Source organism: Erigeron canadensis, chromosome 3 (assembly GCF_010389155.1).
Source record: "Erigeron canadensis isolate Cc75 chromosome 3, C_canadensis_v1, whole genome shotgun sequence".
In the NCBI taxonomy this organism is placed as follows: domain Eukaryota; kingdom Viridiplantae; phylum Streptophyta; class Magnoliopsida; order Asterales; family Asteraceae; genus Erigeron; species Erigeron canadensis.
In genome coordinates this window covers 16,290,213-16,362,301 of record NC_057763.1, presented here as the reverse complement: position 1 = coordinate 16,362,301, position 72,089 = coordinate 16,290,213, and the positions used below count along the sequence as shown (strand labels likewise).

Below are 72,089 nucleotides of genomic sequence, written 5' to 3'. Positions count from 1 at the left end.
AAAATATTATTTCATTTAATTGGTTTTGATTTTCAAAATTCTTTTTATTTTATTTTCTTTTGAAATCCTTTCGTATTCCCTTCGAAAATATAAATTCTCTTTCCAAAAATCATTCTCTCATTTACTTCATTTTTCATTTACTCCCCAATCATTCATTCTCTCTCATTCTCTATTCCTTCGAACACTCAAACCCTAAATCACATTTTTTTCATCTTCATCTTTCCAAAATCAAATCATCATGGCAAAACAACCATCCCAAGCAAAATCTCTCATTACTTTCGAATATAATCCTCCAAAGCCTGCAGTCAAGGCTAGTTCAAATTGGCCAGAGAAGTTTCAAGCCAAGGCCATTCGTTTTAATACGAACAATTTTAAAGCCGCCCTTAATGCCAGAAACAAAACTCTCATGGGTAGAATCAATAAATTTCTTGAGGAATGTCCTCTTTCTTTTGTCTTGACTGTAGATCCAAATATTCTCTTCCATAGATATCTTTTAGAATTCTGGTACACAGCCGAAGTAAGCAAGGATGATAAATCCATTGCTTTCACTCTCAAGGATGGAACGAAGAAATGTGTCATCACTTTGGATGGATTCAGAGAGGCCCTCCATCTAAACTATTTGCAAGAATCTGCTGTCTTTACAAAGAGGTTGAAAGGTGTAAACTTTAGGGAAGTATTGGTGGAGATGGGGCATGACAATATGGTTGATAGTGAAGGAAATTTGAAAACCTCAGGGGATATTTTCATCTCGGGGTTTAGAAATTGTTGGAGATTTTTCTGGACTCACATAGTTGAGTGCCTAGGTGGTAACTATGGTGGCTTGGACCAGATCTCATGATCCAAGTGGAGATGGGTTATTATTTATGGAATGGGATCACTGTGGACTATACTGAGATGCTTTTCTCTCAGCTGGTGGCTAAATTGAAAGGAAAGAGAAGTCCACATATCTCATTTGCCAGATTTCTGAGCGTCTGCTTTATGCATAATCTGGGAGACGCATATTCTGAAAGGGGACCTGAACAGTCAGCTACAGAGTTCTGCAAGGATCTATCAAGGCTTTCTACATCTGATCCAGAACCTGAACTTTTTGCTGCAATGCTTCAGGTATTTACTAAAACTGACACAGCACGACCGGTTGGCTCAGAAAGGTCACTGGGCGGGTCGCAAAAGAATGCGAGACACACCCTTCTGGTACCTCCCAAAAGGAACCAGAAGAATCAAGTCAAAGGGAAAACCCACAAGCAACCATCTCCAAAATTTCTGTAGGAGGAGATGATGAAGAAAACTTAAGTGTGTCATCCCAACACACAATAGAAGTTGAGTCTGCACTTGCACTCCCTGAAACTTCACAAATCTTACACTCTTTTATTGCACAAACTGTTGATGTTTCTCAAGTGATACCCAGAGAGACTGAGGTTTCAACTTCTGGAGCTGATGAAGGGATTCTTGGAGATAGCACAAGAATTACTGAGGCAACCCCGGTATCAACTATTGCAGGCGAAGATGCTACGGCGGAGCCTATCTCCATAACTGGTGACGATGCATCTACTCTTAAAGTAGTTGTTGAACCAGCATCTGGAACTGGCACCAGTGGTCAGGTCCAGGGCATATCTGATCAGGGTGAGGTCTTGACTTCATTCTAGGATGAAGATGAGCCACTTCAGGGGAATCTTGATTCCCTTGATGACTTTGAATTTGATGAGGACTTATTGGAGGAGAAGCAGTCGTGTGGTTCTGAGCCAACCTTCAACCTTGCAAACGCCCAACCTCCCCCAGAAAATCCAAATATTTTTGATGAACAACCATATCTCCCACCACCAATTTCACATGCACACCCTTTGTTTCCTGAAGGCTCAACTCTTGCTTTTATCACTTCACCAACCTTTCAACCACAACTTCAACACTTACACCCCCAAATTCATAATAGTCCACCATATAGGACGTATGATGTGCCAGAAGAGCAAGGTAAAGCTTGGACTCAGAAACTGAATCTGAGGGTCCAACTGATGTACAATTGGAGAAAACTCTTGCTGGCCTTCGTACTTTGCCTTTTGTTGCTTCTGCTTCCTTACAACCACCACCTCCTTTGAGTGTGGAAGCACAATTAGAGAAAAATCATACCGAAGTCCAAAACCTACTTCTCAAGGTGGAGGACTTATCTAAATCTCTAACTGCCAACACCAGGTCCTTGAATGATTTGAAGGGTGCTAAGATATTCCTTGGAACTTAGGTCACCAAGGTAGCTGGTAATGAAGGACTAGTGGGTGGGAAGCTAAATGAACTTGTGATGGCTTGCAATAAGATCAGTTCAGCCATCAGAGAAGCATTCAGACTGACCAAACAAGATATGCAGAGTTCAGTTGTTGCGAATCTGACATCTAGTGTTAAAATTATGAAACAAGAGGTTCTGGCAGTCGGGAAAGAGGTGTCTGAAGTGGTGAAGAAGCCAAGTGTTGATGATATGCTTGAAAAGGTGCATTTGGAGTTGTCTCAAAATTTGGTTGCTCAGCTGACAACTGCCATTGCATCTAAATTTGAGGATAGGGTCAAAGAGATGGTCGAGGACTTCACCACAAAAGCCAATGAAAGAGTGGACAAGGCTATTGAAGAAATTAAGAATTATGTGTCCACTCTAAATAAAACTGTCCAAGACTAGTCTCAGAAACTGGATGATATTCTGACCATCCTCAAAAAGGAACCTGCAGCTGTTGCTCCTCCTCCCCCATCCTTTAATGAAGCTTGTAGAAAGATGCTGAAAGAGGTTTCCGAGCATAAGAAGTTGAACCTTAAATCATCATTCAGGTTAAGGGCTCAGTTTTCAACAATGACGAAGGGAATTTCTGACTGTATGTCACAACAAAGTTGGGAACCTCTGCAGGGCATGCAAAAGGCAATTGAATTATACTCAAAGATGCCTGCAGAGATCCCCAAAGGGGAAGTGAAGTGCCGATTGGTTTGCTTGCCAGCTCACAAGAATTAATTGAAGCAACCAAGAAGCATTTGGAAGCTGAGGGGGAACTTCAAAAGAAACAAGTTGAACCACAACCTTCTGAGCCTGCAAAGAAAGATAAAGGAAAAGCTCAGTTGGTTGAAGAACCCAAGAAGAAGTCAAAAGGTTCTGGTTTAGTTGCTGGTGAAAATGTGGATGAGCAAGGTTTTCTGCTTACTGATCCTAAAGCTGATGAAAACAAGTTGAAGACCTTGCAGAAACAAGTGTCAAATCAGTTCATTGCCTTCAGGGAAAACAAGCTGAAAGAAAGAGAACAACATCAGAAGATGGGGACTCTTGATCATATTGATGCTGCGGCTCTTGGTCTTTCATTAGAAAGATATCAGAAAATCAAAGAAGATGTAAGAGTGCAGAAGGCGTTGGCTGAGATGACTGAATATGAGTAAGGGGTGAATTACTCACCTCTGGAACAGAAGCTGGACCATCTCACCTTTCAGATGTCTGTGGAAGACTTGGTGAAAAATAGAGCAAAGGAGATGGAAAATAAAAAGAAAAACATTATGGCCGATATTCTGAAGGTTGAGAAGTTGTTAACAAAACCCCCCATTGAAGCCCAAGGTGACTGGACCAAGGACCTCAAGAAAGAATGTTCGTGATGCGGATCTTTCTACCTTTGTATCAATGCTAAAAGACCAATTATGAGGGCGAAGCCAAAATCTCATTTGATAGGTGCTTTCCTGAAGAAAATTCAGCAGAAGCTGCAAGCAAAAAATGAGATGGAGGGAAGACTATATGGGAAGAAGGATTCTCCTCTGAAGAGGAAAGCTGCTGATGCACCTGAGGGCTCCAGGGCTGCAAAAAAGTTGTTTTCACTCTGTAATTTTCTAGTACTTGTAATTATTTTCAAACTCTTATGTACTTGTAACAAATTCTGAGATTCTGTACTGTATATATATGTTGCAAGTCCCTCATTACAAGTAGATGATAGGTTTAAGTTTGAACAATTCAAGTTAAAATTCTAAGATATCAATTATCTATAAGATGTCCTTAGAAAATTTTTCATATAACTTAAACAAAACTTGCATTTTAGACTTACAAACATGTATAGATAGAAGTCTAAAAATGCATGTAATATTTCAGAACAAATAGGGGGAATTTGTTAGGTCGAAAATCGACCAAGTATAATTTGTTCAGAAATATTGAAGCTCAGAGAAAATACTTGTACAGAAATTCTGAGACATCCCTCAGAATTAGTTCTCTGAAGCTTCACCTCAGATCAAGATCAACATATCTAAAGACGTTCATTCTGAAGTCGAAGACTGAAGAAAGGAAACTTCTAAGGAGTAGAACTCTGAGAAGATTCCACTTGATTGAAGATCTGAAGGCTCTCAGTGAAAAAGTATTTACAACACTTTTTCACTGATTACGAGGAAGTCTTTTTGCAAGCTTTAAACTACCTTTACCCGGTTAATAACTTTATACCTGGGATTGGGATAGTTTTAGCAAAAGGTTGGGAATAAAGTATGTCAAGTCACATCAAAGAAACTTACATACTTTACCTTAAACAAACATGTTATGGATTTTATGGATGAATCCATAAATGCACCCAACCATATTTGTACGGCATTTGCCATGTCATCAAGACATGTTTGCCTATAAATATAAGACTTCTCACACTTGCAAAAATGCTTGGAACTTTGGCATTGCAACGTGTGATATATACTCTAAGTATTCTTACGAGCATTTCCTTGTTGTTTAGATCATTTGTATTTCTAGGTTGTTTAAATATTTTCACAAGTGTGATTATCCTTGTTCCGCAAAAACCTTTGTATTTTGTTTATAGCAACAAATAAAATACTTGGAAAAATACATCTTGACTCTTTGCCATAATACTTGATTATACATAATATTTATATAGTTTCAAGCACTTGTTCTTATTTGTTCACATCCATATCTGGATCGTAATCTAAACTAGTCTTTATCTAGATTAGTATTACTTGCCAGTTGGGTTACTTGATATAATTGTTATTATTATTTACACTTATTATATCCTATATTCGAATAACATCTTGTGTAGGTGGACTCACAGCCCCTTTCCATAGTTAGACAATTACAATAAGAGAACAAAATATAATAGAAATACAAATCAACTACTACAAATATTATTTCTAACAATCTCCTCCTTAGTAGTGATTTGTCAAAAATATCCAACCATAGAAAGTCTTCAAGCTCTAGTATTTGGTCTATCTCTGTTTGGGTGCCATAACCAATTTTCTCCTTTAGCTCTATCATCTGGAACAACCATGTTTGCTTCAAAGTTTCTCGGGGGAAGATTATGTGGTCCTAGAACATTGCTAGGCTCATATTTAATCCAGCAACCACCTCTTCAGCGAACAACAGACTTTGATTTCTTAACATTTTTAGCTTCTCTCAACATCCTGATTGTTATGGTTGAAACTCGGGTAGCAAGCGTGTCCCACGGATGGCGCCAAATGATTATACACCAAACCGAGATTAGGTTAAGAAAAGGGGATGATGGATGTTTTTGATTGTTTGTTGGCGATTCCCCGAAGGTAGAGTTTTGATCTCTTTACGCCAATCAATTATGGTTTGATTGTTAGCCGATTGAGATCGTGCTATTATGTTTTTTGAGCTGATTGATCGTGTTGAGTATATTATGAATGATGGTGATGTATATGAATGAATCCCTTTTAGATCTTTCCACTCTCCTTTTATAGGAGAACCTATCTTGAAGAGAAAGTCCAGGAGGATTGCTTCTTTCTTTAACGGACTAAGAGATAAGATCAAATCCCGGAATTGTAGGGGAACAATTCTTATCTTGTAATGGAAACCTTCGTAACGAATGACCCTTCGTATCACAGCTCCTTATGATAGGCCTTCCGTACCGATAGAGGGGTATGTCATCCAGCCCCCAGTCCAAGGTGATGATTTTTGTCAAATAAGCATTGCGTTGGACTATTATGAAATTATCACATTTTCTCAGGGGGTATTTCGAAAAAATGTGAAAACCTAAAGTCCACACAAATCCCTAGGCACCCAATCAACGGTTAGGGTTCCTTGATTGTATCCTCATAAAAGCAATCAACCGTCATTTTCTCAAAGAAATTAGTGTGTGTTTGTCATTTTTCTCCATTTTCATTTCATCATTTTTCTTTTCTATTTTGAAAAAATCGTTGTACTTCAACCATTTTTACTCGTTTTCCATCGTATGGCGTCCAAAAGAAAAGAGACAGAGGTTGGATCATTGGCCTCTCCTGTAGAAGATGTGACGACCAAGAAGGGGAAGGGTGCTGTTACTATACCTTCCGTATCATTTTCTGGGAATACTACTCGTAAATTTATGGAAGATGAACTGTCATCAGATCAGATGAGTGAACGAAAAAACCTTTTGGTTCGTGGATTATGTCGAGAATACGAGTATTCTCAAGATATGTTAAAAGAATCGCAGTTGGTTGCTGGTAGTTTACTTGACAGAATCGCAGTTCTCGAGAAACGTTTGTCGGAACAAGATGTGGAGATGAAGGCACTCTAAACTGGGTTGGAGAGGCGTTATGATGAAATCCTGCAGAAGGATCTGGAGAACATGTGCTTGCGAGAGGAGGTGGAGGCGTTTGTGAAGAAGGTGATTCCTCATGTGTGTGAGACTCTTGCAACTGGTCCTAAGGCTATCTCTCTAGTCGACGCTGTTGTGAATGCTTCTAAGAAGAAGGGGTTTTTTCTGTTACTCATTCCGAAGATTCTCCAGAATACTTGGAGGCCAAGGAGGCGTTCGACCAATCTATTTTGAAGTTGACAAGTTACCATAGTAATTATATATATGATAATACTCATCTTCATGACTCAGGGGCATATTATTTTCTTGTTGTTAAGCCCCGTTTTGATTATTCATGTGATATCGAATCTATATGTATTTGTCTGTTATGACTTTATTTTGGATTTATGAATTTTAGGGTCGTCTGTGCAGGCGTCCCTGTCAGCTTTTTCCCTTTATGAGGTTGCGATCCTCTTATTTGAAAAATGACTAGTCTTTGTTGTATGTCCCTCGTGGGGCTTTAATATGGTACGTGACCACATGATAATAGGACTATGACCGTCTCTCGGTTGATGTGTAGAGACTATTGGTCCTTTATTTATTGCAGGATTTCTGCTTTTATAAAATAGGAAAATATATGAGAAAACATTTATAGGAAAGGAAAGAAAATCTAACAGTGGAATTTTCTCAAGTTCGAACTGTTCCAGGTTTTTTCTACCGTGGCTCCTTCGAGTGTTTCTAGCTTATATGCTCCATTTCCGAAGGCTGTTTGCACCCGATATGGGCCTTCCCACGTCAGTCCTAACTTTCTGGTGTATTCCTTCTCACTTGCGCTATTCAACCGTAGTACATAATCTCCTATTTTAAATGATGTAGGGTTTACCCTCTTATTGTAATACCCTTCAATTTTCTTTTTAAAGGCAGCTTCTCTAATCGCCGCGATTTCTTGTCGTTCCTTTAAAAGGTCAAGGTCGATTCTCAATTCTTCCGAATTTCCCTCGGTATTCAGCATCCTATATGTGGAGACTTGAAATTGTGCCGGTGCTACGGCCTCCGTCCCGAATGCGAGGCTGAAGGGGGTTTCCCCATTGCTTCGTTTGGGTGTTGTTCTATTGGCCCAAAGAACCAGTAGTAACTCATCTATCCATCCTTTATGACTTCGTCCAAGCCTTTTTTCTATGCCTTTTACTATCTCCCTATTGGTTACCTCTACCTGCCCATTTCCCTGAGGGTGATAAACAGACGTAAACGATTGCTTTATTTGTAAATTCTTGCAAAATTCGGGGAAGACTCCCTTCGCAAATTGGGGGCCATTATCGAATATTATTGTATGTGGTATTCTGAACCTACATATGATATGCTCCCATACGAATTTTTTCATTTGATCTCCATCCGTTGTGGCGAGCGGCTTCGCCTCCACCCACTTAGTAAAGTAGTCAATAGCTATGACCAAAAATCTCTTTTTATTTTGCCCCTTGGGAAGTGCTCTGACGAGATCAATCCCCCACTGCATGAATGGTCATGCTGTTGTTACTGATATCATATCATCTTTCTGTTGTCGCGGAACATTGGCGCGAAGTTGGCAGGCTTCACAATTCTTCAACAGGGCGGTGGAGTCTTGATGCATTGTCGGCCAGAAGTACCCGACCTTCGTTGCGACAGATCTTGCTCTCGAATGCGCACCGCAAATTCCCTCGTGTATTTCGCGGATGATCATTTCTGCCTGCTTAGGCCCTACGCAACGAAGCCAAGGTGTAACAAAGCCTTTTTTATACAACTTTTTGTCCAGTGTCTTATACTGTGGGGCTTTGATCCTTATCTTGCGGGCTTCATCTTTATCTGCTGGGAGTATCCCACTTACTAAGTACTCGTAGATGGGAGTCATCCATGTGGTGCCTTCTTCTTCTACGAGATCCGACACTTGTCTTTCTCCAATCGACCTGTTAGAAATCCAAAAATAGTGATACATTGTAATTGAAGTTATGGACTTACTTGTTGTTAAGTCATGTGTTGATGATTTCTGAGGTTGAGGGGCTAATTGTGATAATTAGCATAGTTGGTTAGTTTAGACTATAAATAGCCCTCAATTCCTTAGAAATCATAACCTTGACAAAACTTTGACATAACTCTTGACACATTTTTCATACCATTACACCTGAATAACACACACTTGATCCCAATTCTCTCTCAACACACACACAAACACCAAGAACACACACACACTCTAAACCACCATTGTTGATGTGAATTCGAGTGATAAAATCGTGTTGTTACATGTGGTATCACAGCAAAACATCGTTTTATATTCCCCTCCTAAGCTGTTTGCCTTCGCGTTAAATGTAAATTCATGGTTTACCTCCATTACCAGAAAATTTATCGAAAAACAGAACATGCGTGTAGAGAATTGTACAATTTAGGGGGGCGGAGTGGAGGGGGCAAATTTATCAACCCTACTAAATTCCACCAGTAATCTATTTATTAATAATATTATTGGAAGCTTTGCGCAAAGGTACACGTTTCGATTCTCTCTTTGTTAATTAATAGTAGTACATATACGTTTTTTTCCGCAACGTACTCGTGAATTGTTATATGTTTATGTGCTCATATTATATCAGACCTTAGGATTAGTGTTTGTGAAGACATGAAAACAAATTATCAGGTTGCTCAAATCACACTTACCCTTCCATTCTTTTACCAAGGCATGCTGAATAATAGTGATGACATGCTTTGCAGATTGATTGTTCTCTAGGAAATGACTGGAGTTTATAGCATAATCACCCGATTGTGTGCACTTTACTACTCCCCCATTACATTTATGAACGTAACCATAATTAATGTGCCTGTTAACTCAACATATCTTCAAGTATCGAAAGTACTTTAAAAATTCTTAAAACATTATGATATTATGGCAGAAATTTGTATGTTGCATTCAAAACTATTTCATACTAAAGATACTTTAGTAATGATAGAAACAACCTCATTCGATGTCTAGAGTTTGCATTTAATAACTATTTTTAGGTTATTCGTATTGAATAGATTATGTCCCTTTGATGACATTAAATGATATAGGATATTATATATAGATTATTGTAGAGATAGGGTGTTTTTAAAACTCGCTTCAAATGGTTGGCATTGGGTGGTGTTGTGACAGATCTACTTTATATTCCCCTCCTAAGTTCTTTGCCTTCGCGTTAAATGTAAATTCATGGTTTACCTCCATTACCAGAAAATGTATCGAAAACAGAACATGCGTGTAGAGAATTGTACAATTTAGGGGGGCGGAGTGCAGGGGGCAAATTTATCAACCCTACCAAATTCCACCAGTAATCTATTTATTAATAATATTATTGGAAGCTTTGCGCAAAGGTACACGTTTCGATTCTCTCTTTGTTAATTAATAGTATTACATATACGTTTTTTTCCGCTACGTACTCGTGAATTGTTATATGTTTATGTGCTCATATTATATCAGACCTTAGGATTAGTGTTTGTGAAGACATGAAAACAGATTATAAGGTTGCTCAAATCACACTTACCCTTCCATTCTTTTACCAAGGCATGCTGAATAATAGTGATGACATGCTTTGCAGATTGATTGTTCTCTAGGAATTGACTGGAGTTTATAGCATAATCACCCGATTGTGTGCACTTTACTACTCCCCCCTTACATTTATGAAGGTAACCATAATTAATGTGCCTGTTAACTCAACATATCTTCATGTATCGAAAGTACTTTAAAAATGCTTAAAACATTATGATGTTATGGCAGAAAATTGTATGTTGCATTCAAAACTATTTCATATTAAAGATACTTTAGTAATGATAGAAACAACCTCATTCGATGTCTATAGTATGCATTTAATAACTATTTTTAGGTTATTCGTATTAAATAGATTATGTCCCTTTGACGACATTAAATGGTATAGGATATTATAAATAGATTATTGTAGAGATAGAGTGTTTTTAAAAATCGCTTCAAATGGTTGGCATTGGGTGGTGTTGTGTCAGATCTGCTTTATATTCCCCTCCTAAGTTGTTTGCCTTCGCGTTAAATGTAAATTCATGGTTTACCTCCATTACTAGAAAATGCATCGAAAAATAGAACATTCGTGTAGAGAATTGTACAATTTAGGGGGGCGGAGTGGAAGGGGGGCAAATTTATCAACCCTACCAAATTCCACCAATAATCTATTTATTAATAATGTTATTCGAAGCTTTGCGCAGAGGTACACGTTTCGATTCTCTCTTTGTTAATTAATAGTATTACATATACGTTTTTTTCCGCTGCGTACTCGTGAATTGTTATATGTTTATGGGCTCATATTATATGAGACCTTAGGATTAGTGTTTGTGAAGACATGAAAACAGATTATAAGGTTGCTCAAATCACACTTACCCTTCCATTCTTTTACCAAGGCATGCTGAATAATAGTGATGACATGCTTTGCAGATTGATTGTTCTCTAGGAATTGACCGGAGTTTATAGCATAATCACCCGATTGTGTGCACTTTACTACTCCCCCCTTACATTTATGAAGGTAACCATAATTAATGTGCCTGTTAACTCAACATATCTTCAAGTATCGAAAGTACTTTAAAAATTCTTAAAACATTATGATGTTATGGCAGAAAATTGTTTGTTGCATTCAAAACTATTTCATACTAAAGATACTTTAGTAATGATAGAAACAACCTCATTCGATGTCTAAAGTATGCATTTAATAACTATTTTTAGGTTATTCGTATTAAATAGATTATGTCCCTTTGATGACATTAAATGATATAGGATATTATAAATAGATTATTCTAGAGATAGGGTGTTTTTAAAACTCGCTTCAAATGGTTGGCATTGGGTGGTGTTGTGACAGATCTGCTTGATAGTCCCCTCCTAAGCTGATTGCCTTCGCGTTAAATGTAAATTCATGGTTTACCTCCATTACCAGAAAATGCATCGAAAAATAGAACATTCGTGTAGAGAATTATACAATTTAGGGGGGCGGAGTGGAGGGGGGCAAATTTATCAACCCTACCATATTCCACCAATAATCTATTTATTAATAATGTTATTCGAAGCTTTGAGCAGAGGTACACATTTCGATTCTCTCTTTGTTAATTAATAGTATTACATATACGTTTTTTTCCGCTGCGTACTCGTGAATTGTTATATGTTTATGGGCTCATATTATATGAGACCTTAGGATTAGTGTTTGTGAAGACATGAAAACAGATTATAAGGTTGCTCAAATCACACTTACCCTTCCATTCTTTTACCAAGGCATGCTGAATAATAGTGATGACATGCTTTGCAGATTGATTGTTCTCTAGGAATTGACTGGAGTTTATAGCATAATCACCCGATTGTGTGCACTTTACTACTCCCCCCTTACATTTATGAAGGTAACCATAATTAATGTGCCTGTTAACTCAACATATCTTCAAGTATCCAAAGTACTTTAAAAATGCTTAAAACATTATGATGTTATGGTAGAAAATTGTATGTTGCATTCAAAACTATTTCATACTAAAGATACTTTAGTAATGATAGAAACAACCTCATTCGATGACTATAGTTTGCATTTAATAACTATTTTTAGGTTATTCGTATTAAATAGATTATGTCCCTTTGATGACATTAAATGATATAGGATATTATAAATAGATTATTCTAGAGATAGAGTGTTTTTAAAAATCGCTTCAAATGGTTGGCATTGGGTTGTGTTGTGTCAGATCTGCTTTATATTCCCCTCCTAAGCTGTTTGCCTTCGCGTTAAATGTAAATTCATGGTTTACCTCCATTACTAGAAAATGCATCGAAAAATAGAACATTCGTGTAGAGAATTGTACAATTTAGGGGGGCGGAGTGGAAGGGGGGCAAATTTATCAACCCTACCAAATTCCACCAATAATCTATTTATTAATAATGTTATTCGAAGCTTTGCGCAGAGGTACACGTTTCGATTCTCTCTTTGTTAATTAATAGTATTACATATACGTTTTTTTCCGCTGCGTACTCGTGAATTGTTATATGTTTATGGGCTCATATTATATGAGACCTTAGGATTAGTGTTTGTGAAGACATGAAAACAGATTATAAGGTTGCTCAAATCACACTTACCCTTCCATTCTTTTACCAAGGCATGCTGAATAATAGTGATGACATGCTTTGCAGATTGATTGTTCTCTAGGAATTGACCGGAGTTTATAGCATAATCACCCGATTGTGTGCACTTTACTACTCCCCCCTTACATTTATGAAGGTAACCATAATTAATGTGCCTGTTAACTCAACATATCTTCAAGTATCCAAAGTACTTTAAAAATGCTTAAAACATTATGATGTTATGGTAGAAAATTGTATGTTGCATTCAAAACTATTTCATACTAAAGATACTTTAGTAATGATAGAAACAACCTCATTCGATGACTATAGTTTGCATTTAATAACTATTTTTAGGTTATTCGTATTAAATAGATTATGTCCCTTTGACGACATTAAATGGTATAGGATATTATAAATAGATTATTGTAGAGATAGAGTGTTTTTAAAAATCGCTTCAAATGGTTGGCATTGGGTGGTGTTGTGTCAGATCTGCTTTATATTCCCCTCCTAAGCTGTTTGCCTTCGCGTTAAATGTAAATTCATGGTTTACCTCCATTACTAGAAAATGCATCGAAAAATAGAACATTCGTGTAGAGAATTGTACAATTTAGGGGGGCGGAGTGGAAGGGGGGCAAATTTATCAACCCTACCAAATTCCACCAATAATCTATTTATTAATAATGTTATTCGAAGCTTTGCGCAGAGGTACACGTTTCGATTCTCTCTTTGTTAATTAATAGTATTACATATACGTTTTTTTCCGCTGCGTACTCGTGAATTGTTATATGTTTATGGGCTCATATTATATGAGACCTTAGGATTAGTGTTTGTGAAGACATGAAAACAGATTATAAGGTTGCTCAAATCACACTTACCCTTCCATTCTTTTACCAAGGCATGCTGAATAATAGTGATGACATGCTTTGCAGATTGATTGTTCTCTAGGAATTGACCGGAGTTTATAGCATAATCACCCGATTGTGTGCACTTTACTACTCCCCCCTTACATTTATGAAGGTAACCATAATTAATGTGCCTGTTAACTCAACATATCTTCAAGTATCGAAAGTACTTTAAAAATTCTTAAAACATTATGATGTTATGGCAGAAAATTGTTTGTTGCATTCAAAACTATTTCATACTAAAGATACTTTAGTAATGATAGAAACAACCTCATTCGATGTCTAAAGTATGCATTTAATAACTATTTTTAGGTTATTCGTATTAAATAGATTATGTCCCTTTGATGACATTAAATGATATAGGATATTATAAATAGATTATTCTAGAGATAGGGTGTTTTTAAAACTCGCTTCAAATGGTTGGCATTGGGTGGTGTTGTGACAGATCTGCTTGATAGTCCCCTCCTAAGCTGATTGCCTTCGCGTTAAATGTAAATTCATGGTTTACCTCCATTACTAGAAAATGCATCGAAAAATAGAACATTCGTGTAGAGAATTGTACAATTTAGGGGGGCGGAGTGGAAGGGGGGCAAATTTATCAACCCTACCAAATTCCACCAATAATCTATTTATTAATAATGTTATTCGAAGCTTTGCGCAGAGGTACACGTTTCGATTCTCTCTTTGTTAATTAATAGTATTACATATTCGTTTTTTTCCGCTGCGTACTCGTGAATTGTTATATGTTTATGGGCTCATATTATATGAGACCTTAGGATTAGTGTTTGTGAAGACATGAAAACAGATTATAAGGTTGCTCAAATCACACTTACCCTTCCATTCTTTTACCAAGACATGCTGAATAATAGTGATGACATGCTTTGCAGATTGATTGTTCTCTAGGAATTGACCGGAGTTTATAGCATAATCACCCGATTGTGTGCACTTTACTACTCCCCCCTTACATTTATGAAGGTAACCATAATTAATGTGCCTGTTAACTCAACATATCTTCAAGTATCGAAAGTACTTTAAAAATTCTTAAAACATTATGATGTTATGGCAGAAAATTGTTTGTTGCATTCAAAACTATTTCATACTAAAGATACTTTAGTAATGATAGAAACAACCTCATTCGATGTCTATAGTTTGCATTTAATAACTATTTTTAAGTTATTCGTATTAAATAGATTATGTCCCTTTGATGACATTAAATGATATAGGATATTATAAATAGATTATTCTAGAGATAGGGTGTTTTTAAAACTCGCTTCAAATGGTTGGCATTGGGTGGTGTTGTGACAGATCTGCTTGATAGTCCCCTCCTAAGCTGATTGCCTTCGCGTTAAATGTAAATTCATGGTTTACCTCCATTACCAGAAAATGCATCGAAAAATAGAACATTCGTGTAGAGAATTATACAATTTAGGGGGGCGGAGTGGAGGGGGGCAAATTTATCAACCCTACCATATTCCACCAATAATCTATTTATTAATAATGTTATTCGAAGCTTTGCGCAGAGGTACACATTTCGATTCTCTCTTTGTTAATTAATAGTATTACATATACGTTTTTTTCCGCTGCGTACTCGTGAATTGTTATATGTTTATGGGCTCATATTATATGAGACCTTAGGATTAGTGTTTGTGAAGACATGAAAACAGATTATAAGGTTGCTCAAATCACACTTACCCTTCCATTCTTTTACCAAGGCATGCTGAATAATAGTGATGACATGCTTTGCAGATTGATTGTTCTCTAGGAATTGACCGGAGTTTATAGCATAATCACCCGATTGTGTGCACTTTACTACTCCCCCCTTACATTTATGAAGGTAACCATAATTAATGTGCCTGTTAACTCAACATATCTTCAAGTATCCAAAGTACTTTAAAAATGCTTAAAACATTATGATGTTATAGTAGAAAATTGTATGTTGCATTCAAAACTATTTCATACTAAAGATACTTTAGTAATGATAGAAACAACCTCATTCGATGACTATAGTTTGCATTTAATAACTATTTTTAGGTTATTCGTATTAAATAGATTATGTCCCTTTGATGACATTAAATGATATAGGATATTATAAATAGATTATTCTAGAGATAGAGTGTTTTTAAAAATCGCTTCAAATGGTTGGCATTGGGTGGTGTTGTGTCAGATCTGCTTTATATTCCCCTCCTAAGCTGTTTGCCTTCGCGTTAAATGTAAATTCATGGTTTACCTCCATTACTAGAAAATGCATCGAAAAATAGAACATTCGTGTAGAGAATTGTACAATTTAGGGGGGCGGAGTGGAAGGGGGGCAAATTTATCAACCCTACCAAATTCCACCAATAATCTATTTATTAATAATGTTATTCGAAGCTTTGCGCAGAGGTACACGTTTCGATTCTCTCTTTGTTAATTAATAGTATTACATATACGTTTTTTTCCGCTGCGTACTCGTGAATTGTTATATGTTTATGGGCTCATATTATATGAGACCTTAGGATTAGTGTTTGTGAAGACATGAAAACAGATTATAAGGTTGCTCAAATCACACTTACCCTTCCATTCTTTTACCAAGGCATGCTGAATAATAGTGATGACATGCTTTGCAGATTGATTGTTCTCTAGGAATTGACCGGAGTTTATAGCATAATCACCCGATTGTGTGCACTTTACTACTCCCCCCTTACATTTATGAAGGTAACCATAATTAATGTGCCTGTTAACTCAACATATCTTCAAGTATCGAAAGTACTTTAAAAATTCTTAAAACATTATGATGTTATGGCAGAAAATTGTTTGTTGCATTCAAAACTATTTCATACTAAAGATACTTTAGTAATGATAGAAACAACCTCATTCGATGTCTAAAGTATGCATTTAATAACTATTTTTAGGTTATTCGTATTAAATAGATTATGTCCCTTTGATGACATTAAATGATATAGGATATTATAAATAGATTATTCTAGAGATAGGGTGTTTTTAAAAGTCGCTTCAAATGGTTGGCATTGGGTGGTGTTGTGACAGATCTGCTTGATAGTCCCCTCCTAAGCTGATTGCCTTCGCGTTAAATGTAAATTCATGGTTTACCTCCATTACTAGAAAATGCATCGAAAAATAGAACATTCGTGTAGAGAATTGTACAATTTAGGGGGGCGGAGTGGAAGGGGGGCAAATTTATCAACCCTACCAAATTCCACCAATAATCTATTTATTAATAATGTTATTCGAAGCTTTGCGCAGAGGTACACGTTTCGATTCTCTCTTTGTTAATTAATAGTATTACATATTCGTTTTTTTCCGCTGCGTACTCGTGAATTGTTATATGTTTATGGGCTCATATTATATGAGACCTTAGGATTAGTGTTTGTGAAGACATGAAAACAGATTATAAGGTTGCTCAAATCACACTTACCCTTCCATTCTTTTACCAAGGCATGCTGAATAATAGTGATGACATGCTTTGCAGATTGATTGTTCTCTAGGAATTGACCGGAGTTTATAGCATAATCACCCGATTGTGTGCACTTTACTACTCCCCCCTACATTTATGAAGGTAACCATAATTAATGTGCCTGTTAACTCAACATATCTTCAAGTATCGAAAGTACTTTAAAAATTCTTAAAACATTATGATGTTATGGCAGAAAATTGTTTGTTGCATTCAAAACTATTTCATACTAAAGATACTTTAGTAATGATAGAAACAACCTCATTCGATGTCTATAGTTTGCATTTAATAACTATTTTTAAGTTATTCGTATTAAATAGATTATGTCCCTTTGATGACATTAAATGATATAGGATATTATAAATAGATTATTCTAGAGATAGGGTGTTTTTAAAACTCGCTTCAAATGGTTGGCATTGGGTGGTGTTGTGACAGATCTGCTTGATAGTCCCCTCCTAAGCTGATTGCCTTCGCGTTAAATGTAAATTCATGGTTTACCTCCATTACCAGAAAATGCATCGAAAAATAGAACATTCGTGTAGAGAATTATACAATTTAGGGGGGCGGAGTGGAGGGGGGCAAATTTATCAACCCTACCATATTCCACCAATAATCTATTTATTAATAATGTTATTCGAAGCTTTGCGCAGAGGTACACGTTTCGATTCTCTCTTTGTTAATTAATAGTATTACATATACGTTTTTTTCCGCTTCGTACTCGTGAATTGTTGTAGGTTTATGTACTCATATTATATCAGACCTTAGGATTAGTGTTTGTGAAGACATGAAAACAGATTATAAGGTTGCTCAAATCACACTTACCCTTCCATTCTTTTACCAAGACATGCTGAATAATAGTGATGACATACTTTGCAGATTGATTGTTCTCTGGGAATTGACTGGAGTTTATAGCATAATCACCCGATTGTGTGCACTTTACTAGTCCCCCACTACATTTATGAAGGTAACCATAATTAATGTGCCTGTTAACTCAACATATCCTCAAGTACCGAAAGTACTTTAAAAATGCTTAAAACATTATGATGTTATTGCAGAAAATTGTATGTTGCATTCAAAACTATATCATACTAAAGATACTTTAGTAATGATAGAAACAACCTCATTCGATGTCTAAAATATGCATTTAATAACTATTTTTAGGTTATTCGTATTAAATAGATTATGTCCCTTTGATGACATTAAATGATATAGGATATTATAAATAGATTATTCTAGAGATAGGGTGTTTTTAAAACTCGCTTCAAATGGTTGGTATTGGGTGGTGTTGTGACAGATCTGTTTTATATTCCCCTCCTAAGTTGTTTGCCTTCGCGTTAAATGTAAATTCATGGTTTACCTCCATTACCAGAAAATGTATCGAAAAACAGAACATGCGTGTACAGAATTGTACAATTTAGGGGGGCGGAGTGCAGGGGGACAAATTTATCAACCCTACCAAATTCCACCAATAATCTATTTATTAATAATATTATTGGAAGCTTTGCGCAAAGGTACACGTTTCGATTCTCTCTTTGTTAATTAATAGTATTACATATACGATTTTTTCCGCTGCGTATTCGTGAATAGTTATATGTTTATGTGCTCATATTCTATCAGACCTTAGGATTAGTGTTTGTGAAAACATGAAAACAGATTATAAGGTTGCTCAAATCACACTTACCCTTCCATTCTTTTACCAAGGCTTGCTGAATAATAGTGATGACATGCTCTGCAGATTGATTGTTCTCTGGGAATTGACTGGAGTTTATAGCATAATCACTCAATTGTGTGCACTTCACTACTCCCCCACTACATTTATGAAGTGAACCATAATTAATGTGCCTGTTAACTCAACATATCTTCAAGTACCGAAAGTACTTTAAAAATGCTTAAAACATTATGATGTTATGGCAGAAAATTGTATGTTGCATTCAAAACTATTTCATACTAAAGATACTTTAGTAATGATAGAAACAACCTCATTCGATGTCTAGAGTATGCATTTAATAACTATTTTTAGGTTATTCGTATTAAATAGATTATGTCCCTTTGATGACATTAAATGATATAGGATATTATAAATAGATTATTCTAGAGATAGGGAGTTTTTAAAACTCGCTTCAAATGGTTGGCTTTGGGTGGTGTTGTGACAGATCTGCTTGATATTCCCCTCCTAAGCTGTTTGCCTTCACGTTAAATGTAAATTCATGGTTTTCCTCCATTACCAGAAAATGTATCGAAAAACAGAACATGTGTGTAGAGAATTGTACAATTTAGGGGGGTGGAGCGGAGGGGGGCAAATTTATCAACCCTACCAAATTCCACCAATAATCTATTTATTAATAATATTATTGGAAGCTTTGCGCAAAGGTACACGTTTCGATTCTCTCTTTGTTAATTAATAGTATTACATATACGGTTTTTTTCGCTGCGTATTCGTGAATAGTTATATGTTTATGTGGTCATATTCTATCAGACCTTAGGATTAGTGTTTGTGAAAACATGAAAACAGATTATAAGGTTGCTCAAATCACACTTACCCTTCCATTCTTTTACCAAGGCATGCTGAATAATATTGATGACATACTTTGCAGATTGATTGTTCTCTAGGAATTGACTGGAGTTTATAGCATCATCACCCGATTGTGTGCTCTTTACTACTCCACCACTACATTTATGAAGGTAACCATAATTAATGTGCCTGTTAACTCAACATATCTTCATGTACCGAAAGTACATTATGATGTTATGGCAGAAAATTGTATGTTGCATTCAAAACTATTTCAGACTAAAGATACTTTAGTAATGATAGAAACAACCTCATTCGATGTCTAAAGTATGCATTTAATAACTATTTTTAGGTTATTCGTATTAAATAGATTATGTCCCTTTGATGACATTAAATGATATAGGATATTATAAATAGATTATTCTAGAGATAGGGTGTTTTTAAAACTCGCTTCAAATGGTTGGCATTGGGTGGTGTTGTGACAGATCTGCTTTATATTCCCCTCCTAAGCTGTTTGCCTTCGCGTTAAATGTAAATTCATGGTTTACCTCCATTACCAGAAAATGTATCGAAAAACAGAACATACGTGTAGAGAATTGTACAATTTAGGGGGGCGGAGTGGAGGGGGGGCAAATTTATCAACCCTACCAAATTCCACCAATAATCTATTTATTAATAATATTATTGGAAGCTTTGCGCAAAGGTACACGTTTCGATTCTCTATTTGTTAATTAATAGTATTACATATACGGTTTTTTCCTCTGCGTATTCGTGAATAGTTATATGTTTATGTGCTCATATTCTATCAGACCTTAGGATTAGTGTTTGTGAAAACATGAAAACAGATTATAAGGTTGCTCAAATCACACTTACCCTTCCATTCTTTTACCAAGGCATGCTGAATAATAGTGATAACATGCTTTGCAGATTGATTGTTCTCTAGGAATTGACTGGAGTTTATAGCATAATCACCCGATTGTATGCACTTCACTACTCCCTCACTACATTTATGAAGGTAACCTTAATTAATGTGCCTGTTAACTCAACATATCCTCAAGTACCGAAAGTACTTTAAAAATTCTTAAAACATTATGATGTTATGGCAGAAAATTGTATGTTGCATTCAAAACTATTTCATACTAAAGATACTTTAGTAATGATAGAAACAACCTCATTCGATGTCTAAAGTATGCATTTAATAACTATTTTTAGGTTATTCGTCTTAAATAGATTATGTCCCTTTGATGACATTAAATGATATAGGATATTATAAATAGATTATTCTAGAGATAGGGAGTTTTTAAAACTCGCTTCAAATGGTTGGCATTGGGTGGTGTTGTGACAGATCTGCTTTATATTCCCCTCCTAAGCTGTTTGCCTTTGTGTTAAATGTAAATTCATGGTTTACCTCCATTACCAGAAAATGTATCGAAAAACAGAACATACGTGTCGAGAATTGTACAATTTAGGGGGCCGGAGTGGAGGGGGGGCAAATTTATCAACCCTACCAAATTCCACCAATAATCTATTTATTAATAATATTATTGGAAGCTTTGCGCAAAGGTACACGTTTCGATTCTCTCTTTGTTAATTAATAGTATTACAAATACGCTTTTTTCCGCTGTGTTTTCGTGAATAGTTATATGTTTATGTGCTCATATTCTATCAGACCTTAGGATTAGTGTCTGTGAAAAGATGAAAATAGATTATAAGGTTGCTCAAATCACACTTACCCTTCCATTCTTTTCCCAAGGCATGCTGAATAATAGTGATAACATGCTTTGCAGATTGATTGTTCTCTGGGAATTGACTGGAGTTTATAGCATAATCACCCGACTGTATGCACTTCACTACTCGTCACTACATTTATGAAGGTAACCATAATTAATGTGCCTGTTAACTCAACATATCTTCAAGTACCGAAAGTACATTATGATGTTATGGCAGAAAATTGTATGTTGCATTCAAAACTATTTCATACTAAAGATACTTGAGTAATGATAGAAACAACCTCATTCGATGTCTAAAGTATGCATTTAATAACTATTTTTAGGTTATTCGTATTAAATAGATTATGTCCCTTTGATGACATTAAATGATATAGGATATTATAAATAGATTATTCTAGAGATAGGGTGTTTTTAAAACTCGCTTCAAATGGTTGGCATTGGGTGGTGTTGTGACAGATCTGCTTTATATTCCCCTCCTAAGCTGTTTGCCTTCGCGTTAAATGTAAATTCATGGTTTACCTCCATTACCAGAAAATGTATCGAAAAACAGAATGTTGGGTGTAAAGGTTTTGGGTGAAAATGTATGTTTTTGGTTGAGTTTTGTTTAAAAAGAATGGATAGATGTATAGATATATACAGATATTAGAAGAAAAATGTGTTTTTTTTAGAAAATGTCACAAATGGTCCTTGTAATTTGTCATATTTGCGTTTTGCCTCCTGTGTTTTTTTCATTGCAAATGATCCCTGTATTTTTCATTTTCGTTACCAACAGTCCCTGCCCCTAACTTCTGTTAGTTTTGCCCGTTAAATGCCTCATGTGCAATGCACATGAGGGTATAATTGTCAATTTTGTAACCACAGGCACTATTTGTGATCAAAAGATTTCTTAATTAATGATTATATATATATATGTATATATAATATTAATGTTATATATATATAGGGGTATATAATATGTATATTTCCTCATCTTTCTTCTTTGTCGTCGCCAGCTACTGAATTCAGAAGACCAACTCAACAAAACTCAATGAGAATGTAACCAGACTCTTCCACTTCTACAATTGTAACTCTTAAAAATTTATTATTTTTTTGGATCAAATTATTAAAAAATCAAACCTTTTTTTCTTTATCTCATTATTTCTGATTTTATACCTTAAGGACAAATCATTCACATAGAATAATATTTTTTCTTTTGGTTTCATCCAGCTTTTCAAACCACAATTGTATGTTCCCCAATATAGATTCTACCTTTACATTACAACTATTATTTAAATCATCAATTCATTTAATGATTTTATAATTCTAATTAACTTCACACATATGATATCAAGATCACTTTGCATCAAGAGCGCGCTTACCATTGTATGAGAAATCTATGCATTTTTCCGCTAGAATATGAAGTTTTGCCGGTATCTTGATTTGCCGGCGAGTTGCAATTTTTCTTTATTCATTCTTTTTTGATACTAACCCATTTTCCGGCAACTTTTATTGTTGGAATTTGAAGGTAAAGTAATGTTTGTATTAATGGTTTTGTTAAGGTAGATTCTGAATCAAAATACTTTTTTTATTGAAGTGGGTTCTGAATTTTCAAAAGACCGGGTTCACCTTATGAATTTTTTAGTTATGATTTGTATAGAATTTGATGGGCTTGTGATATACATACAACCCAATGCTTGTGGTATACATAGTTACATACAACCTAGTTTTATGATTTTCCAGAGTTATGGTTTGTATATAAAGTTGAATTTGAATTATTAAAATTTAAATTTTAGGTTATGTGATTTGGGTTTTTGATGATATCTGGGTTCTTGATATTGAAAATGATGATGAATGAAGATTGATAGAGATGAGAGAAAGGATTGATTTAACCAATATACTCTCATGTGCATTGCACATGAGGCATTTAACGGTCAAAACTAACAGAAGTTAAGGGCAGGGATTGTTTGCAACGAAAATGAAAAACAAAAGGACCATTTGGAATGAAAAAAAATACAGGGGGCAAAACGCAAAAATGACAAACCACAAGGACTATTTGTGACATTTTCTACTTTTTTTTATTTAAGTGAGCCAACGACTCTTTTGACCAACTTGGGACCCACTCGCACGCTCCTCCACACTCCACCACACCTTCTCTCTCCATTCATGGCCAGAGAGCATTTTACCATCCATTCATAAATTTGCCCCATAAATTTAGAGGTGGCGGTGGTATACTTGGAGGGCTCGGCCATAAATTTACCATAAATTCAAGCCACTCCGCCCCCCTTAGAAATCTCATATTAAATGCAGTATCTTTCTATAGACTATCTTCAATCAAATGTACTTTCACCTTATATTTATGGGTTTTGCTAATCAAAACCCTAAGGGCTTTCGTTAAGGTGCATTAATTAGTTATACACTTATCATAAAAATCATGAGGCCGACATTTAATATAGAAATATACAACTTTTTTATGCACGTTAAGTGGAGCCCTAAAGGCTTCCTTTAGCATTTTCCTATATTTAATATGATACACATGTTCCAAAATTTAAAACAAACACCATTTATGAAACCGTTTGTAGAATATTTAGTTCCGGCTAGTCTCGGTTAAAATACACATTATATACACCTTGATAAGCACACAATTTACATAAGCATCAGGTCATTAACACTACCGTGGCCTTTTTTTTTTTTTAACATTCAAAAAACTTTTATTAATCTGTAGAGGCTAGGAAATTACAAGATGAGAAAACAAAACAAAAAAGAACAACACATACAGGAAAGTTAAAAGTTGAAAGATGACCATCTTGGCCATTCTATGCAGGGAGTGTTCGATCTATTTGATAGCCATAAGTAACTTAAAGTCTTGAGCTCGGCCTATCTATAAAGTTGACAACTCAGATTTGGTGATTTAATTGGGAACTCTCCTTTACTAGATTATTAACCCGCGTAATACGCGGATAAACATATTTAATTAATGACATGTTATTCTTTTCATAATATCAAATATTAACAGATTTAGTTTTAAAAAAATGTTGAAAATAGCTATGTTATCGTTATTTTAAAAATTATACGTTGTTTAATTACATAAATTTAAATTTTTTTGTAAGATTCGTGTGAATTACTCGTGAATATTGGAAGTTCTGACATACATTGTCTTAATAGTATGTGTAATTAATTTGATTACATAGGTCAAAACCTTTAAAAAACTACTATAATTATAAAAGCTATATAAAAAAACTAATATTAAGATAAATTAGTATTATCTTAAGTAAAAATAAAATATTGGAAGCGAACTTTTTAAATTATGGTACGTAGTATTAAACGTTCTTATCCACCACCATGTATTGTCCAAGTATATTATTAGTACTGATGATGTCGTGTTAATTATTATCATATTGAAATGAGTTAATTTGTAAATTATTTTTTCTCGAAGGACTATCGGATTTTGAATAAAAAAAAACTAATGATACAAAGGTGTTTATCATGTTAGTTTTAAAAACTGTAGATTTTCTTATGCGGTTAGAAGATTCGAACTTATGATCATGACTTTTGCAGACAATGTATTTGCCAATTCTTATTTGGAGGAGTTGGTAAAAAACAAAAAAAGTTAAATTTGAAATTCATGTTAATAAAAGTTGTAAACTTAAATTTATACAATTATCAATTTAAAACACAAGATATTGAAATCAAATAATGTCACATGTAAATTATAAAACAAAAAGGCTTTTAGTACAATATCAATCTTAAAGCAAAAAAAAAAAAAAAAAACTAATTATCATAGTATCACATATCACTACGTATTTCTCAACCAATATTAACGATTTTTTATGACATAATATATCCATCTCAATATAGTGCGTGAGTATCATGTTAGTATTAAAATTTATAAACTTTCACATACTGTAAGAAGATCGAACTTGTGACCATGACTTTTACTAACTCTTCTTTTAAAGGGTTGATAAAAAAAAAAAGTTAAATTTGAAATTGATGTTAATAAAAGTTGTAAACTTAAATTCATATACTTATCTTTAAGACTCAAGATATATTTGAAATTAAATAATGTTAATATTATCTAAATTATAAAATTAAAAGGTTTTTAGCACAGTAACAATCTAAAAAGAAATATCATAACATCGCATATTATTATGTATTTCTCAACCAATATTAATGATTTTTTATGACATAATATATCAATCTCAATTAATGTATCGCGTGAGTATCATGTGAGTTTTAATAATTGTAAAATTTCACATGCTATAAGAAGATTCAAACTTGTAACCATGATTTTTACTAACTCTTTTTTTAAGGAGTTGATAAAGAAAAATTAAATTTAAAATTGATGTTTATAAATATTATAAACTTAAATTCATACACTCAAGATATAGTTGAAATTAAATAACTGTCAACTAAATCCGTAGTTTTAACAAAACTAAAATATAAATAATAAAATGAAACAAAATATAACATATAACCAAACATAAATAAAAAGTAATATATAATTGTTTTATGAAAAGATTAAATGAAAATTAACCAACTAAGAGTGAAGGAAAAATATACATATTAAAAAAAAGCAAGTTTAGAACATTTAAACATTGAAAATCTAAGGAAAAAACAAAACCATAATAAATTCAAAAATCAATCAAAGTAATTACTATAGATTTAATTGGATTTTAGTTTGTATTTGGTTTGTTTTGGAGATTATGTAGTTAGAGATTTTGACATTGTTTGTCATATTTTAGGATCATCAATGTGCTACCGGAGCCCGTGTTTATAACGTCGCTATATTAATTTTTGAAACAATTTGTTCAACTTAGTGTACGTTTCTTTTTATCATTAAGTGTTTAATGTATTAAGTGGCTGAATGCATAAAGAATGTCTGTGTGTATTAAGTAAAATAAAGGTAATTAACGGTTATTTTTGTTTATTAAGTTAAAAAAAAACATTAAATTTTACTGAATGATTAAGTTCTTAACTATTAAGTTCATTAAGTAAAAAGAAACAAGGCCTTAGTTATTCTTCAAAAACCAATATAATACTCGTATATTATAAATTTAAAAAAATATAATGATAAAATATTTTAAAAAGAAAATAAAAGGAACATGAGTAGGGATGACAACGGACCGAAAAAAACTCGTAATCCGTGGATACCCATCCGTCATGGACAGGTAATTTCAATAAATTTCATCCACGGATACATAATGGGTATAAATATATACCCGTTTGCTGATCGCAGACGGATAATGGATATATCATAACCGTCATGGATGTATCCGTCTCGCGAACCCCTTGATGCACATTAGTAAGATCCGTGGATATATCCGTAGGATAACCCGTAAAATACGCATTCTAATTTTAGCTTTATGTAAAACATTATATATATGATACATGTTAGTAAATTTTAAAAGTCAAATTATCAAATCCTTTACGTATTATGTTTAGAATTTTGTTCCAATCTTAATACTTCATTCCTATTTTAAAGCCCATTGATACTTTGTTTTCAATTTACATAGCATTATTACTTTAATTTGACCGTCCACTTAAACTTTTTAACATTTTACCATTATCATTTTGTAACATCATGAAATTTTCGTGTTTGATTATTTGACCTTCCATTAGTTAACGTTAGGTTCGTTAAGTAAATGTGCCTTATATGTGATTATATGATTAAATGCTTATGTATTTAATATGAATATGTAAATGTGATGTTTAATGAAAGTAATCAAAGAAAGTGACGTTAAGTAATTAAGTGCTTGTTAGTGTGATAAGACTCCCGGTAGAAAGATAAGCTAAGAAAGTTAAGTTAAGAAGTTGAGGGGTCAAAGGTGTAAGATTTGTAATGGCTGGCCAGGGATTAGAGGGCAATTAGGCAGCCCTAATTGTCACAATTTTCTGTAACTAGTGTGTGAGAAAAGCCCTAGCCGACCTTTTTCCTCTCCAAGCAAGTTACCTAAAGATTCAATCCTTTAGTGTCATTTTGATCAAGTATTGTTTAGATCTTCAATCCCCTAAGTCATCTACAGGTAATATAGGTACAATCTTCTTTGAAATCTGATTACTAAAGTCATAGGGTGGTATTCAACCCAGGCCATGGGGTGTGGGTTTGGGTTATTTGATTTAAGATTTATCGATTTCATGTTATTCGAGTGATTCAATGATTGATCTAAGTTGTAAGGGATTAAAGGATTGATTGATGGATTAAAGTTATAAAAGTTTTGTCAAAAAGGTTAATTTTATGTCTCCAGGTCAGATTAATGGTTGGTGTTCGTATGGATTTCGATTAAAGGGTTAAAAAGTTGGTTTTTGGTCGAACTGGGCTTTATGCGGCGCACAAAAGCAAGTTTTCAAAGTAGTTTTTAGATAAATGCCCGATATGCGGCGCACATATTGGTTGTGCGGCGCACAGATGCAATTCTCATATTTTTGCAAAGTTTCTGTGTCAGAATTTATCGATTTGTGCGGAGCACAAATGCTATTGATGTGACTAATTTATACCCATTACCCACATCGTTATTGGCCATTTTATTATATGTTTTAAGTCGATTTTATGTGCATTTGGCGCGTTTATGGTGTTTGTTATTGTTTACAGGCTCTAAACAGGTTACACGTCATTTGGTGCAATTACGGAAGGTTATTGGCCTAGAAGTTGATTTGAATGATTGAGAGTTGATTTAAGTGGAAAAGACGGCGAAGCTCGGCTTGTATTCGAGATCGAAAGAAGTTTGTCTTACACAAGCTATGAGTGCGCCGCAGTGGAGGGAGGCTATGCCCACTGCGCCGCAGCCAAATCCCACGGATTTTAATTGATTTAACGCCACTGCGCCGAAGTGGGGATGGCAAGAAGTTGGTTGTGCCGTAGTCATCGATGGAAATAGGTAGACGCAGATTTTGGCTGCGCCGCAGTCCCCGAAAGTCGAAGTCAAACCTTGCTCACTGCGCCGCAGTGAGGGGATGCACAACCCACTGCGCCGCAGTGGGTGCACGGGAGCTGAAGGATTGGATCGTTTTCTGCATCAGATTTTGAAGGAGTATAAATAAGAAACATAACCCTAATTCCCATCTGATCAAAATTCTTTCTAGGAGTTGTTCTACAAGGGTTCTTCAATCTCCAATCAAGATAATTTCTTATGCGGATTCGTTGAAGATTCACGAGCACCCATCTAGATCGTATCTACTTACTGTCTTGCAATTTATTTTTCATCAAACGATTGGTACATCATGTTTCTTTTCTATTTTAAAATGAGTGGATTGATCATGAGTGGCTAAACGTTTAATCATCCACCTTGATGAAACGAGACGGATAATGTGATTGCAATATTATTAATTCAAAAGAGTTTATTTAATTATCGTTGTTCTGTGATCTTGATGATTTTAATTCTTTTTATTAATTAATTTTGATATTGGTTGCATATAATTCTTCGTTGGTGGTACCAGTTGAATGTGTATGTGATTTTAAAACGGTTACTTGTCTATGAGTAATTATCACTAGTTCATGGTATGATAGTGAATATCATTTTAAGAAAAGATTAATTTTGTCAACGTGATTGATAGTGGTTGGTGGTACCACGTTACTGTCACATAGGTGCAATTGATAATTTGATAGTCAATAAAACTAATTGTTGGAAGAGTTGTCTTTGTTTTGGTGGTACCGGCTTGGGTAATTTAACTAGCAATTAGGTGATTCGGTATTTTGTTCACGGTTGGTGGTACCACGTGAGAACCTTAATCTTGTCACGATTATCTTTAAACTCTAGAGAATTTGTTCTTAATTAAATGCAATCACATTTGAAGTCGAGGGAAGTCAAGGTGGATGACCTTTAATTATATTGTCTGAAGTTCTTTTTAATTGTATGCAATTTGTCTTGCAATTTAATTTTTACTTTTATTGCCAAAAAGGATTTTCGAAGTAATACCCGTTTTCCAAACCATTGCATAGAGCAACTAGTCATATCCAATCCCTGCGAACGAACACGGACTTACCTAATAACTATATTACAAACGATCGGGTCCACTGCCCGTGAGTGCGTAGTAGTGAGTTTGTAGGTGAATCTAGATTATAAATTTAAAGCTCGATTTTGCACATCAGCTATTTTTGGTTCTGTGCGGCGCACAAGATTTCTGTGCGGAGCACAAATGGGTCCACTTGGTGCTTAAGTTTTGTTTAGCTTATAGATCAATCTTATACTCATTCTAGGTTGTCGGGAGCACTTAGCAAGCACAATAAGATACTCATAACTCATTGTAAGCAGCACCAAGGTAAGATACACTACTTTGACACGCTGAGGGTTCAACAAAAACATAGTTTTCATATAATAACTTTCCCTAATGATATCTTGTTTGCTTGTGGGTAATCAGGATTATACGGAAGGTGATATGGGCTATGTAGATGTATATGGATGCCTAATATGCTACCCCAAAGATATGTGATGTCATGATAAGATATGATATGATGTGAAATGTTATCGTAGTGATATGAGATGTAATGATATGTTGTTCAATGTTATGTAATGTCTTGAGATGTGTCGAAATGTGATATATGTTGATGATAAATGAAATGTGCATGATTGTATGTCTTGTTCATCTAGTTCACTAGACTTATTAAGTTGACATGACACGTGCACGTTTAAAGACCCAAACGTTAATATGCTATGTGATAATGTTTAGGTAATGTGGACACCTAAACTATATGTGATGTGAAATCGAGCTCGTAATTGATGTGAAAATGTTAAGCTTAACCCATACTTGCCCTTGCCCGGCGGGTGCGTATATGTGGTTGCTCGGGTGGCTCCTTGCAACGAGGTACAACGTGAAGAGTAATACGGGAGGTCTTACCAACCCCACTTATCTTGAACATACGGATTACTCCTGGATTGGCTTGCCATTCCTTAACGACATTGATGTATAGCCGTAAGGTTTGTCCATTTAGTCGGGTGTGACTTATGTCACATTTAATGAAATGTATATGTTATATGATGTGTGTGACTTATGTCACAATTGCAAAGATGATATGTGAAAAAGATATGAATGATGACTAGGCACATTTAGGGTGGTTCATCCTAATATGAAAGATGTTGATGCTATGATATGTATGTGAGATTATATGATTGATGATATGTGCCTTAACGATCTCAATGACTTTTCTATAATGTTTTAAATGGACAAATGTTTTATAAACCATGTGTTATCTTACTTAGCTAATTCGTTAGCTAACACTTGCTCTTTTAAAATGTGTTGTGCCCTGAGTCCAACATTAGTGAGCAAATAGATGTGAGAAGATGTGAGGCATCGCATTAGACATTCATTTATGCTCGCTTTAAACGTGAGTCGATGTTTGCAATTATGTTTGAAATTTGAACCACTATAGTATATATCTTAATCTTAATCGTAATTTTAATCTATACTATAAGACAGTTGAACTAATGACTTATTAACCAATTAAATCGTTCAATTTCATCAAATTAACTTTCGCTTATGTCATCATTTAGATTAACTATAAATAAAAAGTCTCATTAATTTAAACTTTTTTGTTTTCTGTAACACCCCGACAGCGGCGGAAAACTCGGGATGTAAGATAAAGCACACGCGCACATGGATGTTACATAGGAATATTAAATGAGTGCTTAGAATAAACATAAATAGTCAATTTCATAACCAAACAAGCATAGTAGTAGTTATTACACACAAGTTCAACAAAGATGATCAAATCAAGTACGAAAAGTCCCACGCAGGGGATACGATTGGGCATATTGCCACCAACCACAAAGTACAAGCATGCAAACTCCAACCCTAAATCCTGAAGTCTGCTAATAGTCGCATGCTACCACTCCTAGCCACGATTAGCCTGATTACCTGAAAGGAATACTTAAAAGAGTCAACACAAAGGTTGGTGAGTTCGTAGGTTTGAGTATAAACAAGTAGTATAAAAGCATTTTATGCCGTCAATAGATCTCAAGTGTAAAGTAGTATGTAGTGGCTAGTGACCAACTTGCACATAAGTAAGCGAGCACACACAATCCTCGATAGGACTGGCTAATAGTATCAATAGAGCACACACAATCCTCAATAGGACCGGCCAATAGTATCAATAGAGCACACACAATCCTCAATAGGACCGGCCAATAGTATCAATAGAGCACACACAATCCTCAATAGGACCGGCTAGTAGTATCAAGTAGTCAAATAGCCGAAGAGTAGTAAAAGTAGTTACGGCATGTATAAAAGCATGAGTAGTATTCCTTTCACCCCGAAATAAGTAAAGAAAAAGGGGCTACGAAGACTCAAAGTGATCTGCTACAACGTAGTTCTACGAGCACAGAGTATAAGCACAGATATAGTAAAATATATCTACTCGAATCCAAGTATGTCTTGATGTCAACCTAATCACAAACCATTGTGCATAGATGGATACATGTATTAGTTCTCGTGATTATTTATTCACTAAGTGTCCTTGATGTACTGATGATTTGGTTCACTAAAGATCTTTAAACGTTTGACTCAACAGTGTTTTTCATACACTAGACTCGTAATGAACGTCTTTGAACTCGCACTTAAATTAGGGTTTCCTTGTACATGATAGACTTGGATTACAACTAAGTATAAAATCTGATTTCTACAACTAATGAAAATAGACTTTAAATTCGTAAGGTGTATCTGAACGAAGATAGACTTTAAATTCGTAAGGTGTATCTGAACGAAGATAGACCTTAAATTCGTAAGGTGTATCTGAACGAAGATAGACCTTAAATTCGTTTGAGGACTTAAGTTTGTTTGGAGCTTAAGTTCGTTTGCTAAGTTCGTTTTGAAGCTTAACTTCGTTTTGGAAGACTTAAATTCGTTTCTAGGATACTAAATTCGTTTTAAGTGTTTTTAGGACGAATTTGGGACTGTTCAAACAAAAACGAGGGTTTTGAAGATTAAGACATGTTTACGACCCAAATTTGATCACGAAAAGGTTACTAACCACTTTTAGACACAAACCCCACTAACTTTTAACACGATTTTTACACCAAAAATGGACCAAATCATCAAGAACATACACTTGAAAAGTAAACTTTTATTTTGATGAAAATCTCAAAATTTGTTGTGGTTACCTGAAAATCGATGCTAGAAATATGTTTTGATTATCACAAGGAAGCTAAAAATGCAAGAAATCTTGGTTTAACAACTCAAAATCAAATGATGAATTTTTGTGGGTGAAGATGGTGAATGTATGTGTGTGTTTTTAGAGAGAGAAAGAGGTGAGATGGGGAGAAAATGGTGAAGAAATGGAAAAATGGGGTTTTCTAACCCTTTTATAGTTTTCCCTTAATTAATGATTCTAATAAATGTAGGGTCTAAATGAAACATTTTCGGACTAGAATTTCTTGAATACAATCGCTTACGTCTTGAAACCTAATATTCTTATCACAATAGACCATAGACTCGTCTTATAATTCAAGATTTAAGATTGAATAGACCTTCATGTGAGCACATATTCGAAACTAGAACATATCATGGATTTATTTAAATTATTTCTAAAGCGGTTGTTACATTTTCCATCAATAATTTACACTTTTTAACCCTAATTACTTAACCTATATTTTTTTAGCCATTAACTTGAGATGTTTTTTTTAAAAAGTTACAAAAAGTATTTATATTTAATTTTCTAAAGTTACAATTTTTACTCAAATCAAGAGTCCTAATTGTTATCAAAGATAATAAAAACAATTCTAATTGCTATCTAATTATAATGGGACAGGTGATTGAAATAAATATATTCGTGTTATGGGTCGACATCATGATTAAATACATATACATGATTGTTAAGTACAAGATCAAAATTATTTTATATTTTAATTTTTAATTATCTTTTATAATAATATCACATTATTAGTACAACTGGTTTAAAATCTAGTTAGTTTATTAAATGGTTGGTTTATTTTTAATTAATGAATTATAAAATTTGATAATGTAATAAAAAAAACTAAAAAAGAAATATGAAGTCATCAAAACAATCTAATGGTTATAATTTAGTTTTGCTTTCCATCTAATGGGTAATGGTTTTTTCAAAAATGAATTTAGGGGACTCTATTGTAAGATAGGTAGATGGCTAAAATTTGTCTCAAAAGACACGAGTTAAAACATGATTTTAAGGGAATACAACCCAATTTATCTTTTTCTTAATCCATATATTTTAAGGAAAATTTTAAGAGAATAAAAATAATAAATATACAAAAATATAAAATAGAAATAAAACGGAAAAAGTAATTAGTATAATGCTCTAAAGTTAGCTTTTTCAATATATACAACACAATAATCATACATTTCCATACCTAATTTTCCAATAGTCTAGTTGGCTACAATGAACAAAATACATAATAACACATTAATTTTGAAACTACTTTTTCCAGAAGTAGAAAGTTATTCAAAAGCAAAGTTCAAATGCATACACACATTATAGGACTATTTACATAAGTTCAAAAAATAATTAATAATCAATACACCCCTGTATAGTCTCTTAGAAGGTTTATGCAAGATTTAGGTGTCAACGATGATCATGCACATTGATACCAGGATACATGAGGCTGAGATCAAACCTTCTACCAGTCATTAAGCCATTCTGATGTGTTGAGATCGTCCATGTCTTCACTTGCCAAAATTACTGGTTCAGATGTGTCACTAGGTCGAGTTTCTAGATATTGACCTATACGGGCCAGGATTTCCTGTGGAACTGTGCAGCTAGCATCTTTTACACTTTCCCAGTGAACACCGTTAAACCACTTGTGACTCTTCACCGAGTCGGTACCTTTGCTTCCAAGTCTTTCATTTTCATCCACTTGTAGTAACTTGAGGTTAAAAAGAACAACTTTGTTAAAATGGCGGTCTCTGTTTAGTTAATAACTAAGAGTTTAAACAACTTGAAGCAGTTTATGACCAAGAATCCATAACTTTTATGCTATGACATAAAGAAAAGAGATTTAGTTTGACCATCAAGGTTAAAGTATATGAAAATGTTGAAGGACCCATATAAATTTATGAACAGAGAATAGATTTCAGGTCAATTCACAAGAAAAAAAAGACTAGCATCGACTTTTTAGGTTAGAGTTATTGGTCAATCGTGCAAGATTTAGAATACCATATTAATTTCAAACCAAGTATAATGATCTTCTTTCTCTGTTCGTGACGAAGGGGACACATTCTCTGCACCGTTATACAACAAGCCATGACAAAACAAGCCCAACGCAAGCAAGCTTGGCCGTCCAGGGTCTTTGGCCAAAATAGGTCTCAATGACAAATTATACCTCATAAAAACAAGAATATGGCATACCTTCGTAATGAGATCAACAACTTCAGGACTGAAAGTATCAGGAAGAGTGAATTGTCCTTTGGCAATCTTTGCGAAGGTATCAAGTTCATTTTCTCTCCATGAACCAAATGGCATTTCACTTTGCAACATGAAGTATATCAACACTCCCAAAGCCCACCTACAAATAATGCCTTACATTTAAAATAGAAAAGTTTGGACCCTTGGATAAAGTTTAAGTTTTAATTAGAGCCATTAGATTAATATGATGATGTCATATACCTTTTTTATTTTTTTCTGATTTAATTTTTTTATGATAAGTTTAAATATTAATTATGGAAAATAATTTCTAAATTTTATATTATACTTCTAAAATCAATTTTTTTAATTTTTTTTTTCATTATACTATTTTTTTATGTCATACATTTTATTAAATTATGAGTTTATATCGGATTTTCATCATATAACGTAATAAATTCTGGTTATAAGTATTTAGTTATACATCGTTAGTATCTTATGATAAATATTATGTGATATGTATAAGGTGCCTAGAATAATTAAAAAAAATATAAGATTATAAAAATGGAAACTTCACCATTTTCAACGTCTTTTATCTATGTTTGTTGAATTACGATATTATAAAAAATTAGCATGTCATTAAGTATTTCTAATATATGAAAATTTTAAAAGGTAATATCTACATTAAACTTTATATTATTATGAAAGATATAATTAACATACATATTACAAAACAATTTCTAAAATAATAGTATTATCAGATTTTAACATGTCATATTTATAACCTTGCAAAAAGGATAACAAATACTGGGGGTAGATGTATAGAAAGTTAAATTATAATCCTTGGTAATCATATTTGTCAACACCATAGTTTGCAAAAATGAAGTCACAATTTCGACTAATTTATATAAATGAGTTGATTTGGGTTATGTTTCATCACTATTCAGTCAACTTGGTTAAAGCTAAAAGAATTAACTTAGAATGAAATTGGTAAAGTTGGTCATCAAAGATCCAAAGTATATTTAAATACTTGCAAACTTCCAAATCACTTTATTATTAAAAGTATATGCTTATCATGTATATTTAAATACTTGCCAACTTCCAAATCACTTTATTATATTTAATTACTTGCAAACTTCCAAATCACTTTATTATTAAATATAATTTTAGACGTGAAAATATTAATTTTGTAGTATATACTTCAAATAAATAATAACAAAAAAGTTATATTTAAACCGTGCGCCTTGTGTAAGAAAATCTCGCCGCTTTTCTACTTAGCGCTTGAGACATGGATCCTATCGCTTTTGTGCGCTTAGCGCCTTTTAAAACCAAGCTTGTAGGGCCTCTCTGTATTAAGAGAACTATCTTTGATCCTTCTAATCACAACCTTTCATCTACAAACCCTACAGCCAAAAACTTCCCTATTTCTTTCTTACTGTACTAGCACGGTACCCACGCACTGCGGCGGTGGTCGTGGCGGCGACTGTGTGGTGGCAGGGGCAACTGCTGTTGGTGGTGACGGTGACATCAAGTGGCGTAGATAATTAATGTAAACGGTTAATGTAGATATTTTAAAAGTTAAAGGATTGATAGTGTAATTTAATCATTAATGTTAAGGGGATAGTGTATGTGAAAATATTTAAAGGGTGCTAAGTGAATATATTACATATTTTTCAACACTTTCATAAATAAAGTGTTGTTTTTTTTTCTAATAATATAGTATAGAAGTATAGATAAATAAGCGCATAATGACAACTCTACATGAAGTTTTCTGTTCACTTGCACCTAACTAGTTTTAGGGGCTGCTTGGCAAAGGGTTTTAAAGGGTAAGGAATGATAATGATAATCTTTGAAGGTCATTGTTTTAGTATTATACAATTAATCATTATAGAGTATGGGGTAATCAAGCATTCCCAACTAATTTTGTAACCGTCATATTTTTCATATTTTTTTATTTAACATCAACTTTCATTTACAGCCAACCCCCAAAAATTGAAAGTGACAAAATACAATCATATTTTTGATATTTAATCCCATTTTTTTTCTATCTTCTGCTATCATTTCACTAACCTTCAATTTTTCTTAATAGCTATATGTACACATGGAGACTTAGATGTTGTATTTGCCACCTTAAAATGCATACATTAGTTGAAAATGCATAATAATGATTGTTATTATATGATTAGTATTATTATCTTTTTGCAATATTAAAATTATAAATGCGTATAAAGTTTTGAAGATTTGATGTTGAAATCAGATTGATTTATGGTTTAATCTTTTATAAAAGGATCAAGGTTTTTTACAAGTTAACGCTTGTTGTTTAAAGCAAGCATTATCAAAGATAATGATAATATCCATTCTATTCCTTAGTATTCTTCATAGTATTCCCATAGTCGTTACCTAGAAGGAACCACGCACACCCTTAGTTTGTAATCATTTTTTCACACAAACTACATCTAACATTAAAAAATAACATATAACCTAATAAAGGTATGTGGATCAGCCCAATCTGACCAGACACTTTAATATTAAATTATCCCGCTGCTCCACAACCCTTTTGTCGCATTTTGCAACCCCAGTATATAGTTAACAAAAACATCAACTAGGGTATGCATAAAATAAACATAGAACTTTTATCAGCAGAATCATTACCAGTCAGCCGCAAAACCATGGCCTTTCCCTTGGACTATTTCTGGAGCTAAGGAGTCCACCATACCACATATTGTAAAAGTCCTTTCACTCGACAACTTCTTCCCAAATCTGAAATCAACTAGCTACAGCACAAGACATACACAGAAAAGGGTAAATGTTGATATTATTCGCTGTAGTTTTATTAATATATATTGAAGCCAAGTATCTACAACATATTAGTTTAGTAAGGTGCAACATTGACCCATTGTAGAAATGAATAGACCGATTCTGGTTATCTTAATCTCTAGTCATCAATGGTTCCAAGGGGGTAACAATAGCCATAGTGTATTTAATGCATAAAGCTCCTAAACCTCTAGTTTGTCACCATATTTGACAGTGAGGTGAACAAAAACCGAAGTACCGAACCTAAAAACCGAAAACCGAAAAAAAAACAAACCGATTGGTTAGGACTTTTAAAATACGAACAGATCGGCTCACGTTTGGGTTTCATATGAAAAGCCACTCGCCAAAGTCGTACCGAAACCATGCATATTTGATTTTGTTTTATATCTATAACTAGATTATATCCTTTGCATTAGTTATATTGTTTTTACCATATATATAACAGTAAGTTTTTTTAAAACAAGTGCTCATAGGATAGGAAATCTCAAAATGGGTGTTTAGCTTGCTGCAGCAAATTATGCTTTTGGTATCAGCAACCACCAAATGTTTGAAAGTTTTTAGAAAGGATCAAAAAGATGTGCTACTAATCGCAAGGATCAACAAGAGCTATACCTAAACTCGACTATATCATATAGCTACAAGATATAAATATACTTGGGCATAACACTAAACAAAATATATCAAGCTCATTTAACAACCTCCAAGTGGCTCAATCATCTCAAAATCATGTTATCTATCTATCCTATAACTAAAAGAGAAGGTTGGGGGTATACTTGACACGCCATAGAGCTCTTTTTAGGCCTAAAATTCTCTCCTAATTACTCTAGAGCTCTCCTTTTTTCTATTTTTTATTTAATTTTTATTTGCTTATTAAATACATAATTGTACATAAAACTCCATCATAAATCTTTAACTATCAAAACAAATCTTTTTAAATTGTAAAGATATATATATCAGAACAGCAAGGGCCGGATACCGTGGTATATATATAACCTAATATCTTTACAACTCACAAAATAAATTATTATATATATAACCTAAATTTTTTTATTTATTTATTAGAATAGCAAGGGCTGGATCACGGGTATCCGGACTGGATACCCTGGACCAACCCGTTTCCTTCCCCCCTGGTAAATGCTCCACGAAGGCCCAGGAAACCTAAAGCCTGTAAATCCCACGCTCGAGAGTATCGAATTTGAGACCTCACGGACAAACGTCAGGGTGTCCAACCACTGAGGTAATTATTGAAGGGCAATAACCTAAATTTTTATTAATCATTCTCATTCATACTATTCCTCTCCTTCCCATCATAAATCTTTTACTATCAAAACATACGATTTTTTTTACATCACTTTAATTTTTATGTTTGGTATTTTGTTCGTGATTGTTTATTATTTGATAATGAATTGTTATGTTATGGTTAGTTGTCAATTGTACTTCGATTATAGCTAATTCTTCTACTACAAAAGGGTTTATTCTTATAAATATTTTTTGTTCATGTTTTCATCTGTTTTGTTATTCATTATTTTGATATTTACCTTTGACATATATTTTGAGACTATCCGTACCATCGGAGGGGCCTAAAGACTAGTTAGTACTGCAACTAAAATAGGAGGTTGGGAGTACACTTGGCACTTTTAAGCCTAAAACTCTCCTAATTACTCTAGATTTTTTTATTTACTTTTTATATGCTTATTAAATAGATATTCATATTTAAAACTCTATCATAAATCTTTTTTTTATCAAAATAAATCTTTTTAAAATTTAAAGATATATATTATCCTTAAAACTCTCAATAAATATATATAGAATTACCATCCAATTACCCTTTTTTAAAAATTATTATATACACAACCTACATTTTTTATTAATCATTCTCATTTATACTATTCCTTTTCTTAGTAAATTTTTGGACAAAACAAAATATACGGCTTTTATATCACTTTAATTTTATTTTTGGTATTTCATTCGTGTTTGTTTATTATTTGATATTGAATTGTCATGTTATTGTTATTTTTCATCACTTTTAATTTGGTTTGTTGTCAATTGTAATTTGATTATGGCATTTTCCATCTACTACAAAAGGGTTTATTCTTTTAGATTTGTTTTGTTTACGTTTTGTTAGTTTTCACATGTTTTGTTATTTGATATTTTGATATTTATCTTTGACATTTATATATATATATATATTAAGACTATCCGTTCATCGGACAGGCCTCAAGACTAGTTTTACAATAACTTTTGGAAAACAAAAATCCTGAAACCAAACGGAAAACCAAAAACCGAACAGAACGAAAACCGAAAACCGAATCCAACAGTTTACATGATGTAGTTTCGCACGCAATCAAATGGCTTAAGAATACTCAGGTTAACCAAAGACCGAAATCATTGACAAAACGTCAATTCTCCAATAACTCAATAATAATCGACTAAATTTTACAATAGGAAGTAACGAAATCAAATATAATAGGAAGTAACTAAGAATTGTCAACTAAATCAAATATAAAAGAATTGTCAACTATAAGTCTATAATAGGAAGCAACTAAGAATTGTCAAACTAAATAGGAAGTAACTAAGAATTGTCACTAAATCAAATATATAAAAGAAAGAGATAAATACTAAAATAGAATAAAAACATATAATTTCTTGTTTTCGGGTCCCACTTTTCGAAAACATTGGTCCTCGAGTTTTCTGCATGCTTGAAAAAACCAACCGAATCATAGCAACCCGGATCCAAAGGAACATCAACGCAATTCCCATTCATTATTATCATGACTAACCTAAATAGCTTTACTTCATGATACAACATTTATCATTAATCGATTAGAAGTACTTGACTTGGCTAGGTTAGTTCCGTGTGGCCCACCATAACATAAATTCTTCTCCAATCTTACGAGCAAGGCCAAATTTTCATTAACTTTTTCAACAAGCGTTACAGCTCTCCATGTAATGTCCTCATGCATAGATAGCTTACCATGAACCTCCTTATAAATATCTTTATTATCTAAAGCATGTACGATTCTTTCATCAATAAATTTGAAATCACTTCCTTTTTAAAATCCAAAATTTGTCGACGATACGTTGAATAATCCAATATCCGGACTTCCCATACTTTGACGCCCAGTAGCCATCCCAATGTCGTGTTTGTAACATCCTAATTTTTTAGGCCAATAGAAATTCACCTTTATTATAGTTTTGCCTTTAAAATAATTTCCTAGTATTTTATTTTTTTGGATATGGGATTACTTTAGTCGGAACTTTAGCGGATAGCGGGCAAAATATCCACAAAAACTAAAAAGGGGCGTGGCATCAAGGAAAAGATGCCAACCATCCCTAACTTTCTATTCATCATTCCACTCACTAATTTCTTTTCTTCTTGTATCTTCTTGTCAATTCCTTTTCAAACAAAATTTAATCTTCGATTCAACCAAGAAATTATCCAATTGGAAATCAAAATAATCATATCAAAGTGAAGAGTTTAATTTGGAAGAATTGAGTGTATGGATTGTGTGTGTGTGTCGACATCAACAAGGAGAGAAGATTTTGTAATCCCAAATCTTAATTCTAACTCTTTTCTTTAAGGTAAGAATTCCATTAACCTACTTTTATTTGTTTTTGAGAATTAGGGTTCATGCAACCAATTGAATTGGAAATTTTAGGGAAAATGATTATTTTGCCATTAGAGCTTTTCCATTAACGAATTTAGGGTTCTTGAAGATAAGAATTAGGGGTTTTCTTAAAAATGAGTTATTTACTTAAAATCAAGCCACGGTTCATGAAAATTGATAGAATGGGGATTTTAAATGAGTTGGCTATGTTGTAATGTTTTTCTAAATTCTTACTTGTAATGACACATATAGAGTGTAGTTGTATGAATGTTTTAATAAACATGTTTTTGGTGGTTTATGGTCAAAACAAGAAAAATGAAGTTTTTGAGTAATATTATAGTATGATCATATGGTATAGATTATGAAATGATGGGAATAATGATTGTTGAAGTAAAATGTTGTATAGCCATATTGATAAGGTAACGAAATGATGAGTTTTAGTATTAAAATGAGTTATGGCTATGTTGTTGTAAAGGTAAAATTGAGATTTTGAAACAAGCCAACTCTAGAGCTTATTGAGAATGTAAATGGGTTAAGATTTCTTGTGAGTTATTTGTGTTTGGCTATGGTTAGATAACCTTGAATATGATGGATGACCTTATATGTTTTTTGAATTTTATTTGCTAGATCGAAAGCTTGTAATTTATGTTTTTGCGGTCATCATGGATTTGGTTGTCGCGAAGGAGGTAAATACCCTTGCATACAATTATATGTACGTTGGGTCGATTACCATATAACGGTGGATTCCATGTGTGGTAATCGATTTGGCGTTAGGGCCTTAGAACCCCATAGTTGAATTGAGATCAGGCATGACAACCTCTTCATGTATTGAGATAAGGCCTAAGAACTTCTCGAGTATATTGTTTAGCATATACAGATCATGTATGTTTTGTTAGCGCAAAGGTGAGTATGCAAGTGATGGTATGACAATACTATTGGCTAACTGAGATAGTCCTTTGTGTTTTTACCCTCCTTCGTGTGTATAAGCGTATGCGTTGGTATTCACTAAGCTTTGGCTTATTCTTTTAGTTGTTACCTTTTTTATAGGTTGTCCTGGAAGTGGAAACAATAAATGCTTGAAGATTGAAGTTAAATTGGAATTTGGAAATGCTTTCTTATTGCGGTAAATGGTTTGCGGCTAGAACCCTTAGTGACCCCTTTGGACTAATGGCTCTTGGCACATTTGAAGTGTTTTTGGTAAAGTTTTGTTAAATATATTTCTGCTAATAGTAGGTTAGGTATACTTGATTTAATTAGATTCAAAGCTCTTGTAAATGTCGGGTTATGTATTTTGTCCATTTTGAATGTTCGGTTAATTGATTTTGAAGTATGAAAACGAGTGGTAAAGTTTACAAGAAAAAAGTTTGGCTATTTGCTGATGTACCAGTTAGCGTTGCGTTGCCCACCACTAATAGGGGAGGCTCACTAACCGAAGGTTGAAGACAGAATGGTTCTAGTCCTACCTACCACATTCATTCTGGTGAGGCTCACTAGCTCAAAGTATGATCACGATGGTTTTAGTGCTACCTACTACCCCGAGGTGAGGCCCACTAGTTAGTTATTTAAAAAAAATTTCTTATTTTTCATAAATCGAGTCGTCACGTTTCACGTGTCCACCCAATCCATCACCACCTTCAATACCATTCCTCGTCCTCGTAATCATCATACATGGGAGAAGAATCATAGAATCGTCATTGGTAACATACTCCTCTTCCCCGGCGGACTCCCAGACGCATCCGGTTTCGTTTCCTCCAATGCCAACATGGGAGAAGAATCATATTAAGGTGTTGTAGTTGTCTAACCCTCGCAACCAGCCTCAATCCAGAGATTAATGGTGTGGGCTGTTGGATCTTTGCAATCTGGTGATAACATCTCCAAAGCGTATTCATCGTTGCCTCCGCCGGCGGATCTACGATCAAGAAGCCTACTTCCACAACGAGCCATTTGAATTAATCTCAGCTCCGACACCAACTAATATAGTTTTGCACGCAATCAAATGGCTGAAGAACACTCGGTTAATCCATGACCGAAATCATTGACAAAACGTCAAGTATCTTATAACTGAATAATAATCAACTAAATTTTAAAAATAAAAGACCCTTAAAGTAGATCCTAAATCCACTATAATAGGAAACAAACTAAGAATTGTCAACTAAATCAAATATATAAAAGAAAGATAAATACTAAATTAAAAAAAAAAAACATATTCTTGTTTTCGGGTCCCATTGCATCATTGTGGTTTTCAAAAATGGAAAGCTTCGGTTCAGGTGTCGGTATTATGCCAAAACCGACCCAATCTGACCCCTATTGACATGCCCAGCTGTTTATAGAAAATATGAAAAGTTTGGACAAAAAGTATTTCAAGTCAGCCCAGCATGACCTGACTCTACCAGAACCCTGTCTGACCCGTTACACAAGGCACACACATTTTATCACCTCTTAGAAAATCCTGGAATAAAAAGTGATGAAGACCAGAATCATACCAGTACACGTCCTGTTTGTGAGAAAATCAGAACTTCTGGCGACACACCTCTGTAGAGAACTCCAGCCTGAATCACACCAATCGAACAAAGAATTAAGAACCAAACCAAAATAAAATGGAAGAAAAGAAAACACACTATTAAATTAGTTCGACCAATTTTCACCGATGAACCTAACCTTGTGTAATTCTTCTAAGGCCACTACTACAGAGGCAGCACAGAAACGAGCAGATGGCTCATCAAGTGGAGAATGAATTATAGAAGTAACTGGACACGAGATGAGAGTGTTCAAAAGTATGCCGACATGATTTTGGTCAGCACAAGTGCACAGAACTTGAGGCACACCGGGAGACGTATGCATTTGTTTGATTAGCTTCTTCTCCTTTAAAACCTGTTCTTCCTTCCCAAGTTTCTTAATCTTCTGTTTTGAAAATCTTTTCAAGCTAAACAAATGTTCTGATGGAAGGAAACAAAACATTGATAAATGTATATTAGAATCATGATATAGGGTCAATACAATATGTAGAATTTTAGGATATCTTTATTATTATTACTAATGTGTTGAAAGCCTGTCATTAGCACCACCTACCATTTTTCATGGGAAAAATGACAACCACATGCTGACAACAGAGTTGATGCAGTTTATGTTTTATCTCAAATAGGTCAAGCTAGAAATGTTTAGAGTATATTACACGGATGGTCCCTATGATCCGGTCAGATTTCATTAATCGTCCATAACTTTTCAAATTTACCTAGTTAGTCCTACTATTCCAAAATTTAATGCCGTTATATAGGGTCCATTAGGCTCCCGAGTGACCAGCACGTAAAGGGATTCATGTACTTGCATGAATGGTCTCTAATTTTCTTTTTTAATTATTGTATAATTTCTGTATTTACTGTGTAACATACATGGATGGTCTAAACTTTTAACTTTTTAATTATTGTAATATCATTAAAACTTAAAACTGAATTGAAAATTAACTTAGTTGTTGCAATACTAGGCTGGATGGGGTGAGATTTTTTATAGTGAATGTGAATGTGGAATACGAGCTACTCGCTGCTCTATGTGCAAGGTATTTGGTCACACTAATTCCCAATGCCCAAAACAGGTTAAGGAAACAGTGAAGGAGTCTTGTAAAGACAGGATGACGGGTTCCAACAAGTAAAGAAAAACTAAGACAGCGAAAGAGCAAGGATTCCCAGCAAAGAAGCAGCCCAATTTTATTTATAGGCCAGTTTTAAAGCCGAAACAAGGCATGATCAACAAATAACGTTACAACCAGTAATTTCTTTTGAAGCTCTTTGTTTTGATAAGGACATTCATGATGTGCACGCCGCACGCGAACTTGGATAGTAACCAGAACAGGGATGATGTGCCTAAATGAAGACAACCAGCACCTTAGCACCTAATGATGATATTTCTGTTGATGACGTTGAAGATGACTACAATGAAAGGACTGGGTCCATGTCGAACCTGTTCTTCCAAAAATACTTTGTTCGTTCAGTACGAGATGTTCATGAACGTTAACGTTTCACGAACGTTCACGAACATTCGGCCGTTTATGTATTTTGAATTAAAAATATTGGTCTTGTTTTCTATTTTGATCATTTGGACCTCTCTATTTGTGTTTTATGTATTGGAATAAACATGAATTGTATACTATTATAAATGCATGCATATTACGGCATAATATAAGGCCCCATATCTGGACACAAATAGGTGATGGCAAGAATACTTCGATGTGGTTTGATAAGGGGGCTGAAATATGTCCAATTCGTAACTATGTTTCAGCTAGAGATATTATGCGGGCAGACCTGTCTCTTCGGTCCATAGTTTCAGACTTCATTGATGAAGGTATTTGGAAATGGCTTATGGCCTGGCTTGACTTGTTTCCTGTTTTAATTGAATTACCCAACATTCAATTGTCAAGAGGCATTCATGATTCTTTGATTTGGAAAGACGCACAAGGCATGGAAAAACCCTTTTGTTCGAGTGTCGTGTGGGACTCTTTATGTTTTAAGCAGGAGATTGTTAGATGGCATAAGACCATAAGACTGCTTGGTTTCCCCAAATGATACCAAGGCATGCTTTTTTGATGTGGCTTACTATGAGACACAAATTGAGGACACAAGACAAGATTTTTTGATGGTAGTAGAGATAGGGTGGTTTTCCAATGAAGACACCCTTAAATTGAGAACACAGTAAGAACACTTAAAAACATCATTTTGATGCTTTAAAAGTCCATAAAACTAACATAACTAATTATGATTATTTAAGCATTTAACAACACATTGATGGTCAGGAAAATGGTAATAAAACAAAACAACAATGGTCGAACAGGTAATAAAACAAAACAACAATGGTCGAACAGGAGAATCATGAGGCTAACACTGCAACTCAACCTATATCGTATGCTGTTCAAGGTGGTGGGAAAAAGAAAAAAGTTAATTGTAGAAGTCTTGAATCAGCTAAAACGATGGATGATGTTGATATTGTTTTACCAAAGGACTCGGTGAGAACCGTTCAAAACCGGTTTGCAAATACTCTCTTTGGTTATTTTTTTCGGTACTAGACTTGCATTTCCGGTGGTGGAATCGTTTGAGAGGAATGAATGGGCGAAATATGGTATTCAACTTGTCATGATGAACACGAATGGTTTTTTCTATTTTAAATTTGCAAATGGACTTTTTACTTAGAAAGTACCTCAACTTGACACCTTTTACTTTATTGAAGTCAAAAGAATAAAATGTTCTATGTTGAGGACAAAAACCGGCAAAAACACCTATTTCGGGTCCATCATCGGGTAGCTAGTCATTTTCTATTTTCATAGACATATGTATATATATAACGATTAATCTAATATGGACATATGACTAAATATAAGGACCTTGTAAAGATTATATAAATTATACATTTATATAACAATAATTAATGACTCATCGGACTTAACATATTTTATGATGACCTTTAATAAAAATAGTTACAAGATACAAACATTAAAACGTGACATTATTAGCAGATTTATTTCATTTGGACAATTTATAAGGACAACAAAACTATCATATATATATTATGACAATTGACGAGACATAATGGCAGTTCCTAAGACACTAGTATAGGACATGGACTAGTGCAATTAAGTAAGTACTTACGGAGTGACTTGTGAATAATGTAGGACTTTCGGACAGATAGTGAGCTTATTTCAGGTGTACTTGACTATTCGTGTTCTTGTTCGTTCATCTAGGGTATTTGTGCTTGTGCTGCTTTGAGGTGAGTTTCGTAGCCCCTCTTTTTACATGTTTTGGGGTGAAAAGTATACTTGTTCTTTTTAAACAGTTTTGTCGATTTCTGTTTATGTTCAATATTGAGCCGGTGCGTATAGTTATTTATGCCATTTGACGTGCTTCTGTCTGGTTGTATGTGTGTGATTACATGTTTGTCGTTGTGCTTTATGACGTGCTTTTTGTGTTTATTGGAGACTAACTTTGGACTAAGGCAGGTACCGTAAGGCCGGACTTTGAGACATTGAGACTTGGGAGACTTTTGGATTTATTATGGCGTAACTCTGCTCGTTATATATTGAACTATTACCTGTTAGACTTAAAAGAATCGACAAAAGACTTATTTCTTTGACTAGACTTTTTGACATAAAACCTACGAACTCACCAACCTTTGTGTTGACACATTTTAGTATACTTATCAGGTACTCAAGCTAATCAGGGATAAAGACTGCTATGCTAGGCTTGGACTTCGGAGTTTAGTGCTCCTTTATTTATTGTCAGACTTTAAGGCTACACGCCTTGGATTATTTATTTATGGACTTGGTTGTAATAAGCTATTTTAGCACTGTTATGACTTTGAACTCATGTTTTTAGGAATATATTTATTATATTCTATTTCATTTAGCAGTATCTATGTAATTCCATGTCGTGCTTTACTTTTCATGACACCTCATGTTTCCGCCAACGGTGGGGTGTTACAAAGAAAGAGAATAAGCATTTGGAAACAGAATGAATTCCGCTGTTTGGTACCCACAGAGAATGGATATACAAAAAAATTAAAATTTTAAGCTTACTAGTTATAAAGGTTGTAAATAACGTTTCGCGGTCACTCGGCGGTTGATTACCTTTAGGGGTGTTTGGTAGGAGGGAATCATAGAGAATGAAAATAGTGAGAAAGAGAATAAGTATTTGGAAAGAGAATGAATTCCGCTGTTTGGTACCCACAGAAAATGCATATATAAAAAAAAATAAAAATTTTAAATAACAATAAATTTAATACATATAACATCTTGAAAACAAAAAAAAAAAAAAAAAAAAATTTCCATTCTCACCCATTCTCTACAATTTGTAGAGAATAGAGACAATAGAATTGATTCTCCTTTCTCTATTCTCATTCCCTTTCTTCATTGTAAACAAACGAAGGAATTCTTTCCGATTCCCTTTCTTCCTTTTCCATTCCATCATACCAAACACCCCCTTAAGGTTAAATCTCATTTCGCGGAGTTATAACGGCGTTATAACGGAGACTATACAATATAAAGGAATTTATATAAAAAAAATATACATATTAGCAATTTTCTAACAAAACTAGTCAAAAAGGATGTCCTTTGACCGTTATTTGACCATTAAGCTCCGTTAAATCCGTTATTTGACCGTTAAATCCCGTTATTTGACCATTAAATCCTATTATAATGGCCGTTAAGACTGTTAAATCCGTCATTTGACCTTTATTGACTCAGACCTTGAAATTTACCCTCCACCCCCCCTTAACGTAACGGTGGACCTCCGTTACCGTTATTACGGTCGTTAAGGTGGTTATTTACAACACTACTAGTTATTGAAATTAAAATATAGAAGAAAACACACCCACAAAACCATAGGTGGGAATTCCAGATTGGGATCAAACATACAATTTAAATTCTTGCAATCTCCAAAAAACAATTACTTTTAATGGTTACTATAATTCAATAATTCATCGTACCATTGCTGTAATAAATTAGTTCATTTATCCTGTACATTCCGTGGTATTGCATATCAAGTTGATTAATTTGTATAGTGGTTGGTGGGTTCGAAATTGGGGTTTGTGTATGTATGCTAGTATATTGCATATATCATAGTAAATGAACATTGTATTTATTTTGTGTATGTATATGTATGCTAGTATATTGTATACAATGTTTCATAAAATTAGTTGGTGATCACATGTGCATGAACAACCATATTGGTGATCATATGTCCATGAATGGCCATCTCAGCACAATCAGCACATGTATGCTAGCATATTGTATACAACCATATTTTTTAACTCTTCCCTATATATATATATATGTATGTATAGGGTAAAGTTATATTGAGAACCCTTTTTTTTGCGAGAACCTTTGAGAACTTTTCAAATCAAGCCCAACCGATGATTATTCTTTACATGAAAATTGTTTTTTATTGTTTTCTGAATAACTTATGTGTAATTTTGAAGTTTATAATTGTGTGGAGGCATGGATTATCATCCGCTATACAATTATGTGGAGATTTGGATTCTTGATCACATGTGTACGAATATTGCTATGATTACAGGTGATCGATTTGCATACATGTAATCATAGCAATATTCGTGCACATGTGATCAAGAATCCAAATCTCCACATAATTGTATAACGGATGATAATCCATGCCTCCACACAATTATAAACTTCAAAATTACACATAAGTTATTTAGAAAACAATAAAAAACAATTTTCATGTAAAAAATAATCATCGGTTGGGTTTCGATTTGAAAAGTTCTCAAAGGTTCTCGCAAAAAAAAAGGGTTCTCAAAATAACTTTTCTATATATATATATATATATATTGTATTTGTATTACTCAAAAGGTGAAATCCATATTTTTTATATCCAAACTCAAGTATTGTTGACGAGTGGAATAACAAAAAATTTAAAATAGATAATGTTTGCCTACGAAGTTATATGTAGGCTTGAGTTAACTTGAACAATTGACATTACAAATTGCCCATTTGGTTGTCGAAATTAGCATTTCACACCCTGTGCTCTTTTTTGGTCATTAGGTGCCCCTATAGTGTATCACCCATCACCCCTCCTTCTAACGACGTCTACTTCTCTCTGTTAATGCCCAAGTGCATCTCACGTGAGGGTATATTTGTCATTTAAGCTATTTTCTTCGTAAAAAACATCTTTCCAAAACCAATATTTGCCTCTATATACTAGTACATAAACTTTAACATGTATTAATATCTAATTTTATACATACATACGCATCTATTAATCTATATATCTATCTATTCATCAGTGAAGGTCACAACATCAGATAATCATTTAAAGTGGGAAGTTAAGCATGGGCGTTTGAGAGTTAATAAATTAACAAAAAAACACAAAACCTAAAATAATTATTCAACATTATCATCGGACGGTGGTTTCATACTTTATTTCGAGCTTTATAAAATGCTTTTCAATTCCTATAATTATAATAATAAAGTAACAATAATAATACTAACAATAGTAGTAGTACCGGTACTAATAATTTTCATGAATCTCCATTTGCTTATGATCATCGCCATCTGTATATGTTCATTTTGGTTTCTCTTACCTAGCGAGGGTGGATGGCCGGAGATGAGCGATGGTAAAGATCCACAAAACCACACTCACAAATTAAGATCTACAGATTTCTACTTTCATGAATTATGGGGGTTGGTGGTGGCTAGTGGTTGTAACGAGGGATGGGGGCTGACGGTGTATATATATATATTTTATATCATCCGAGTCTTGATTTCTTTTGGTGTTTCTGGTGAGTTCGAGAGAGTAAGAAAACGGGTTTTGGTATATATATATCTCAATCTATAAAGCAACTCTTGATCTTCTCTCCATCTTCTATCCATTTTCATTCCAAAGATATAGATATAATATGTACGTATTGATATCTACCAATATACTAACACAAGATTGAAGGGTTCTTTAAACGACACATGGCGTAATATTTGATCGACATGTGTCTTTCTAAGCTAACTATTAATTATAATATATATGTTTTTAATATTATTTTAATCTTTACTTTCCATCAAGATAATATTAATAAAATAATGTTTTCCCAAATATCTGCATATTGATATTATGTATTGGTATTGGTATGGAAATAGAGTTCTATTAGGTTTGTGTGTGGTTGGGTTTTATATATTTATTAAACCTATGATTATTATGAATATAAACCCCGGCCTAAAACACAAAATTTAGTTTTAAGAAATAGTTGTTCGAAATCAATGTTTGGTACCGAAACTAGAGGTATGTCTAATATCCATGTTAAAAGCCATCTACATCTTTTTTATTTATTTTACATTAAGGATTGTTTGAGTAGTTAAACTATTTGTAAGTAGATGCATAATTTGTTAATTAGTTCTCATTGAAGACCTTTGACATGTGTTCAGATCTTGGTGTTAAGATCTCTCTCCAAATCATGGTATGCTGGTAGTATGTATATAGATATATATATGATGATTTTGTGTTTTCTTCATATATATATATATATATATTTAGTCAATCCGTACATTGTACGGGTATTAAGACTAGTATATATATAAATAAATTGTGACATCTGAGAGAATATATATATACACATGGTTGAGAGGGAGAGATAAAGTCATAGAGAAAGAAAGAAATCAAAGAACAAAATTTATGTGGGTATATGGGACGTTGTTGATATGGGAATGAATGTATGCATCGGATATAGATCCATAAATTTTTGTGAAGAAGATAGCTAAAATTACGAATATACCCTCACAAGGAATGCACGTGAGGGCATTAACGGAGGGAAGTAGACATCTGTTAAAGGGAGGGTGACTAGTGATACAAAATGCAACTACATGAGCACTTAATGACAAAAAAAAGAACACAGGGTGTGAAATGCTAATTTGACAACCACGGCCCACGGGGGCGATTTATGATACTAACAGTAACTTGGATTATCCAGTCCGCGACCTATCTAATAGGGCAGATTGTACTAAATGGCGACAGCAATGGTCCAAATCTAGTTTGAGATTCCCTAAAATTTATACTTTCAAGAATGTCAAATTTTCATCGCGGGGAGAAATGCAAAAAGGTAAAGCTAAAGTTTCTTGGGAAGTAGTTTATTTGCCTAAGGAGGAAGGTGGTTTAGGTCTGCGAAATTTGGAGCAGTTTAATATAGCTCTTCTAGCTACTCATGTAAAAAAGTTCATCTCTCGCAAAGAGTCTCTCTGGGTGAAATGGATACATACTTATAAATCGAGGTGGAGAAATTTTTGGGAAATTCCATGCCAAGGTAATACGTCTTATAGTTGACGCAAGCTTCTTCAATTAAGGCCGATTCTTTATCCTTTCTTTTGGTTTAAAATCAGTGATGGACAACTGGCATGTGCGTGGTATGATAATTGGAATCCATATGGGCCTTTGAAAACTTATGTGACGCCTCGTGATATCACTAGAGTAGGGTATGGTCTGAATGCAAGTGTTTGTGACATTGTGGCCAATGGTGTTTGGTTGTGGCCACAAGAATGGGTTAATAAGTTTCCTGCAATTTGTCCTCCGGTTCTTCTTGAGAATATTGCTGATGTCGTTTTATGGAAAGATCAAGCAGGTAATGCTAATGATTTTTCGGTTGCTAGAGTGTGGGAGTCTACCCATTTTTCAGCTCCTAAAGTTGATTGGTTTAATGTGGTATGGTTTTCTCAACAAATACCTAAACATGCTTTTATATTATGGTTAGTTCTTAAGAAAAAACTTAAGACCCAGATTTATTGAGTACTTTGTTCATGCTACATCAGATGTACTACAAGTGTGTCCATAGTGTAAACTACAGCTCGATTCCCATGAGCACCTTTTTTTTCTGAGTGTTTATATTCAAAGGAGGTATGGAATGTGGTTTGCTCCAAAACTGGTTGGTCAAATCGAAGTATCGAACAGGGGTTTTTGTTGATATTATTGATGAGTTGCGGCCTATTGCTAAGAAGAATTCGGTTATCAGTGTAATCTCCAAGCTGGTTCTTGCAGCTTCGGTATATTTTTTATGGCAAGAAAGGAATGCAAGATTGTTTAAGAAGAAAAAACGTCCACCTGACAAACTCATAGATGCTATTATTACGACTGTTAGATTGAAGATGATGAGTGGCAGATACAACAAGACAAAAAGAGTAGAGCAATTCTTGACAGCTTGGGATCTCCCGTTTTCATTAATTCTATCTGTGTATTTGTTATTTTTTACTTTGTTAGTTTTTAGTTGTTTGGTTATTGGAGGTGGTATGTCACCTTTTACTGGTGGTTGCACTTTCGTGCATTGGTTGTAAGTCGTCTTGACATTCAGTCAAGCGCCTGTTTTTATTGAATTTATATAAAATAAACAGGGGTGACGGCCTTTTACCACAAAAAAAAATTTCATCTTTAACCCCATCAGCAGTAGGACACGTCATCAGTTCAACACCAGAAAAAGTAAAATTATTAAGGTTAAGAGTTAAGACATAAACTCAACATGGTAAAGGTGTAAAACTACTGATACATAAGTTGCCATTTTGTATCTGACTTGTTATGTTTCATGAGTCGCTTTAAAATTTGAAATTTGATAAGTTTTGGAGATTTTAAAAGTTTTTGAATGTGGAAACCTTAACCAAAAATTGGACCAGAGTCGGTTATTTGTTTTAGCAACTAACTTATTAATTTACACTGCTATTTGACCTAAAAAGCCAGCTTTAAGTCATACTTTGTAAAGAAGATGAAAGTACAAACCTGAATCTTTGGGTTGGACAAGCCCAATGTCACAGCAGTCAGTGGAATATAAACTTGTTTTCCATTCCTAGACAATTAGATACATTAAATCATCATCTTGCTTACAGAAATGAACACAAAACAAAGATGCAAGTATCATACCAAATCAGAAAGCTGAACTTTTGAAAGAGAGGACGTATCAATACTCCTGACAATCTCATGTGGAAGATCACTGGATGTTTCTCTTGACCTAAATAATGTTTAGCAAAAGAATCAGACATTTGAAGCATCTTCAGCCAAATAGCCATCTTATGAATATAAACACTAAACAAAATTACATACAGACAAATTTATATCACTTTGATATGTTAAGACTAGACTGAAAACTACTTTTACAGCTTGTTTTGGACTCTAGACATGTTTTACCGGTAAATCCTTCATAATTCAAGATATTAAAGCTGTCTATATTTAGTCATTAAAAATTGGTAATCCAACTATTTGGGTTGGTCATGGGATGGTTAATTCTTCGCATACAAGAGTTATGAAGGCTTATCTAGTTATGTTACGGCCTGAAACAGTGAAGGTGAGAATTTCCTTCAGACAAAATTTGTTTGTATGCAATTTTAAAGGGTATTCACTATTCTCTATGCATGCCTACTTTAATACTGCAATTAACACTAAGGGTAATCTCCTGTGTATAGCATATTTCAGATGAAATCATGTACAAACTAAGACATACCAAAAAAAATCTATCATGAACGTTACTCACATATCGGTGCACCTACTATACGAAATTCTATTATAGGTGGTACAATCATCCCATATACACCGGACTGATTCGGGTCGTGTTTAGACTATAAAGGGTTAAACAGGTCAACAAAGTTAGCTTAAAAGGGAATTAGAGGAATTGGCCGAATGGACAGGAAGTCCCTTATATGTATCTAATCCATAAGAGCTCTGAAATCAATTTATTCAAAACATTAAATTACTAGTGCAAATAAATTATAAATTATACAATCATATTTGACCCACTAGTTGGTCGTATCATGTATTTTCAAAAAAACAATTAGCGACTCCATCTAGGAACATTTTCGGGCAAAATGTGATATAAGTTGGTGGAACCTATTTCGACCAGGAACAAATATAAGCCAATCTGACAAGTTGCCCGAACTGTCCAATCAGATCCATCATCCATCCATCCAACTTGCCATCTCTATTTCTATGTGATTTTATGGACCCAACAGTAACGTACCTGTATTCATCTTGCAAGATCTTTGGCAAAGGACCAACAACTGATTCAAATCTTTCCTTGGTTAAAACAGCACATACCACATTCTCTAAAGCAATGACATGTAAAGATTTGATGCATTCACCAAGGAGTGTCCATTCACCAAAATAACTCCCCTCAGTCTTTTCCATTGAGAGTTGGGAACCACTTGGCACATCATCATCGTCCACTTTTTGAGCATCAGACATAAGGCTGGATGCATTTTGACTACTAATATACGAATCAAAAGTAATCCTCACTTGTCCCTTCTGGATCATATATAGTCCAGAAAGACCATCACCCTACAAAGACCCTATGTAAAATTAAAAACTAAAGATGACAAGAGAGTATATATATAAACATTTCAAAATGGTTGGTTAGGAGTGTTGCGTACTGGGTCAGAACCGGTAATTGTGGGGTGGGAGGTGGGGAATTGACTAAAAACACTTTTTTCGAATTCTTTTCCATATAGTGATAACTAATAATAATTATAATTATAATCAAGTTAAATATTTCTATATATAGAACCTTTGGGAAGGTTCTTCACATTTAAATACGCTGCTTACTTATTTCCTTTTTAGACAACTTTTATGTTAGACCCACTAGAGTTAAATATTAATTCAGATCATTCACATATAAGTTGCTCGAAATGCACACATTTAGATAATGTAAATTAGTAAATTTTACCTTATTAACTATAGTTTGTCCACTGCAGAAGGAAACTTCAGAAAGAGCATCAGCAATGAGACTGAGTTGTAAAATTGTTAATCTTGAAAGAAGATCAACAGAGCGGAGTAACTTTAATGAGGATAAATTTGAAAACTCTGATGTAAGAATTCCCCTAAAATCTTCTCGTTTAAGGGCCCACAGAGTTCCATTTGTCACAGCACGAACAGAAGCTTGAAGAGGCTTATTATACCTATAACAGATCATAAAGAAAATCGCAAAGCTATGAAACCGAAAGGTGAAAACACACTCAGAATGAAACCTCAAAATTTGATCACTGTTGGTTTGCAATTAACGGTTGCAAAATGGGTGGGGTCAGCTAACATGTAACTGTTGATGCAAGTTAAAAGCGGTGGTTAACCAGAAACACTTTCACCAAAAACTTACTTTTATGTAAATAAGTAGTCTGTCAACACTGACTATAATGATTATATAAACTGTATAATATCTAAAAACTTCAGATAATATGATCTATGAGGTTCTGATGCAGTTCTAAAATTACATTTTGAAGGACATTCTACCCATTTCAGTAGCCTTCTAAGCACCTTTTTAATGCAGCTCGTAAGAGAAAAAAAAAACTCTCTAAGTAAACGGGTCAACATTGCTACCCATATAATAGACTTGGCACAGCCAAAATGCCTAACCATCTTGAGCTTTTGAGGAACATGACAAAAATTCAGAAACTTGATGTATCAAATACAATTAATGTTCTATCATGTCTATCTTCATAGTGACTTGAAACTAAAAGCTGAAATATTTCATGATAATTGAAATCCATGTTAGCAAAGGATGTCTCACATTAGTGCCAGCTCACCAAAGGACGAAAGCTTGTCAGCTGTATAGCGCTGTAGGATTCTTGCAACTGTTCCATTTGTCTCTTCCTGTTGAAGATTACGTTGTTAAAGATTAGCTAAATGTCTCGTAAAAGCAAAACCTACAAAATCACTCGGTCCTTAAATAAGTAAATTTAGATATTTATCTAAAACTGCCATCACCTGTGTTGCGAAGACCTCAAATTCACCACTTCCAACAACATAAAAACAGTCACCCTCTCCACCCTGCAAGAGGTGGTATTGTTAGACATAATTTGACATAATTTTCCTATCGAGTACCCGAACATAGCAGAAATAATATTTCCCCAAGGGACATAGACGTGGAAAAAAGAGCAGGGAACGAAAACATCACATATAAATGTTTTCAAATGCATCTAAGTTCTCAAATTGATAATGTTTACATCAATAACCTGTTTCACCACAGTATCTCCTGCTTGAACTTCAACTCTTTGCATGGAATCCAACAAGACATGGCATTGGGAGTCGGTAAGCTTTCTGAAAAGAAAATGATCATGCAAGGCCCGTTCAATGTGTGCCTGTAAAGAGAAGAAATCAATATAATCAAATTTGCATGTAACAAACCTTATACAAAATTCTACTAAGTGAAAGAAATTTAACTGATAAAACTTTACTTCTTCTTCCCAAGTTTTTCTGTGGCCTGAAGACGGAGGAATCCACAATTGGCCATTCTCCAAAGAATTTTCAATTGCTCGAAGACGTGTTTTTGATATATCAGTCCTCACTCGCTGGTTTTTAGCATTCCAGTTCATTGTTGTAGGAGACTCTGATCCTGACATTTCTACAACTTGAGGTACTGGAGGTCTTAAAGCAGTGCCTGGAATTGCTGCGTGACCAACTTTAGCCTGCCACAAAATCATAGATCATAATTCAACAATGAAAACTATAACCCATAGGAAACAAATTCGCAGTGGTTAAAAGAAATCAGTTTTGTTTACAGTGAGGTAGCTTACCCCAGTCAATCCACTTATTTGAACCACTATCACAGTAATATCATCGGTTCGAGTTTCAAATTGCAACCAAAGACGATAAGATTCAGCTACAATTGCAGCACAAGCATCACGAGGATCATTATAATTTAGAACCTATAGCAAGAGATAAAGTATTAGAATGAAAATATTTTGACGGATATTTTGAACATGAATTCTAGATATTATTTCATTTGTATGTGACCAAATTATGTCATTGTATTTACAATGATAATACGCACGATCGTTATGTATCTTTTAAAAAGGTCTCATTCCCACAACTTTAGACGGAGTCCTACTGAAAATACCATCTGACTTCAAGTAATATATATTCTCACAATTGGAGATTTCCATGCAATAAAAACAATGGGGTAGACTTATAATTTATTTGGGGATAATCAATGGCAGACTAGGAAGTTGTATTTGGTTTTGAAGCTAAATATTTCTGAAATCCATACTAGCAAACTACTGATTATATGTAACAATCCGAAATGTACCTATAGACGATCCACAGGGGTTGTAAATTACTAGACAATTTTCTTTTATAAAATGACTATTAAAGGTATAAAATGCAACACCAAATAAATTTATGTCTTTACCTACGTGGAGTTACAATAGTACCTGTGTATCAGACGATAATTATCTTTATGTGTAATCAAATTAGAACATTACTATGAAGACATATCTTCGACAATAACGTACTGTACTGTATGCAAAATCAATTGGTTAGATCCACTTTCATTCTCGACCTCTCTAGGTCATGTAAACACATTGATTGTTCACCGAAACCATGGTTAAAACATTTCATTCTTTAAATTCCAGCTATGACTATATACATGCAATTATGTGCATAATGTTTACATGATACTTTTAGACCCAAAAAATATTCAAGATAAAATTGGAATATCTTACCATGTCAACTACCGCTTGACTAGAAAGAAACTCAAATACACCGTCACTGGCAACGACAAAGAAAAGGTGTTCTGGTGTGAGTTCCAAAGCAACAATTTCTGGATTGGCAACAACACCAATAGTCTCAGCAATCGAATCACCGATACTTCTAGTAAAAGCAGTTCCTGGATACATCCCATTTGGGACCCACAACCTAGGAGGATCACCATCATCACCTTCTTCAGTTCCCCAACACATCACATCTGGATTCTTCAAACCTTCAATCTGATCCAAAGTAAGAACTCTCGCCCCACAAAGTTTAACTCTTTCAAGCTCATCGTCTCTAAAAGGAGTTTGATCTATAGACAAATCAACCGCCACAATATCCGTCCCTCTTCTTTCTGCTATAATAGCTCGGGAATCACCAGAATTAGCAACAAAAAGTGTCTTCCCACGTACTAATATAGTAATCGCAGTCGTACCACTCATACTATCATCTATATTGGTCTCGGCATGTAACTGTGCATTTGTAGACAAAAAAGCAGCATGACACGCCTCAACCGGATCAATATGAAATCGACTATTTCTAAGCAAATTTTCACATAGCTTTTGCTTCACAAACTGTGAACATTGAGCTCCAAACTCACCATGCCCATCAAACACCCCGAAAAAATGATCATTATGGTTAGTCCCAAAGGGTGTGTGGATACAAAAACTATCTTGATTAGCTTTATCTAAAGCATCAGGGTAGTATCCCCTTTGAGACAAATACGAGTACTGAAGCCTATAATTTCCGGTGGGAACAACAACGATTCTAGAACCGTCGGGCGGTAAAAACTGGGACGAAACCCTTCTTAACCTAGTTATACCGACTTCAGGATTCTGAATAATTTCAGTATCATCTTGTTTATTAGGTGAAAATACACCAATTTCAGATGAATTCACATTATTGTCGCTAGTTTCTTTAAGTTTAGTATCTCTAGGTGCACATATATCACCAATACAATTACAATCAATTGAATAAACACAACCCATTAAACCAGCAAAAAAGTATCATGGGAGCCGAAAATCAAATAGAAACTCATGACAGCCAAAACGCTCTTCACTTTATCAGCTGGATTTATAACCTGTAAGTACAAGAATTTCTTTAATAGCACAAAACAAAGAAAAAGAAAAAATCGCTAGCATCTCACTAAACCCTTATCTAGTGGGATGGGGGGAATTAGTACCTTAATAATAATGATGATGATAAACAACAAAGTTGAAGATAAAAAGAAGAGGAAGCTGATAGTTGGATGTCGATAAGAAAAGTATTATTGTTTTATTTTAGATGGATGGATGTATGGATGGGTGCATGCGATGTATTGTATGTATGTGTGGAGAGACAAGCTTCTCAGCTTTTTAGTTCTATGTTAGATATTAGGCTGTAATTGTATTTTGACTCTTTGAGTAATATTTTTTAAATTGATCAGAGTTCTTATCGTAGAGTTCTACTTGCACTTTCAGTTTTATTAATTACCGTTTTAGTCCACATAAATTTGTCTCTCTCAACCGTTTTTGTCCAAATTTCAAAAGGACATTAAAATACCCATAAAGTAAATTGATATTTTAGTTTTCTCATTCCAAAAATATCAAAATAATTACTTTCGATCTTTTTCTCAGAAATTTTATCATCGTTGACAACACATAACATATCAATAATCTTTTAATATTGGGCTAATTGCTTAAAAAATCTCTCAACTTGTCACATAAACCTTTTCCGGAGCTCAAACAAAAAAAAGTTCTAATTTAATCAAAGAAAATGGCTAAAATCACTTTTCAGGGGATTTTAGTAAGTAATCGGTAAAAAATTAATCTGAAAACGTTTTTTATTTATTTTTATTTCATTTATTGATGACATGTTTTTTCCATGTCATTTTCACTTTAAAAAAATTACACGTAAGGATCGCACTATCTTATTGTTGTATATAAACGACAACTTAAACGATCTAACCCTACAAACCCCACAAAATCTCACTCCTTTTTGCCCCCCTTTTTATCTGCTTCATGAACCCTACAAAATCTTAACCGATCAAACACCGTCATCAAAATCATCGTGTAAATTAAGTTAGGGTTTCATCGTAACCATCTTCAATCAACGTTATTATGCATCCATCATCAAGTAAGGTATGTTATTGGTATCTTTATTTTGTATTTGTAATATAGGGTTTTATTACTTTATTTATTTTTTATATATATCTGCATGGATTTTTATTGAAAATACAACTTTTTATTAACTAAATATTAATAATTTAACTTAATTAAGTTATTTATGTAATTAAAAATGCAGGATGCGTTATTTTGATTTCACTGTGCATTACGATGGGTCATTTGCTTGGCCACCACATAGTTATGAACGTGATACCCAAGATTGAGATTAGCATTAATAAAATGTGTTATGCTAATGTAGTTAAAGTGTTAGAAAATAGATGTGCTTGTACTTTCAACACTATGTATTTTGTTATCCCTGATAATCAACTGTTTGATGGTTTGGTTAAGGTAGAGGGTCAAAAGGATGTTGATTGTTTGTTTGATATAGCCCTGCAAAAACTAATTATGCTGATGTAGTAGATGAGGAAGGAAACACTGACTTTAATGTGGCTGATTATTTGATAAGTCAAAGCCAACCTCGTACTAATTTAGGTGCTCAAAGTCAAACAATCCCACATACTGAAGATGTAGAAGGGAAAGGATAAGAAAAGGTTGTGACTGAAGATGATGAAGAAGAGAATGATAATGAGGATAATGTAGAAGAGAATCATAATGTGGATAATGTGGATAATGTTGATAATGTGAATGTAGAAGATAATGAGTCTAGTGAAGATGATGATTATGAGCCTTCTGATTATGAAAGTGAAAGTGATTTTAAAATACTGTTGACAACCTTTCAGAAGGTGAAGATGAGTTAAGAGAATTTAGGCTAATGAAGAAAGCTAGTAAGAACAAGCCTAAGTCCAAAAGGCAGCCTAAACTTGGTGATCCAGCTCCTAGGGTCAATACTTCCAACCCTGATTTTAATGATGCAGTTTGTGAGCATGAGGAGATTATGAAAGACTGGATTGAGAAGCCAAAAGGATTAGAATATGTAGTTGAGGATCTTTTTAAAGTAATTCGGGATGTTGATTAGTGGCCAATACACAATGTGAACATACACTAGAAGCTTAAACAACCAGTTATGGGAGAAAGGTTTACTGGCCATCATCAGTTTAGAGAAATGCTCACCTACTTTGCCCTTGCCAATGGTTTTTCTCTTTGGTTTGAGAAATATACACAGAAGAGGTGTGTTGCAAGGTGTGGACAAAGACCACCAACTCTGGAAAATCCTGAGGAAGGTAAGAAAAGGAAACAAAATAGGTATCCTACAACATAGAAAGGTGCGGAGCCCAAATGCCCATGGAGATACTATGGCAAGAAAATGAAGGTGAAAATACATTTCAGATCATGTCTTTGAAAGATGAACACACATGTGTTAGGAATTTCAGATTTGGTTCCCTTGTAAACTACAAGTGGATAGGGAAAAGGTTTGGGGATAGAATAAGGGACCACCCTGATATCAAGTTGGTTACCATAGCTGATATGGTAATGAAAAAGTACAAGTGTCAAGTAACCTCTAATTAGTGTAGAAATGCCAAAAACTATGCACTTAATGGGCATGAAAAGTCACTAGAGGAACACCATGGCATGCTTAGGTCTTATGGAGATGAGTTATTAAGGTCTAACCCTGGATCAACTGTGAAGCTAGCTGTGACAAGTGATCCAGATGATAAAGTTTACTTTGACAAAATGTACATATGTTTTGATGCATAAAAAAGGGGTTGGAAACGTGGTTGCAGAAGAGTGATTGCACTAGATGGTTATTTCTTGAAGAAACCTAACCAAAGTGAGTTACTAAGTGCCATTGGGAGGGATGGTAACAATCATATATATCCCAGAGCATGGGCTGTTGTCAGTATTGAAAACAAGGCTAACTGGAAATGGTTTTTGGGGCTTTTGAGTGATGATCTAGACATTGGAGCTGGAGCTGGTATAACCCTAATTTCTGATCAACACAAGGTATGTATATTTATGCTTTAATTGTGGTTTAACTATGTATACTTATGCTTTAATCATGGTTTAATTATGGTATACTTATGTTTTAATCATGGTTTAGTTGTGGTCATTATCAGTGTGTATGTATACTTATGCTTTAATCATGGTTTAATTATGGTCATTATCAGTGTGTATGTATACTTATGCTTTAAGTGTGGTTTAATTATGGTCATTATCAGTGTGTACGTATACTTATGCTTTAAGTGTGGTTTAATTATGGTCATTATCAGTGTGTATGTATATTTATGCTTTAATTGTGGTTTAATTATGGCCATTATCAGTGTATATGTATATGTATCAGTGTGTATGTATACTTATGTAGGGTTTATCAGTATATTCTTTGTATGAACCAGTGTACGTATATGTATCAGTGTGTATGTGTACTTATGTAGGGTTCAATTAGGGTTTAATTCCTTTATATATCATTGTATAGGGTTTAATTGAAGCAGTGAAAGAGGTTTTGCCTAATTCTGAACATAGATAGTGTGCTAGGCATATATATGGTGGATTTAGGAAACACTACTCAGGTGCTTATTTGCAAGGTTTGTTTTGGGTAGCTTCCAAAGCATCTTATCCCTAGTTGTTTGAAAGAATTATGAAACAGATTAAGATGTTAACCTAAATGCAGCACAATACCTAATTGCGAAAAACATTAGGACATGGTCTAGGGCATTTTTTGAACTTCATAGGGGATGTGAAAATGTTGAAAATGGGTTTAGTGAATGCTTTAACTATGTAATTGTAATGGTGAGGAACAAACCTATAATTACTATGTTGGAAGCAATAAGGACTATTGTTTTGGAGAGGATGAACACATTGAGAAGGTTAGCTGCAACATGGAAAACTGACATTTGCCCATCAATCATCAAAATATTGGATTGGTGCAAGGATCAACAAAGGTAAATGGTTCTTTGTATTTTTATCAGTATAACTTATTAGATTATGTCTTGTTTAATATTTACAAGTGTGATCGTGTGTAGATATTGGAAGCCTTTTCATTGTGGAATGGATGAATGGGAAGTGAGGCAAAGAAATGAAGGATTCAAGGTGAATGCAGCAAGAAGATCATGCAGTTGCAGGATGTAGGAGCTTACTGGCCTACCATGCCCACATGCAATTTGTGTCATATTTAAGATGGCAAGGAATGTTGAAGACTATGTCCCAAACTGGTTCAGGAAGACAATGCATATTAAAACTTATGAACACTACTTACATGCAGTAGGTGGAATGACAACATGGGAAGAGAGCTTGGGTAACAAACCACTACCACCAAAACCAAGGGTCATGCTAGGAAGACCCAAAAAGAAAAGAATAAGAGCAGCTCATGAAAGCCATGTTACATAATCTGGGAACAAAAGTAGAGTGACTAAACATGGAGTCCAAATGACATGTCAAAGATGTTGCAGCCTGGTCATAATAGGAAAAGTTGTCAGAATGAACCAGTGGAAAAACCAGTGAATGTGGTCATGAAGAAAATAGGTAGACCACCAAAGAATGTGGGTCAAAGCAGTAGTCAACCAGTGAGGAGAACCAACAGACCACCAAAGAATGTGGCTCAACCAAGTAGTCAACTAGTTGGTAGTAGTAGCAGCCAACCAAAGAATGTGGCTCAACCAAGTAGCCAACCAGTTGGTAGAAGTAGCAGCCGACTAAAGAACGTGGGAAAACCAAGTAGAAGCCAACAAGTTGGGTCAAGCAGCAACCATCCAATGGGTCAAACCAGTGGCTAACCAAGTAGCCAACCAGTTGGGTCAAGCAGCAACCATCCAACACCATGTAAGTGGACAAGGGAAGTTGTGAGTCAAGATAAGTTGCATAGTCCAAAAAAAGTTTGGATTGATGAAGGTGAAGGTAAGGGGCATTTTGTGATTGGTTCTTGTACTGCCACAACCAAGACAGGTGTAGGTCTAGGTGTATCCAGTGCTAGGTTTAGTAAATTCATGGGTGTCAAAGGTATTAACTTGTTTGTTTTAATTCCTAATTTATAATTTGAAGTTAAATGCAGTGAAACATTGAGTTAATTATGGTTTTTTAGGTCCAAAGAAATTGCCAAGTTGGTGGGGTGTTGGGATTTGTACTTATCCAAGGACTGGAGAGACATCATTGGTGGGGCTGATGGTGTGCCTATCCCTATTTGGCCACCCAATGTACCCATTTCAAGTGCTTCAGAAATGGCAAAGCAGAAAGCATCTGAAATCTCAAAGTAGAAAAATGTTGAAATGGCAAAGAACAAACAACCTCTTATGTTTCAAGCAACACCAAAGAAGACAACATCAACTAAAAACACAACACCCAAGAGGACACCAAACCCACCATCAACACCAGAGAGGAGGAGTGAAAGATTGGTCCATAGGACAATGACCGGATGTAAGACCCTCTATTACTTTTTGGAATGATTGCTCTGGAAAGACTGAGGGATATGGTGTCCTGAATAATGGTCAAGTCAAATTCAGACGGGTGGCTTGTGTCAATGGTTTGAAATATAACCTAATAAGTGTGAGCCAACTGTGTGATGATGGTTACCAGGTGTTGTTTAACATCTCCCAGGGCATTATATTTAATAATGATTGGAAGGTAGTATTGATTGCTCCCAGAAAAGGGAATGTGTATGTAATGAATATGGAAAGCTCTCCTTCAAAGCAGTGTTTCTATACCAAGGCTGATAAAGACACAAACTGGTTATGGCATAAAAAGGTTATCCCATTTAAACTTCAAAAATATTAATAAGTTGTCCAGAAAACAACTTGCAGATGGGATAAGCAGAAACGCACCAGTTTCAAGACAAAGCAGAATTTTAGCATATCTAAACCACTTCATATGCTTCATATGGATCTTTTTGGTCCAGTTATTGTTCAGACTCGTGCTGGTAAGAAATATACCCTGGTAGTAATTGATGAGTATTCCAGATATTGTTGGGTATTATTGTAACACCCCGAGCTAGGGCTCGAAATATTACGGAAATCATATAGCACAAGGAGGGATTATCGTAGGCAACTAAATGACATTAATGAATTCGGTGAATCCACAACAAGTCAAATATTCAAACAATGCACAAGGAGCAAATGACCATCAAAGTTTACAAAAGAGAATTCTAGAGATGGCTATCGATCCTAAGCATTAATCCAAAAGTGGGCGTATGAATCCTTGATCCATAAAGTCCATGCCCGAAACCAAAAGCTACACCGGATCATGCATCACATCCTTGAACCACCTGATTACCTGAAAAGTGTTCTACAAGTCAACACGAGGTTGGTGAGTTCGTAGTGGTGGCCCAAGATGAACCACCGACCATAACCACATGTCATGAAAACAAGAACAATTATCACATACAAGTAGTCTTACACGTCATCCAACCAATGCATCACTATATAACAAACGTATAAGAACAATCAATGCAATGTCAATGCCATGATGTGAATGATATGCATGCCAAACCAAAATACATATAATATGTAGGGCCATTATGCCATCTATGCAACGATACTCACAGGTCATCACCATGACCATTGTGGCATCTCAAAAACGTCGGCGAATATACGTCTATAACCCGGATGACCAACACCAGTGTATACGTCTATACCTGGATAAACACATTTGTCTCAACAGACAACCAAATCATCTCAAAGCAACCAACACAATGCAAGCCCAACAATCCATCAATCCAACATCCAATAACCAACAATATGATCAAACTATACATACATACACTTGAGAGGGCTTGCTTTCAAAGAGTCCTCGATGTTTGTATACAGGGTGTACCAGCGGCTAACCCTCCACATCTCAAACCTTTTGAACGCGAAGTCGACTTCCATGTATGTACATCTAATCTAAATATAACCTTTCTCAATACCAACATACACAAAACATTTCAATGATTCATCCATCAATCATCATTCAATCAACAAACAATTAATTCAAACAAATAAACACACAATGTACACTTTTCAGCCCGAATCTCAATAGAGTAGGGAGATACGAACTCACCTTGATTGGCAAAAGAGGCTAATATCGAATTAAGATGAGATTATAGGTGATTATAGTGCTCCACGCGTCCACAACCTAGTAATGTTTACAAGACATGCATTATTCACCAAAGACGATTCTCTAACTAGGTTTTAGCTTTAGTTTATGGCTTTGAAAGACTTTCGGGACCCAACATGGTCGTTAGGGAGGTCATGTAATAGTTTGTAACCAAAATGAAGTCGCCCCAAGGTCGCCTCATTCTCAAACATAAGTTATATGTTTATTTAGTTTATGTTAATGTCTTGAATTAGGTTCCAAAGAGGACACCCAACTTTAAACGACTCGTTTGTCATGTGTAGGGCACCAATAAGGTCATAAGAGTACATTCCGGAAAGGTCGGGACGATCCTAGGATGTTAGAACTAAAGCTAGGAAAAAGTTAAGTGATTTAAGCCCCCAACTGCGCCGCAACTTATCGCTGCGCCGCAGCTGAAAAACAGACTCGTGAAGCTGCGCAGCAGCTTAACTAGCTGCGCAGCAGCTGAAAAACAGAATTGTGAAGCTGCGCAGCAGCTTAACTAGCTGCGCAGCAGCTCACCCAGTTCAGCCTCAGCAACCCATTTCGACCTAAACACACCAAAACTAACCCATAACTCATTTTTGACACCCAAAATCGATTTGTGAAGCATCAAAACTCAATATGAAGCATAATTAAGCATGTTTACACATGAATAACCCAAACCCACTTTAAAATCTTTCTTCAAAACACCAACTCAAGTTCAAATTCGGTTAACCCATTACTAACCCTAGACAAACCCTAATTCGACTTTTGACCCGATTTGTGACCCGAAAATGTTTTGGCACAACTATAGGTACATTTACTAACATGAAGTGAAGGTCATAGAGTAGAATTTACTTACCAAAAGCTTCACAAATCCTCAAACCCGAATTTTGATTCAAATGAGGTCATTTCTTACACTTTGGAACCCAAGTTTTTGATATGAAGTTAAAATGGTGATAAGATTTATTATTCTTGCATTAACTAAGCTTGAATTTCCATGAACTATGAATTAAATTAGAGAGAGAGAGTGAAAGGAGAGTGTGTTCTTGGGAGTAAAGAAGAGAGAGATAAGAAGAATAAGGGAAGGAAAGGATAAGGTGGGTGGGGTTGGGTTGACTAAGGTGGGTCATGGGTCAAGACTTTGATCCATGGGTTGACCCGTCAACATAACTAATTAGTTCAAAACCCACGACATTACATCTAGCACACCGTCAACCGGCTCATTGAGTATACAATTAGTCATTTAACCACAAGATGGATTTAAAGATATCATTAACTACTATAATTCATAACATGATACTTAAAGTCAACGGGTCAAAATTCATGGATGTTACATTATTCCCCCGATAAAAGGATTTCGTCCCGAAATCTAATAAAACACTAATTATTAAACAAATCCGGGTACTTGGACTTCATATGATCCTCACGCTCCCAAGTGAACTCGGCTCCGCGTCTAGCATTCCATCTAACCTTAACAATGGTATAATGCTTGTTCTTGAGCTTTTTGGTTTGACGGTCCAAGATCTCTACCGGCTCCTCCACAAAATTTAAATTCTTATCCACCCGAATTTCATTCATAGGCACATGTTGTGTCGGGTCCGCCAAGCATTTGCGTAGGTTGCAAATGTGGAAGACATCATGTACTCCCCCAAGTTCTTGTGGCAATTCCAACCGATAAGCAACCTTCCCAACCCGTTCAATAATCTTAAAAGGACCGATATACCTTGGCCCGAGTTTGCCTCTCTTCACAAAACGGATAACACCCTTCCAGGGCGACACCTTCAACAATACATAATCCCCCGCTTCAAACTCTAGCGGTCGCCGCCTCACATCGGCATACTTCTTTTGTCTTTCACGGGCCAATTGCAATCTCTCCTTGATTTGGTAGATCACCTTTGTTGTTTCCACCACAATCTCCGGTCCAATGAGTTGGCTTTCACCGATCTCCGCCCAAGCTAGGGGAGATCGGCAAACCCTACCATATAAAGCTCTAAAAGGCGCCATTTGGATGGTGGCATGATAACTATTGTTGTATGAAAATTCCACCAAAGGCAAGTGATCTTCCCAACTCCCACTAAAATCAATGGCACATGCCCTTAACATATCTTCAAGCGTTTGTATTGTCCTTTCGGTTTGCCCATCCGTTTGAGGATGAAACGCCGTGCTCATATTTAGTCGCGTACCCATTGCACGATGAAAGGCCCTCCATAAATTCGAGTTATACCGGGAATCTCTATCGGAGATGATAGAAACCGGAACTCCATGTTTAGACACCACTTCCTTGATGTACAAACGAGCTAAGGTGTCAACACCATCGGTTTCACGAATGGCCACGAAATGAGCCGACTTCGTTAACCGATCAACTATCACCCAAATTGTATCGCGACCACTTCTTGTCTTCGGTAACTTCGTTATGAAGTCCATTGCAATGTGTTCCCATTTCCATTCGGGGGCCTCGGGTTGCACTAATAATCCGGGTGGCTTCTTATGATCGGCTTTCACTTGTAAGCAAGTAAGGCACTCACTCACATACCTAGCCACATCTCGCTTCATACCCGGCCACCAATAGAAATCTCTTAAATCAAAATACATCTTATCCGACCCGGGTGGACCGAATAAGGTGATCGATGAGCTTCATGCATGAGAAGAGTTCTTAGATTGCCGAAAATGGGAACCCAGAGCCTTCCAACTAGATAGAGCCCATTATCACTCTTCTTATCGAATTGTTGCTCCATACCATCCAAATTCTCATTACCAAAGTTTTCTGGTCGAGTGGCTTGTACTTGAGCCGCAATGATTTGATCGCGAATGTTTGGTCCTACCGTGAGGCTCATAACCCTAGCACGTCTTGGTTTAACTCGTTCCTTCCGGCTCAAGGCATCGGCTACCACATTGGCCTTACCCGATGATAACGGATGTCACAATCATAGTCACTAAGGAGTTCAAGCCAACGTCTTTGTCTCATGTTCAATTCACTTTGATTAAAAATGTGTTGTAGGCTTTTGTGATCGGTATAAATCACGCACTTGGTGCCATAGAGATAATGCCTCCAACACTTCAAAGCAAATACTACCGCTCCCAATTCTAAGTCGTGTGTCGGATAGTTCTTCTCGTGCACCTTCAATTGGCGGGAGGCGTATGCAATAACTTTGCCCCTTTGCATAAGGACACAACCCAATCCTTGCCCCGAAGCATCACAATATACTACAAAATCTTCAACTCCATCGGGAAGGGTTAGAATGGGTGCTTCACACAACATGTTCTTAAGAGTTTGAAAGGCTTGTTCTTGTCTATTGCCCCATTCGAATTTCCGTTCTTTTTGAGTCAAGAGTGTAAGAGGTTGTGCAATGCGGGAGAAATTTTCGATAAATCTTCTATAGTAACCCGCCAATCCAAGGAATTGACGGATTTCGGAAGGTGTTTCGGGTCTCCTCCAATTCTTAACCGCTTCGATCTTACTTGGGTCAACGTGAATACCGTCTTTGCTTACCATGTGACCAAGGAAGTGAACCTTCTCCAACCAAAACTCACACTTGGAGAATTTAGCATACAATTTCTCCTTTCTTAACAACTCGAGTACTTCTCGCAAGTGTTCGGCATGTTCTTCCTTCGTTTTAGAATAAACAAGTATGTCGTCAATAAAGACAATGACGGACTTGTCCAAGAAAGGGCGACACACCCGGTTCATCAAATCCATGAATACTGCTGGTGCATTGGTCAACCCGAAAGGCATAACGGTGAATTCAAAGTGCCCATACCGAGTTCGGAAAGCCGTTTTATGAATGTCATCATCATGAACCCGGAGTTGATGATAACCCGAGCGGAGATCGATTTTGGAAAAGTGCTTGGCACCTTGAAGTCGGTCAAAGAGGTCATCGATTCGAGGGAGAGGATATCGATTCTTCACCGTAAGCTTATTCAACTCCCGATAGTCTATACACATTCTAAACGACCCGTCTTTCTTCTTGACAAAGAGAATGGGAGCACCCCAAGGAGATTGACTAGGACGGATGAAACCTTTCTCTTGAAGTTCCTTAAGTTGAGCTTCGAGTTCTTGCATTTCAGTGAGGGCAAGTCTATAAGGAGCTTTTGCCACGGGTGCGGCTCCCGGAATAAGATTGATACGAAAGTCAAGTTCACGAGATGGGGGTAATCCCGGTAATTCTTCCGGAAAAACATCAGAGAATTCACAAACAATAGGAACAGTCTTCAATTCTACCTTTGAGATGGTAGCACTAAAGACTTTAGAATTTAGAGAATCGGAAGTTTCACCTTGAACTCTAAGAATTTTACCGCTAGACAACGGTATTTTAACAACTCTCTCCCCACAATCAATAGTTGCATTTACCGCCGTTAACCAATCCATTCCCACAATAACGTCAAAGCTACCGATTTCAAAAGGCATAAGGTCGATGTAGAATTCGATGTCGTTTAGAGTCAAAATACAATCACGAAGTATTTGACTAAGTTTTGCTAAGGTGCCATTTACCGTTTCTATATCGAGTACATAGTTTAGGGCACACGGATGCACATCAATCAAAGGAATAAAGCGAGAGGACACAAAACTATAATCGGCTCCAGAATCAAATAAAACCGTTGCATAATGACCATTAAGAAGAAAGGTACCTGCAACAACATTGGGATCATTACGGGCCTCATTTGCATTGACCGCAAAGGCTCGGCCACGGGGTTGCACTTGGTGACCTTGTTGTCCCGGTTTTGGTTAGGTCCGGCAATTTGTAGTTGATTGGGGTGAACGGCCACTTGAACTTGTTGTCCCACCCATTGAGGACAATTGTTACGGTAATGATTTGGGCTACCGCACACATAACATTCGCCTCTTCTTTGATTGCCTTGAGGAGGAAGAGCTTGAATAGGAGCTACATTGAGCGGACCCGTACCCCCCTTGGTGCCCTACATTCTTTCGCCATATGCCCCAAACGGTTACAATTAAAGCATGCCCCACATTGAACATTGGCGGGGTGGTGTCTATTGCATCTTCCACAATGTGGGTGGGCCCCACATAAGGCTTCTTCACCGGCTCCACCGCCGCCATCACCCTACCCCGATTAGCATTCTTGGAGTCAAACCTCCCCATCTTCCTTGGACCACTTGTTTCCCCAACCTCCTTTCTTTTTGATGATAACGATGATGATTTACTCAAAACTCCACTTCTTAACAAGTCTTCGGTAACACTACCGGCACGGTTAATAGCCTCGACCATGGAAGTAGGCATGACCGGATTGATGAGAGAACGAACTTGTGGAGTCAAACCCAAAACAAACTTCTCAATGGCCCGAGACTCGGTGCTCACTAGGTGAGGAACAAGGGTAGACAACTCTTGGAATCGTCTAACATAGCCCTTGTAGTCGGCCCCGTCCATTTTGAGATGGACAAACTCGATGGTCAAGTTTTGGAGCTCATAAGGTGGGCAAAATTTCTCTTTCACTTTGTTCTTGAAGTCGGCCCATTCCAAATTGTGGGCCCGACCCAAGGCCTTCTCTTGGTTCCACCAACTTAAAGCATCCTCCTTGAACATACCGGAGGCATAATAAATTCGGTCATCATAAGTACAATGACTCCTTTCAATCACCGCTTCAATCCTCTCAAACCATTTTATACATTCCACGGGCCCACCCAACCCATCAAACTCCGGTGCCCCACAATTCTTGAAATCTTTGAATTGACAACCTTGGCGGTACACTCCGTGTTGGTTATACCTAGCCCTATAGTTATCCGCTCTTTCGAGTTCTTCTTCTTCTTCTTCTTCTACTACAACATGAGGTTGAGCACCCTCATCATTCACATTTTCCGGGTTTCCAACATTTTGATGCTCATTAGGTTGTACCCCATTGTTCCCATCAAGAGTTGCTTGGACTTGGGCAACAATAGTCGGCATGATATTGGAGACCGTTTGAGCAATCACATCCGCCAAGTTAGGCCTGGGAGCCTCACCACGACCCCTACCTCGGCCCCTACCTCGTCCTCCACCACGACCTCTACCACCCCGGCCCCTACCTCTACCTCCTTGCACTTCCGGTTGAGCTTCCGGTGAGGTTCTTCCGAGTTAGCCCTATAGTTAGTTCCAGCTCTTCTTGGTCTTACCATTTCTATAAAACAAGCAAGG

The 72,089-nt window shown here is 35.2% G+C and overlaps 2 protein-coding genes across 2 annotated transcripts; one reads left to right on the top strand and one right to left on the bottom strand.

The window, feature by feature from the left end:
* Positions 1-33,448: 33,448 nt before the first annotated feature.
* On the bottom strand, positions 33,449-59,172 carry LOC122590623 (protein phosphatase 2C and cyclic nucleotide-binding/kinase domain-containing protein). The gene is made up of 16 exons (XM_043762806.1): positions 59,041-59,172; positions 57,833-58,938; positions 56,906-57,037; positions 56,567-56,797; positions 56,345-56,470; positions 56,097-56,159; positions 55,900-55,982; positions 55,063-55,294; positions 54,361-54,677; positions 53,271-53,358; positions 53,130-53,196; positions 43,549-43,826; positions 43,374-43,439; positions 37,121-37,242; positions 34,475-34,631; positions 33,449-33,992 (listed from the first exon to the last, which is right to left on the bottom strand). The coding sequence occupies exons 2-16, from the start codon at positions 58,844-58,846 to the stop codon at positions 33,747-33,749; spliced, it is 3,222 nt and encodes a 1,073-aa protein (XP_043618741.1). The 5' UTR covers positions 58,847-58,938; positions 59,041-59,172; the 3' UTR covers positions 33,449-33,746.
* A 1,853-nt stretch (positions 59,173-61,025) lies between these two features.
* Positions 61,026-63,283, top strand: LOC122591566. The gene is made up of 8 exons (XM_043763827.1): positions 61,026-61,204; positions 61,333-61,429; positions 61,511-61,635; positions 61,684-61,903; positions 62,262-62,313; positions 62,568-62,838; positions 62,920-62,986; positions 63,074-63,283. Exons 1-8 carry the CDS (start codon positions 61,026-61,028, stop codon positions 63,281-63,283), a joined length of 1,221 nt encoding a protein of 406 aa, XP_043619762.1.
* The last annotated feature ends 8,806 nt before the right edge of the window (positions 63,284-72,089 follow it).

Coding starts and splice junctions, on each gene's coding strand:
- LOC122590623 (XM_043762806.1), bottom strand. CDS start 58,846: ATGGGTTGTGTTTATTCAATTGATTGTAATTGTATTGGTGATATATGT. Junction 56,160..56,344: donor GAGATACTGTGGTGAAACAG/GTTATTGATGTA, acceptor CACCTCTTGCAG/GGTGGAGAGGGTGACTGTTT. Junction 55,295..55,899: donor TTTGGTGAGCTGGCACTAAT/GTGAGACATCCT, acceptor GATCTGTTATAG/GTATAATAAGCCTCTTCAAG.
- LOC122591566 (XM_043763827.1), top strand. CDS start 61,026: ATGGGAGAAAGGTTTACTGGCCATCATCAGTTTAGAGAAATGCTCACC. Junction 61,904..62,261: donor TAATTTCTGATCAACACAAG/GTATGTATATTT, acceptor ATACTTATGTAG/GGTTTATCAGTATATTCTTT. Junction 62,314..62,567: donor GTACGTATATGTATCAGTGT/GTATGTGTACTT, acceptor ACCTAAATGCAG/CACAATACCTAATTGCGAAA.